General features: G+C 40.0%; 7 protein-coding genes across 10 annotated transcripts in view; 3 read left to right on the forward strand and 4 right to left on the reverse strand.

Annotated features, from left to right (window-relative positions):
* Positions 1–243: 243 nt before the first annotated feature.
* LOC127758171 (protein LIKE COV 1-like) lies at positions 244–2622 on the forward strand. The gene is made up of 6 exons (XM_052283790.1): positions 244–493; positions 1116–1168; positions 1413–1522; positions 1736–1903; positions 2018–2272; positions 2424–2622. The coding sequence occupies exons 1-6, from the start codon at positions 275–277 to the stop codon at positions 2522–2524; spliced, it is 906 nt and encodes a 301-aa protein (XP_052139750.1). The 5' UTR covers positions 244–274; the 3' UTR covers positions 2525–2622.
* Positions 2623–2686: 64 nt separating this feature from the next.
* On the reverse strand, positions 2687–5449 carry LOC127758170 (L-galactose dehydrogenase). The gene is made up of 5 exons (XM_052283789.1): positions 5196–5449; positions 4876–5104; positions 4465–4764; positions 3669–3797; positions 2687–3129 (listed from the first exon to the last, which is right to left on the reverse strand). The coding sequence occupies exons 1-5, from the start codon at positions 5354–5356 to the stop codon at positions 2998–3000; spliced, it is 951 nt and encodes a 316-aa protein (XP_052139749.1). The 5' UTR covers positions 5357–5449; the 3' UTR covers positions 2687–2997.
* A 23054-nt stretch (positions 5450–28503) lies between these two features.
* On the forward strand, positions 28504–30634 carry LOC127757594 (uncharacterized membrane protein YMR155W-like). Its single transcript, XM_052283139.1, has one exon. The coding sequence runs from the start codon at positions 28574–28576 to the stop codon at positions 30371–30373; it is 1800 nt and encodes a 599-aa protein (XP_052139099.1). The 5' UTR covers positions 28504–28573; the 3' UTR covers positions 30374–30634.
* Positions 30635–38305: 7671 nt separating this feature from the next.
* LOC127756781 (protein yippee-like At4g27745) lies at positions 38306–40009 on the reverse strand. Its single transcript, XM_052282153.1, has 3 exons — positions 39869–40009; positions 39509–39650; positions 38306–38754 (listed from the first exon to the last, which is right to left on the reverse strand). The coding sequence occupies exons 2-3, from the start codon at positions 39608–39610 to the stop codon at positions 38527–38529; spliced, it is 330 nt and encodes a 109-aa protein (XP_052138113.1). The 5' UTR covers positions 39611–39650; positions 39869–40009; the 3' UTR covers positions 38306–38526.
* Positions 40010–44286: 4277 nt separating this feature from the next.
* LOC127756494 (growth-regulating factor 7) lies at positions 44287–48091 on the forward strand. Of its 3 annotated transcripts, none has more exons than XM_052281835.1 (4): positions 44287–44706; positions 45431–45661; positions 46043–46346; positions 47111–48091. In XM_052281835.1, the coding sequence occupies exons 1-4, from the start codon at positions 44658–44660 to the stop codon at positions 47760–47762; spliced, it is 1236 nt and encodes a 411-aa protein (XP_052137795.1). In that variant the 5' UTR covers positions 44287–44657; the 3' UTR covers positions 47763–48091. The 3 variants fall into 3 exon arrangements, with proteins under 3 accessions (XP_052137795.1, XP_052137794.1, XP_052137796.1); XM_052281834.1 differs by having other exon boundaries at positions 44288–44763; positions 47111–48088; XM_052281836.1 differs by lacking the exon at positions 44287–44706 and adding an exon at positions 44832–45326 and having other exon boundaries at positions 47111–48090.
* Positions 48092–54474: 6383 nt separating this feature from the next.
* LOC127757437 (probable tRNA N6-adenosine threonylcarbamoyltransferase, mitochondrial) lies at positions 54475–61517 on the reverse strand. Of its 2 annotated transcripts, XM_052282936.1 has the most exons (13): positions 61180–61517; positions 61016–61060; positions 60815–60889; positions 60637–60733; positions 60125–60215; positions 59428–59477; positions 57429–57619; positions 57225–57310; positions 56598–56676; positions 56440–56523; positions 56235–56349; positions 55825–55913; positions 54475–54821 (listed from the first exon to the last, which is right to left on the reverse strand). In XM_052282936.1, exons 1-13 carry the CDS (start codon positions 61435–61437, stop codon positions 54696–54698), a joined length of 1386 nt encoding a protein of 461 aa, XP_052138896.1. In that variant the 5' UTR covers positions 61438–61517; the 3' UTR covers positions 54475–54695. The 2 variants fall into 2 exon arrangements, 1 of the variants encoding a protein (XP_052138896.1); XR_008013450.1 differs by lacking the exon at positions 54475–54821 and having other exon boundaries at positions 56235–56339.
* Positions 61518–62211: 694 nt separating this feature from the next.
* The window catches only part of LOC127757438 (uncharacterized), a 4357-nt gene continuing 3223 nt past the window's right edge, over positions 62212–63345 (reverse strand). Inside the window, exon 2 of the mRNA XM_052282938.1 lies at positions 62212–63345. This exon is cut by the window's right edge and continues 2570 nt beyond it. The gene's annotated coding sequence lies outside the window, so the exon portion shown is untranslated.

Below are 63345 nucleotides of genomic sequence, written 5' to 3' on the forward strand. Positions count from 1 at the left end.
TTGCAACAAATCGTCTTATAGGAGAAAATCTCAAACTCAAGGACTAACAATTTGGCGTGGTTTATGTAATTTCCCCATGTTCAAATAAATTCCAGCCCATTTCGAATTCGATCGATCCACAGGAGTTTCAATTCACTACCAGTCTCTGACCGACGTGTTTTGTGCATGCATGCATGCAGTGAGCAAGTGATGAATGAAGCATGCGAGCAGCTGATCCGCCATTGCCGCTCGCCTTAAGCGATCGAGAGATGGTGATGTGAGAGAAGAGATCGAGATGGCCGGGAGGGAGAGGGAGAGGGACCGGGACAAGGATCAGCTGCTGCTCATCCCAGTGGCAGCCGACCGCGCCGCCGCCGCCGCTGCTGCCGCCGACGGCTACGAGGAGGAGACGTCGTCGCTGCTGCCGGTAGGGATCGTGGCGGCCGGCTCGCCGCCGCCGCTGCCGTCGTCGGCGCGCGGCCACCATATCCACCGCCACCGTACCGGCATCGAGGTGAAGTGATTCTTTCCTTCAAATTCAATGTTCATGCTACCTCTTTTTTAAATATTTATGTTGCTTTTGATCATTCGTTTTAAAATTTTAACTAATATAAATATGTAAAAATGTAAGTTAAAATTATATTTTATTTGATGATAAAACAAGTCACAATAAAATAAATTATATAAACATAATATTTTAATAAGATAAATGGAAAAAAGTCAACGCTGTTGTATTCATATATTTTGAAATAGGGAGATATGGAGTAGCTTGTTCTTCTAACTGCATATACAATCCCCTCTTTACACGGATAAAAGGTTCAACATTTGAACTGTTTTGTTCTAGCAAAATGGAAAATTAGTTTGTTGAACCATTATATGGTGACATAATATAGAGATCATACTGGTATTTTAACTTGGGGAAAAGAAAAAGTAAAACCATACTCCCTCTATCTCATAAAAAACAAAACTACCAACTTTGTTTTTTATGCGATTATATGTTTAAATTCGTAGTGCTAGTATGTATCATATCCGATACTACATTCGTTTTTTATGGGACAAAGGAGGAAGCATGTGGTAACTTAACGTAGTTGTATGTATATAACATTAACAACTATGGCCTCGTGGAGTCGTGGCAGGCATTTTCAAGGGTGATACGCAGCTGGGCCTGGAAGAAGTTCATGACTGGATGGTACTACTGCACAATTAATACCAGCTCCTTTACTTTCCTTACTTCCTATTGCAATTGCAAGTATTACCGTTAGGAATTAGGATTGCATATTTTGTACTTTTCGTCCGTTCTTTTTCATCAGTTTCATAGGCCTCACAGCAACTATACATACTTACATATTAAGCAAATTCAGAGACTTCTTACACTGAACTTGTGTGCTGAACAACTTGTTCTGTTCATGTATATGACCCTGGCACTTGTACAGTGTCATCCTGCTGCCCATTGCCATCACATTCTACACCACCTGGTGGTTCATCCGCGTCGTCGACGGCTTCTTCTCCCCGATCTACATCCATCTCGGCATCAATGTCTTCGGTACGTAATTCATTATCATTATTACCACTGTCCAATAACCAACACACAAATTTCGCTCAAAATCATTGATCCACTGCACGCACGTACAGCGAGCACTGCAACTCTAAAGGTCAGTTAATTTAATAGACTAAAAGATCGATCGAGCATTTAGTCTGATGATATTTCGTGTTGATTTTGGAATTTGATGATGATCGTTTGCAATCTCGAGCAAAGGTTTGGGGTTTGCGACGTCGATCACCTTCATCTTCCTCGCCGGCGTGTTCATGTCGTCGTGGCTGGGAGCATCTCTTCTCGGCCTCGGCGAGCTCTTCATCAAGAAGACGCCGCTGGTTCGACACATCTACTCTGCTTCGAAGCAAATCAGCGCTGCAATCTCACCAGGTTCGTCCATTCCAAACAAAACTATCTGCCAAAAAAAAAAGAATTCAATTCTAAAATAGTAAAATGTGTTCAAATCTTCATGAGATTTCTTGATTAATTTCGTGTTCAATTCAGACCAGAGCTCACGGGCGTTCAAGGAGGTGGTGATCATACGTCACCCGAGGATAGGCGAGTACGCGCTGGGATTCATCACGTCGACGCTGACGCTGCGCGGCGTCGCCGACGGCCCCCGCGGCGGCGGCGGGGCCGGCGGTGGCCGGGAGCTCGCCTGCGTGTACGTGCCGACGAACAACCTCTACCTCGGCGACATCTTCCTCATGAGCCGCGCCGACGTCATCGTCCCCGACCTCTCCGTCCGCGAGGCCATCGGTAAACTGAAAATTGAGCCCTTCAAATTCCTGCATTTGTAGCACAGCATTCGCTGGAGTTCAAATTCCTGCATTTGAAGCAGAAGTATTCGCCGGAGAAGAACAGTTTGGTTCTTGATTTGGTTTTGGTTTTTGGGGGAATTTTGCTGCAGAGATCGTCCTCTCCGGCGGGATGTCGGTGCCGCAGATCATCTCGGCGGTGGAGGGGGTCGTCGGGCTCGGCGGCCATGGCCGGCCGGTGAAGTCTCCTTAGGCTATGGAGGATGGAGAATGGTGTCAAGTTGTCAACTTCACACTCGGTATAATTTTGAGCTTCTGTATGATTAGATGATTAGTTCTAGAGAGGAGGTTTCCAGCATTGGTAGGATGGTTTATGCAAGCATAAATTTTAATCCACTGTGAGACAGCATTAAGCTTGTATACAGAATTCGTTGTATTTCTTTTTTGCATCGGCAAATTATTGGTTTGCAATTTGTTTTTTGGTACAGTTTGTAATTGAAGCAATATACAAGCCTCATTACAGCAAGGTGCATGGGCACAACTTATTCCATTATCAGCATCCATGTTTGGCTGTGTCTATTCACAAACTTCTAAATTGATACAGACAACATACCAACGAACTTCCGATGATGACTTTCCTTTGCTCACCATTCAATATTGCAACGCAAACAATTGACTCAATGAACTCATAGAATGAATTTTAACGAGCCAGGCTGCTGCCAGATATCAGGCTTGCTCAATGCCACTGGACCAGGTCATGTTCTTGACAGGCTCAAGAATCGCTTCAACTTCGTGCAGAAGTTCTTTATCAATACCTGAAGTAGACAATTCAATTGCAGCAGCCACGTTCTCCTCTACCTATAATCAGGGAGCAGAGGTCATTATATGTTATTTTACTTGGACTAAAAAAATCAGTAAAGAGTGGACTCAAGTTGTAGTTAGGTGAACAGATGGAAGAAAGCAGCTTTATCTGAGCTAAACATTCTGGTTCACATCATTTAGTCCCAAAACCATGTGTTAACAAGTTAGATAAACATTCCATTTCTTTTCATATATAGACAGCCAGACAAAAATAGTCACCAGTACCACCATCCAAAAAATACCTCCGTGATTAGATTATCCTAAGAACAACATTATTTTCAATTACAAGCAGAGATTAGATCTTTTCGTGTTATGATGTGGCTAGATTTAACCAAATATCCTTCATTAAGAGTTGACATGTGATTCTATCTAATCAGATTAAGGCAGGTTACAACATGTACAGGTAAAGATAATCATAAACCTGCTCATTTCTGGCATGTTACTACCAGTTCTGGAGAGTGAGGACTTTTGTGGAAATGGTATTCAATATGTTGTGTAGGAGGTACAAGGTAGAAAACCAATAGAGAACTGAATACCTGTTCTGGAGAGTTCATTCCGACAAGAACCGTGGAAATCTCATTGTTCATCAAGCTGTACTGCATAGCTAGCTTTGTAATGTTTTTCCCCTTATTCTTACAGTGATCTGCTGCTTCCCTGCATGCCAGCTGATAACAGGATGTATTACAGTAGATTTTTTTATATTGACTAGAAAAAAATGGCCATGTGTTGCAACGGGTGAAGGCTATTTTAATCTTATTATTATATGGTTTAGTTAAGATGAAATTCACCGTAGGAATTCGCTTGGATATATATTTTTTCTTTAGAAAATCATGAGCTGCAATTAGGAGTCCTTTCTATATTTCCAAAAATGAACGAACTTAAAAACCAACTCAAATACGGATATGTATTTCCAAAAGCGAACGAAATTAAAAACCGACTCATACATGGATGACTTACCAAAGTTCCAGCAAAAACATCTTCAATTTTTATAATAGTAGAGATTGGGAAATCTAACCTAAGCCTTTAAAACCATGAGCAAGTCAATTTGACAATTTCTAGATTAATTTAAGGATCAAGCACATTATAGTTATGAGTATGTGTTTGTACTTTGTACACAATCTACCATACTTATTTGCCTCGTGTTCCCCTCAAAACTCCTAACCACTTCCCAACACTCTTCCTGCATAATAATTGCATAAATTTACAAATAAATTTGAATCCCCTTGTGACATTCTATATGTGGTTATTCTTCCAATACAGATAATTTGCTAAGAATTAGCTTTCCACACAGTAACCAGGCGCAAACAAATACAATTCACATCACAGCAATACCTTTAGTTCTTTTGGTGCAGGGTGCCATTCGGGTGGCCCGTTATCTGTGAGAAGCCCCATTGCGAGTGGTGAAGCACTGATCACGCCAACACCTTTGCTCTTCAGGTAGGGAAGCAAATCCACAAGCGCGGTATCATTGATCCCATAGTGACAGTAAGACAGAATCACATCCACAGAACCTGGCAGCGCCCGGTCGAGCACATAAGTGTAGATGCTCAACGGCAGCCCGGTTATCCCGACGAACCGCGCCTTCCCGCTCTCCTTGATCTTCTGGAGCGCCGGAATAGTCTCATTCACAATCTGAGGGCACATCCAGCAATAAAAGAGTTACAGAAGCTTGGGCTAAAGCTGTAGGGCGCAATTGGGAGTTGGGAGCAATTCGTCGAACAGGTGGTGGGCGCGCGGGGGGACCTGGTCGAGGTCGGTGAACTCGATGTCGTGGCAGTGGAGGATGTCGACGTAGTCGAGGCCGAGGCGGGCGAGGCTCTCGTCGACGCTGCGGGTGACGCGGGCGGCGCTGAAGTCGAACCCTTCCTTGTAGCGCCCGCACTTGGTGGCGACCACGAACCGGTCCCGCGGCACGCCCGCGGCGCGGAGGCAGTCCCCGAGCACCGACTCCGACACCGTGCCGCCGTAGTACCTGCGATTTGCGACAAGGGGGGGCGCGGCGGCGCACTCTCAGATCCGCCGAGAGCCGGGGAGGAGGGGGAGGAGGAGGAGGTGGTACGTACGGGGAGGTGTCGAAGAAGTTGATGCCGAGGTCGAGGGCGCGGCGGACGACGGCGCGGGCGACGTCGCGGGGGACGTCGCCGAAGACGTGGCCGAGAGGGGAGGCGCCGAAGCCGACGGGGCTGACGCGGAGGCCCGTGGCGCCGAGCTCGCGGAGCTCCATGTCGCTCGCCGACGCCGACGCCGCTGCGCACCGGGAGATTGGGTGGGTGAGATGTGACGGGAGAGGTAGCAGTCGCTAGTGCGGCGGGTGACGAGAGTGTGTGCGCGCCTGCGCGTGCGGTTGTCCTTGTGAAAATTGGTTCAGGGCATGTTTTCCGAAGCTTCTAACTATTACAGTTTCTCTCATAATCAAAACCTCTCCAAATATAGTTTAGCTTTTTATCCAGATTCTAAGAACATGTAATTCTCTCATAATCAAAAGCTCTCAAAATAGTCTAGCTTTTTATCTAGATTCTGAGAAGCTGTAGTTGTAAATTATGAGAAGCTGTAGTTGTAGTTGTAGAATCTTTTCCACATTCTTAGAAACTAATTACCAATTAGCTGCTTCTCATAATCTTGGGTGTGTTTCGATGGAGGATTTTGGATGGATAGGACATGGCAGCCCATTTTTTGTGGGTGTTTAGTTGGTGGGTGAGAGTGGGATAGGGTGGCCCGGAGGGGAATATTCCCCCCGATGTCGCATGGATGAATCCGGCCGATTTGCCCGGATTTGGCCACCCGAGCGAGCGGTCGCGTCACCCCCGTGGAGAGATAGAGAGAGAGAGAGAGCTGGCTGGTAACGGCGATGCCGATGCGTGCCCGGCGACGACGTGATGCGGCCGGTGCGAGCGGCGAGCACTGGCGCGGGAGACGAGCGCGGCGGCGACGACGATGACGATGCGAGCCCGGCCGGTGACGACGACAACGCGTTGCTGGAGGAGGTGGCGGTGGCGGCGGCCGGGGGAGGTGGCGGTGGCGGTGGCGGTGGCCGGGGAGGTGGCGGTGGCGGTGGTGGCCGGGGGGAGGAGGCGAGAGGTCCCGGCCGGCGGGAGGAGGCGGCGGCGGCGGTGAGCCCCCAGAGGCCCAGATCCAACCGACGTTTTTCCTTTTTTTTTTTCTTTTTTCTTTTTCTTTTTTCTATGTGTATTTATAATGGAGATAGTGGTGTAAATTGTTGGAAATTTTATGATTTGTATTATGTATTAATTTGATGGGGGTTATACTCACCATCTCAAGTGAGAGGTGACCACACCTATAAATTCATTCTACTCCCTCCAACCAAACAAAAATTGGATCACCAAATCCATCTTCATCCCAACAATCAAACAAAAGACTGGATCACCATATTCGCTCAACCAAACAAAAATTTGGATCACCATATCCAACAAAACATGGACCGTCATATCCCATCCAGCCTTGACCGTGAACCAAACACACCGAAACACGGAATTGCTGATTCTTTTTTTCTTTTTTTGCGATTCTTTTTTGTTTTTTCCGCTTTTTTTGATTATTTTTTTTAATCTCTAGCACACGTATTTTTTTCAAATGTTTTGAGTTGAAAGTTTTTAAATCTTAACTTCAAAATTTTCAAATCTTAACTTCAAAATTTTGAAATCTGATTTGAAAGTTTTCAAATCTCCAGTTGAAAGTTTTTAAATCTGAGTCGAAAGTTTTCAAATCTCATGTTGAAAGTTTTCAAATCTGTGTTGAAAGTTTTCAAATCTTGAGTTGAAAGTTTTCAAATCTGGGTCGAAAGTTCTCAAAGTTGAGTTAAAAGTTTTCAAATTTGAGATGAAAAGTTGAAAGTTTTCAAATACGGGTTTAAAATTTTCAATATTTGACTTCAGATATAGATTTTCTTTTCATTTTTTTAGTTTTAAAAATCTCGTGGAAAAAATAAAATTTTATCTACTACCATCATTATCTCAAACTGTCGTTATCTAAGACTACCTAGTAATCCCCAACGAAAACTAGTCTAACTACCTTAACCCAATGAAAACGCTCGCTGGCAGCGCGTACGCGCCACCTAGTGATCCCCCCTAAAAAAACAGCTCACCCAAACAAAAAAGAATGAAGATTGATCCAGTGCCCTTACGGAATTAAGTAGAGAGATGGAGATGTTTAAACAGCTTGACAACTCCATTGAAATAGATTCAACTTCTATAGTTAAATTTACAAGTTTAAGTCCTACCAAACGGGCTATTAACTATAAAGCCGATTATTATCACAAACCATATTTGATTAACGATTTTTGTTATATATTTATCGATCAAATTTTTTTTCTAAAAATTATTAAATATAAATACAATATGATATAATATAGTTATAGTATACTTATATTGTAACTTACTCTAACTGTATAGAGAAATTTCATGATCCTTGACAAAGTATCTCGACAAAACAAAGTATATGGCCATATGTTGTATTTCTTCTCTGTCATGTATGTTAATTTAGCTTAACTAGCATGGTCTTTGATGTAGAAAGTATATTGTGACTTAACAAAGAAAACACAACATATATTTCTTAAAGGTACTTTAAGTACATACTCTAAAGAACTCAATCCTAGGTTTGAATCTGAACATAGTGTATGTTCATATTCAAATCCAGGATTAGGTTTTTTAGACTGATGGAGTACGACTTTACGGATACATTATCATGACACTAGAGACATGTCAAGTTGTTAAACTAGCTAAGCTGTGTTTGGGAGAGTTTCCGTATAGAAAATGAGATATCTCATTAGTATGCATGATTAATTAAGTATTTCCTAAAAAAATCTTATAAACTGGATTAATATAACTTTTTTAAAGTAACTTTCCTTGAATTTTTCTTTTTGCAAAAAACACATTATTTCGCAGCTTAGAAAGTGTGCGCGCGAAAAAGGGGCAGTAAAAGATTGAAGTTGATAGTTCCGAATGCAGCCAAATATTCATTGAGAAGCAACAGCATTCCTATTGATAATACAAAGTTGTGTGTGCATAATATTAATAGGAATAGAGCATCTTCAGCAGGGTCCCTAGACATAGCCCTCAAATGATTTTTGAGAGTTAAGTGTTAGTGATATGCCCTAGAGGCAATCATAGAGATGATTGTATCACATACTATATTTACATATTTATCCGACATTGTTCCTTCAAATAGATAACTCATTATTGGTTAATGAATAGGTGATTCTTTCATGAGACTCTTTATGTTGTTTGTTATTATTTCTAAAGGATCCCTGATCAAATATCATATGTGGAACAAATATGTTTATATGATCAGCACATGTATTAATTGATGATCATGTCTCATGGATCATGGTATAGAGATACCAAATTAATAATGTCGACACATGTTGGTGAACATGTTATTAGACAGACGCAACATGAGACACTGCAAGAGCCATATGTGTTGTGTCATTAGTGATCTCATTTAGTGTTGGTGTTGAATCCTTAGACCTGAGATTATCATGGTTCCTAACATGTGTAGTAGCTTACTTAGGGACTGCTAAACGCTACTCCATAATTGGGTAGTTATAAAAGTAGTTTTCGGGTATGCTATGAAACATGTAGTGGGATATGAATAATCAAGATGGGATTTGCTCCTCCTATGGAGAGATATCTCTGAGCCTCTCGATGTTGTAGATTATGGAAGTGTATGGCCATGCCAAAGGTGATTGAGGAGTCAATCACAAGTTATATAATCTATCAACAGGTTCGAGTGAATGATTGAGCTATTAGCGGATGGCACATATCTAGCCTTGAGCTTAATCGATATCGTGAGGCAAAGGGGTTCATACAAGTATACACTAGAGGTTCAGCCAATATGATCTTTATGTATGTCCGATGGGTCAATACGCTCTGCTAGGGGCCGCTGTTGACGCGTGGACCGAAAAGGAGTTTTCGGGTTACAGCCGAGTATACATGAACCTACAGGGTCGCACGCTTAATGGGCCGGAATAAGGGGATTGGATGGAGATCCAATATGAGCTTAATTCAGATAGGGATCCGAATAGGAGTCCTACGGGCCTTGGAGGCTCGAGTAAAGGATCCTATATATTCGTGAGGGGTGTGACCGGTGGTGGCATTGCATCACGTGAGAAACCCTAGCCATCACTTTCCTCCCGAGCAAAACCCTAGCCGCGCGGGGGTGCTAGCACATCTGCGCGTGGCGTTCCGTCCCTGTACGTGTGGATACCGGTAGAGGCGCCACTGGTTTGCGGTGCTGATCGGCATGGGAGTACGGCGAGGAGAACGCACGAGGAGGAGAAGGTCGAGCCGGTGCGATCAACTACTTCCTCTATATCGACGTGCGCTACTTCGCGAGAGTTCCTTCGACTTCTCAGCGTCTTCTTCCGCTGCGCAGCGCGTCAAGTCGTAACGATCTATGATCTAATACTTGCATGATTCCTGGTTTACGCGATAGAAAATTTTTATTTATGCTATCGTAGCCTACGTGTATCCCAACATTAAGGTCAAAAACTGATGTCCAGCAGGACTCCTACTAAATCCCAAAAATAAGAAGGCATCCAGATCATCTTCCCACGCCCCCAGTCCTGAGAACTCTAGTCCCGCCCCCTATCCCCGATAGGAGAAGCGCGAGAGAGAAATTCAGGTGCACTTCCCTTTTTTTTTGGTGCCCTTTTCTTTTCCACGTCTGTCGTTCTCTGGCAGCGTCTTCGTCCGCTCAGCGCCATTCTCCTCCACAACGATCCTCCATGGCACCCCTCCTCTCCTCCCCGACGCTCCTCCCTCTCATCTTGGCTCCCCTCTTCCCGGTGCCCTAGTCCACCCTAGTGCCCCTCCTCCTCGGCGCTCCTCTCTCTCCATTCCAGCGTCCATCTCCTTATCAAAATTATCACTGGTAATTATCAAATGAAGTAAAGTTCATTTATTGATTTAATTAACAAAGTATAGCCTGCTTAGTTTGCATTATCTGAACTTGGAAATCTGAATTACTTTTACAATTGTAAGGGCAGTATCACTATTTCTTTGCAAGCCATCTAAATTATGAAACAAAATTATGTTAAAAATTTAAACATGGTTAAATTCTATATATCAGATATATTTATTTTTGAATTATGGTGGTGCTAAACTAGATGTAAACATAGAGCATGTGCTGAAATATAAGAGAAAGGAATAGGAGCTAGAAAATGAGGGCTATTGCTACAATTGGATGCAATTTTTGAGTCCTGAAAAAATAGGGGTAGCCCCCATTTGACTTACAGGGGCTTTAAAATAGGGGCTATTACTGAAGATGTTCTAAGAGGTATCTGTTGGCAACTTTTTGTGACAAGTCGACAAACACGATCGCAACACCTAAACACCTTGCGGTGATATGGAGTCGCCAACCACCTCGATCTAGCCAAAAGGCCAAATCAAGATGGGTTTCGTAGAAAAACAGCTAAACCGGCTAGCGGAGCCGATTTGGATAGGCTGATTTAGATCGATATGAGGATAACTAACCCGTCTCGTGGGCAAAACGGAAGGTTTTCATAACAAACTTACAAAGAGGTGTCGCACTGTCATAGCGGCGGTGGACGGTTTACGGCGCAAACCGACAAAGATGGACTAAAGTAGGGTAAAATAGAAAAACATGGTAAAAAAACGATTCAAGTAGATTGTATTGGAGGGTTTTACAATGAACCGGCCTTGTCCCTTAAATAGAGGTTGGTCTTGCCCTCTACAGGCCCTTCTCCACATCCAACTCGGGTAGAAACTAATGGAAACACGAAACATGCCTACCCGAGCAAGGAAACCCGACCCGATGAAAACAGCCTCGGACTCGGACCCTGACGGTCTGACCGCCCACATACCTGCAGTCAGACCGGCCCTACTAGCCAGTCAGACCGCCCATATACCTGCGGTCTGACCGGCCCTGTGAAGGAAACCCGGTAGTTTCCAAACTTTGGCAATTTTCCCCTATTTCGTCCATAGGTACCAAATTTGGGTGTAAACACATGCCCCCTGCCTTTTTGGTGAACATACGTGAACCTAAAAGCATAGAACATGTTATCTCAGGGCGATAATCCAATTACCGGCCATAGGACTTCCTAAGCATCTTGCCAAATGCTCGGGAAGTGTTTCTTCAAGTATTTCCCATTAATTGCTCTCTGAAAACACCATCTTGAAGTGTCTTCATCTCCTTCAAAGTCTTCAAACACTTGTCGATGACGTCTTCAAAATTGCTTCCCATCAAGGTCTTGTAATCTTCAACCGACAAGTCGTCTTGCTTGAAATACCGAACAGAGCCAAGATTTACCTCAACTGGCAAAACGGCAATTTCAACAATGTTTTATTACTCGACTCTGCTTATCCATTAGCCTGAGCGTAGCAAAGAGAAGAACTCAACAAGTTAATATCATAAGATTTGGCAAAACTTCTCACTTTCTTGGACATAAAATAAGCTCCTTTAATGTTTGAGGAATACCGAATCTATGAACAATATGCTTCAAAATAAAGTCAATTACCTTCGTACAAGTAATATTCTCGAGCGGCACGGCTTCGGCCCACTTAGTGAAGTATTCCATTGCAACTAGCACGAACCAATGTCCTTTTGATGGCGAAGGATAAATTTGACCAATGAAATTCAAAGCCCAACCTCGGAACGGCCATAGTTTAATGATAGGATTCAACACAGCGGTAGGCGATAATTGAACATTGCCGATCCGTTAACAAGCTTCACTCCCTCTATAGCATTTGAAACAATCATCAATTATTTTCGGCCAATGAAACCCCACTCTCCTAAGCAACCAATTTATCTTACAGGCCGATTGATGAATTCCACAAATCCCTTCATGTACTTCTCTCCTAGCAACTTTAGATTGATCATTATCTAAGTATTTCAACAATACTCCATCTAGTTTTCGGCGATATAATATTTGAACGCTTGCCACCAAATCTTCCGATCAATCTTAAGTGTAGGATCTTTCAAATATCTAATCAAAGGAATTCTCCAAGCTATTTCTAACTCATGGGCACAAATGTCCGAATTCAAAATTAATTTGGCCTTTTAATCAACTGTAACGTGCCCCCCAGCCTCCTGTCTGGGATCGGTCAGACCGGCCACGCAATACCGGTCAGACCGTTCTGTCTGCCTGGTCAGACCGGCCATGCAGAGCCGGTCAGACCGCCGATACCACTGGTCAGACTGGCCGTGCAATGCCGGTCAGACCACCCCTAATCTGTGATTTTGCCAATTTCATCCAAAGACTTAAAAATCAAGCACCGGATTTTCTAGTATCAAAAATACTCCTTTCTTCATATTATAACCAGATGCTTGGTGTATCAAACTATTGGACCAAAATCCCTCCTCTCTAGACATATGAAAAATTATAATATCCAACTAATATGTCTAGATGAATACTAATTCAAATGGCTTTTGAAACAATAATCATCATGGCATCAAAACACTTAGCCAATTGAAGTATGATCAATAATGAATCACCAAAGTCGTATGTGTCACATGCATAGATTCCAATAAACTACAAATGTAAGTAATCAGCTTGAGCATGTATGTAAAATATTAACAATGCCAATGTTCCTAAAGAAAACCATTCTAGAGCAAATCATCACATTGACCATTGACATTAGCCGAATTACTAGTAAGCAAAACTTTCATGGTGCAATAAATATGAAATCTATATCTTATATGGTGATCCATAAAAATATAATTTGGCTTTAAATAAATATCAAAGAGTCATGAGCCAAATCATACTTCAAACAAATTATATGCAAACCTACCAATTCTACTACCTAGAACTAGCATTTGCAACATGTGTGTATAATATCAAATTGATAAGCAAAAACACACATGTGCTAGATAGCAAGCAATGTTCTAACATGGCATAGGCATATAATATAATGTTGAACACAATAAACCCATACCTTGCCTTAGCATCTGACAAACGGCGGCTCAAAGATGTGATGCCGTATCCATCGCCGTTCATCTTCTCTTGGTTCCCTCATGAGCATATTAATGTCTTGCCCTCCGAGCAAAATCGGCTTTCTAGATTGCGTGATTTCGAAGGCAAGATGGATACCGCACAAACACCCATAGCATCATGTGGAGGAGACTTATCTCTAATGACCGATGATTCTTCTCTCATCAAATTGCATCCATCACTACTCCGTGAAATCATCGATCTTTTAGCTTTTACTTCCTTTGGACTCCACACTCGCTTAAATGTTGTTCGAGGCTCTAAGTTATCACATGTTTTGTTCTCTACATCTTCGGCCTCTTTTTCTTTTTGACCTATGGCTCGAAGACGCTCTAGCCTCCTCTTTTGAGAGCGAGATAAGCCAGAAGGTATCCACTTCGGCTGTGGTTGTTTTCCAAGAGCTAAGCAATGATTCTTGATATTTTTGATCGAAGTGGAAGCTCCTGTGTTGCTCTCAATTTTCCCACTCTTCTCCAATGCCCCCCGATCAGATCGGCCTCTGGGCCCGGTCAGACCGGCCGCAAGCTGTCGGTCAGACCGGTCAGGAGGATCGGTCAAACCAGCCACAGGATGGCGGTTAGACCGGCCAGGAGGTTTGGTCAGACCGGCAGTAAGCCGCCGGTCAGACCGGTTAGATGTCCCGGTCAGACCACCGTTATTGGCAGTCACGATGTCACCTTTGGTCTTCTTTGCTTGTATAGTTTTCGCAGCAACTCCAGTAGGTACTCGAACATCTTGAGACTTCTTCTTCATAGTAGCAACCTCCGGAGCTTTGGCTTCTTTTCTCACCCACACCTTCTTCACCTTTTTCACCTTTTATCCACCGGACCGATTCTTTTGTGGGAAACGGCCTTGTCTTGAGTTAGAATGACTTGGTACTGTCCTAGGTGATTGCTTCCATTTTTGATGACATGGCATAGGTGGTTGAGGCATCCACGACATGTAGTACATAAAAGGATAACCATATAGTGACATTGGATATGGATACCATGACATCACAACCGGAGGTTTATATGGAGTTGGTATAATTGATGGCTCCGATTGCTTTGGTGTTTGACCAAATCTCTCCCTACGAGATGATCTTGGTCTTTTTGAATCACTAGTTTGATTATCAAATCATTGACCAGCTAATCCTTTCTTGTACTTAGCCATAAGCATCTCAAAAGTGAGTTTCGGCTTTTTGGTCTTTTGGGAACTAGATGACTCATCCTTTGTAACTTTATGATCTTCGACCTTCGTATTTTTGATCCTATTCTTGGGCCGAGGATCCCCAATAATAACACTTTTCTTTTTCTTTTTGCCAACATCAATAGAACTAACAGGGAGAGGATCACTAACAATTCCAGTCTTAGGCATAGATGTAACCGAAATAGTTTCACAAGTGACCGATGAAGTATCAATCGGTCTTTGCTCCATCAAGCTTGCATCTTTGAAATAACCATGAAACTCATGCTCTATTTGTGACCATGTAGAAATTGAATTAGGAGCAAGTAAACTATACCATGTAGATGCAAAGTTTGACAAAGAAAGAGGAAACAACTTTAACTTAAGCAAATCATTACTACCGGCCTTACCACATTGATCAATAAATTGGCCGATATGCTCCATTGTTGTTCTAGCATCCTCACCTGTGAATATCGTGAAGTTGGGCACCTCAAATCCTTGCGGGTATGGGACCGAATCTACGTGTTCAGGATACGGCCTTTGATATGTATGCATAACTATTTTAGATTCTATCTCACTACTATCCCGCAAGACATTATCATTATCTTTTCCAACATCCACATGACCGATTTGTGATTCGGTCTTAGGTGACAATGCTATTTCACTTTCGCTTGTGATATAATCCGAACCGTCACTTAGTTCGGCTATATTTTCAATGATGTCATTGTCTAAACTAGCAACACAATCCGAACCACTACTTGATTCGGTTATTCCATCATCGTTTAAACTAATAACACAATCCGAACCGTCGCTTGGTTCGGCCATAATGGTTGTTGCATCATTATCCAAGCTAACAAGACAATCCGAACCAACTTTTGGTTCAGCTATACTTATTATGGCATCATTGCACAAATTATTAGCACAATCCGAACCATCGCTTGGTTAGGCTATACATGATATTGCATTTTCATCTAATCTAGCTAGTAAGCTATTGTCATCCACTCGGCTTTCCTGAGCCAGAGCTTCATGCAACACATGATCAACATCAAGAAATATCTAGCCATTCAATTTCTCTTTAATAGAATCAAGCAATCCATCATATGCAATGTCGGCCAAATCTTTGTCAGTTATTTTCAAATTGAAACATCGGTTTTTAACATCTCTAAACCTTTCAATATAATCAGCAACAAATTCATTGTATTTATGCCTAACCGATGTTAAATCAGACAACTTAAGCTCGGTTTCATTAGCGTGAAAATAATCATGAAATTTTTGTTCTAATTGAGCCCAAGTACTAATAGAATTTACCGGTAAAGAAGTAAACCATATCAAAGCAGTACCAGACAAAGATAAAGAAAACAAGCGCAATTTACATGTATCCATACTACTAGCTCTACCACATTGCGCTAAGAATTGATCTACATGCTCGCATGTAGTCCTACTGTCCTCACCACTAAACTTGGTAAATTCAGGAACAACGTCATAAAAATTAGGATATGGCTTTTGGTTCTCCCTAGCACGATTCCTTACCTCCACGATTTCAGGCCTTGGTGAATTTGGTGGTGGATTTGATGGCCTAAAAGGTGGTTGTTGCGGCGCAATATAATTATATTGGCCATACCTAGTATCGGGAGGATATCCCCTATTAATATCATTGTAGGCATTAGGGATATGTGGAATAGCATGACTAACAATATTAACAGGTGATGAATAATAATTAAAATCAATACTGCTAGTCATGGTATGAAAACCTGGAGAAACTCCCAGGGAACCGGTCTGACCGGCCCATGGCCCGGTCTGACCGGTGGTCAGTGGTGCGGTCAGACCGGCCACAGGAGGTCCGATATGGCCAGAATAGAGCACGGTCTGACCGGCTATGGTAGGCACGGTCTGACCGGCATAGGATGCGGTTAGACCGGTGTCACGACCGGTCAGACCGTTAGCTAGGTTTTGCATATAGCCGATGCCTATGTAATCGGCTGTATAATCCCCCATTGACCCCCCCTAGCATTATAAGCATATTGTATAGGAGCAAAACTAGAAGTAGTATATACATCTACACAATGATTATTAGCATAGGACGGGTTGGGCGAATCGGAGGTTACCTTTGGTGAAACTACAACTTGAGATAGCGGGACGTTTCCTTTCACGACGCCTTGATCGGTACTAATGTATTGTGTAGTAATATTGTTGAACCCGTTCCCGCTCGTCATAATTGATGAAGAAATTCTTTGATTAAATCCGGCCATATAACTCATAGCCGAAATTGCTGATCGAATATTCGGTCTTTGATTTCCGTCGGTATATTTGATATGGGCACGTAGCAAATTTGACCAAATTGATTAATAACCGATGTACTGTACTCGCGTTGATTTTTTTTTGTACAGTAGATCGATTTTCTAATCTCGTCGGTAGATGTGCTAATGCATGCACTAACAGATCAATATTGCTTCTGCTGCTTGTGACCGTGTGCAGTACTGCTGCCTCCTGTTGAATTGACTTCGATTGATTGGCTTCAAACGAAAGTGCTACTCCGATTAGTTTCCATAATCGGCGAAAATCAGACGCGTACTGCAGATCAGCTTGGCGAATTGAAACGAATACGTCGGCGACGGCGTGATGCTTTGATTAATTTCGGCCGCATGGCCGAAACTGTTAATTCGACGAAACGACTAGGTTAAAGCAAATTCGGCCGTAATATGTCCGAATAGATTGATTCGAGTCGTCAAAAATCGTGTTGGTAATTTTTTGTGACAAGTCGACAAAAACGATCGTAACACCTAAATGCCTTGCGGTGATATGGAGTCGTCAACTATCTCGATCTAGCCAAAGGGCCAAATCAAGATGGGTTTCGTAGAAAAACAGCTAAACCGGCTAGCGGAGCCGATTTGGAGATCAAAATCTGCCTCTAGGCCGATTTAGATCGATATGAAGATAACTAACCCGTCTCGTGGGCAAAACGGAAGGTTTTCAGGACAAACCTACAAAGAGGTGTCGCACTCTCACAGCGGCGGCGGACGGTTTACGGCGCAAACCGACAAAGATGGACTAAACTAGGGTAAAATAGAAAAACATGGTAAAAAAACGATTCAGGTAGATTGTAATCGGGGGTTTTACAATAAACCGGCCTTGTCCCTTAAATAGGGGTTGGTCTTGCCCTCTACAGACCCTTCTCCACATCCAACTCGGGATAGAAACCAATGAAAACATGAAACATGTCTTCCCGACCAAGGAAACCCAAGACCCGATGAAAACAGCCTCGAACTCGGACCCTGATGGTCTGACAGTCCACATACCTGCGGTCAGACCGGCCCTACTAGCCGGTCAGACCACCCATATACCTGCGGTCTGACCGGTCCTGTGAAGAAAACCCGGCAGTTTCCAAACTTTGATAATTTTTCTCTATTTCGTCTATAGATGTAAAATTTGGATGTAAACGGTATCTTTTTATAAAGTATATGTTAGAAGGTGTATTTGCACAGGTGTAAATGAGATGTTCATGCATGGTGGTGAGTGTATCGGCAAGATGTGTCTGTACATGTATGTATTTTTTAAAAAAAATAAAAAAATACAGTACAGTCGTCCATAACGCGCACACTCGGTAATAAAAAAGAAAAACAAAAGAACCAACAAACATTGAGCGGTTTATTCCCTTGGAGGTGGTGCGAATGGGCCAGCAAGTTGTCTCAACAAAACCATCAACAGCCCATTAACGGCCCACTTGTTATACCAACGGTTAAGAAAGCTGTATTTTCAGTAAAAAAAAGAAAAGAAAACAAATCTGCACTTTTGCTCCAACTAGTAATATGGGACGCGACCACGCGTTGGTCGTCCGACGGGGAGCGGGAGAAATCGGCGTGCTGATGTCAGCGTCCGATTTACGTGCAAAATTATTTTAAACTGATTTTTTTGAAGTATTTATCCAAATCATAATTCGATTGCACCATTAAATTCGTTGTAATTAAATCTTCAAAACAAGACCACACATGGATATATTCCGACGAAAAAAATAGCTTATTATTGAATTATTTTTAAATGTTACACGATGTTCCACCAGGTATATCAGAATTGTTTTACTAAGTAGATCGAAAATGTTTCACTCGTTTAAATCGGATGTTGTTTCACTTTATATAAAAACAATGTTTAAGCAAATAGCGAAAGAATGTTTCAGTTCACTGCAACATTAGATCTATACATAGTGAAACATTATTTTGCGTACATTAGGTGAAACATTTTTCGGTGGAACAAAAAAAACCAAATTCCCTTACTATGGAGTTTCCAAAATATGTGGGTTTTTTGTTGCAAAAGAGTATTTTAATTCACTGCAACATTAAATCTATAAATAGTGAAACATTATAAGTACACTAGGTGAAACATCTTTTATGAAAAAGGGGAGAGAGAAGTGGGTGGGTCCAACAGGTACGCACGTGAGGGGAGGGGCGCGCGGGGAAGCGTCCGATCCGGCTTGCCCCGCGCCGGCCGCCTGGCAAAGAGCATTTTCGAGTAATATGCGTGTATGTTGTAACAGATAAGACCCATATAATTAAAAAAAAAAAGCTAACAAAGCGATTGAGAAATATAGATCTGGTGATTACACAAATGTAACGGGGAAGAGGTGATGGAAATACGACTCCACTTTATCAGTAGTAAAAACAAAATGGTCCTATAATCTTACTTACCTAGTACTAACTATTGGTGGCGACACCTTTCTTTTCCTTTATTTAATTTGAAAGGTAAAAATGTTGTCAGGTTTGCTTAACCGGCCTGACGATCGAGAGGAGCTCAACAGCTCAAGGACAAATTACGATACTAATAACTCACGAATAAGTGGTACCTCCTGTATTTTTATATTCATGATCATCGACAATACCATTACCATACACTCAAAACTTATATGAAAACTTATATGAAAGAGTTAATTCTATAGATAAGATAGAAATCTCCTTTTTGTTAAAAAAAAAGATGTCAGGGTCCCATCTGTATGCTATAGGGTCTTTTCTCATTACTACATAATAGCTAATGGTTGCCACTTAGGAAACCTCACATAGGTATCGGGTTTTCTAACCGGCACCCCTCAGGCGACACCGATGTGGAGAATCAAATGTGCCGGTTTAGTAACCAATACCTTTGAGTTCCAAGAATGAAAAAAAGGTGGCTCGATGTATCAACTCAAATTGAATTGATGCTTTAAGCTACGAATTGAATCTCAATCCAATCAAAATCATCACAAATCTAGAATCATCACAATTCTGAGGGGGGAGATTGAGAGGAATAGGGACACAAACAAAAGGAGTCTCGTCAGCGACTATGATGACATTCCAGTAGACGGTGCCGCACTTCTCAAACTATCTGATAATGCCGGTGTCGGCTTCTCAACCTTGACAGTGGCCGCAGTGGACGCCATAGGGGACGGCAATGACTGCTTAATTAGCTTCCATCTTGCTTGGTGGTGCCTCGACCACCTAGACGGGGGCCTTACAAGCTGAGGCTGGGGAGGGAGGAGAGGGTAAGGTGAGGAGACTAGGTAAAGGCCAGCGTAGAGGTGCATGAGGAGGTACTGCCCTACAGGGCCCTGGTGTTGGCAGCGGTGAGGGAGAGCTGTTACGAGGCCGGGGGGAGGAGGGAGGGGGCGGGCGTGGAGGTCACCATGGCCATTGGCTTCAGGGAACGAGAGATATGGGAAAGAAGTAGTGTGAAGATGAAGATGATAAGGATAAGGACGCGCTCGGGTCGAGTCGGCTCCTTTAAAGTGTTGGCACTTTTATCACACGTATGGGTGTTGGTTTATTTTAAAAAAACTGACATTTAAATTATCGGTGTTGGTTTTTTTAATAAAATAGCACATAAAAAGAGTTATAGGTATAGGTTTTAAATTTCAGATCACTGTTAGGGGTTGATAGGATGGAAAAAGCCTCATATATGCCAGTTTTAGATGAACTGGCATATATAAGGACGTCCTCTATTAGGGTTTTGGTAGTTGTGTCCACCAGCCTACTTGGAGTACCCTAGTTCTATTTGAACGAGGGGTTGCCTACCCATATAAATTATAAAGCTTCTACGAGGAGAGAGCATCGAATCATAAACCATATCCATAAGCCACATCGAAGGCCAACCATGAGGAAAACCTAAAGCTAGTCATCCAATTAGTTCTCACTGAAGACTAGTTGGTAGGGCAGACTAGCTAGCTTGCTCCCGGTTGTAATCAGTGTGAAATATCCCAGATCTATACGTATAGACTAGATTAGGGTAATATTAATGGCGAAATTTGGTAATTGCCGTTAGTCAAGACCGAATCAAAGGAGGAATTAACGTTGTGATTATAGCTGAATTGGTTGGAAAGTTTATTCAAGTTTAAAATTGTTTTGTATTAAGCTTATGTAATAAGGAAAGTTTGTGCTAGTCTGTGTTTCTATAGATAAGAGTTCTGAGCCGATGAGGTCGTGTTGGAATCGGACTCGGTTAGCTTCCTTTTTCTAACAACAGTTAGCCGATCAAGTCGTGTCTAAGTTGGACTTGTTCCAACCTAAGGGTAAAAAATATGTACACCCACGATCTTTATAATCTAACAACAGTTCAATAAACAACTTTCGATGCATCGCCAACCATAGTTCTAGTTTTGACAAGTTCTTGTTTTCGAGTTTGGATTGCATCGGTTTCAATCTTTGGTTAGAAAGTAAGTTTCGTTAACTTCGCTTGTATCGGTGGAATTTGTACTTCCTCCATTATGTTCGATATACTAGTTAAGCTTTTACTCGCTTTGCTTATCCAATATATTGGCTCTTTATTAGATTGCTTCGCTATGTAGTTAGACTTGGTATATCAATCACTTTGCACGGTACCTATCGGATTGGTTAATTTCATCAAGCTTATTATATATCTAGTACTGTCTTGGTTATGTCCAATCTACTAGTTTGTAATTAGTTAAATAAAGATGATCAATCTATTAGGCCAAGTACATCGTTTCATCGTAGTTTTAGCCAATGAGTTTTTTACTTATCATCAATTAATCTTCTATATTGGTTAATTTACAAGATTTGATATAATCAGTTAGTTACTATGTTTATTGTCTTCAATCTCATACTGCATCGGTTAGGTCCGATCTATCAAGATTGTGGTCAATAATTGAAGGTTGCTATTGATTATACCCTTTTTCTTATTGTAGCCGGTAATAGTTATATTTTCTTACAGAAGTTAGTGATAAGTTTCAATTAATCTGGCACATCGACCCATATTCAAAGATCACATAATTGTTTAAATACTATCTTATTATCTTCAATATTATATTATCTCAGTTTAGTCCCATCTATTAAGATTGGTTTTAATAAAGCTAGGAGATTCATAATTCTATCACATCTAAGTCTTGCCCGATGTTCCCATTGCTTTATTTTTCATAACTTACATTCCATCGGTATCGGCTAGGTACACAATGCTATATCAGCCCTGTGGCGAATCACCCCCTCCCCCCCCTCCCCCGATCTAATTTCTTTGTTTTTGTCTTGTTAGTTGCAGGATCAAACTAACTGGCACGCCCTAAACCCGATTGATAGGACTTGCACTAGAGTTAAGTGGATCTCTCATGCCTTCGTGTGTACGATGAATTTTGTGTCAACATGCTATTATCATCTCAAGGGGGTTGGACCAGTATAAAAAATCTATGTATGTCATCGTCTTAATTTTAATCTCGCGTATACCCTGGTATCAACATACCCTACGTCCCTAGAATTTAGTTGTTCGATACAACCCTTCAACACATATATAGTTGGATTGTGCTCTCATATGACATCATCAATTAATCCTTTGGGGAGCGTAAGATTCTGAGAAATAGTTGGTTGATAGCCAGCTTCTAGAAAATGTGAGAAACCTAGCTTCTGGCTTCTAGTTTATTTTTTGAATTCTGTAACTACAGTTTCTCAGAATATGGATGAAAAGCTTGACTGCTTGAGAAGTTTTTGATTTTAGGTTATGCTTCCGCATTGTATTTAGTAGATTGTTGAAACAAATTATTTGCACTGCTACAGAAAGGGTAAAAGGTGTTGGTTCGAAAACCCTAATAGGTGCCGGTTTTCCCAACCGGCACAAAGAAGGCAGCATTGATGATACTTGTCATCGGCACCTTTGTCTTGTCATAAAAAACCGGCACCTATATGTAGGGCCCACCATTGGGTATCAAAAGCACTATTGGAACAAAGGTGCCGATTCAAAACCAAAAACCGGCACCTTTGTCTTGTCATAAAAAAACCGACACCTATGTGTAGGGCCCACCATCGGCATGAAAAGCACTATTGGAAAAATGTGCCAATTTTGGGTCTAGAACCGGCACCTTTATCTTAAAACCGGCACCTATATATGAGGCCCACCAATGGCTAGTACGAAAGAGAGAAGATTAAAGGTGCCGGTTTCGGTCATAGAACCGGCACCTTTCTCTAACATAGGTTTTAGGTGTCGGTTTTATTTAAAAACCAGCACCTATTTGAATATAAAGGTGCCGGTTTTAAATATTTGGCTCGCGAGGATGGGTGCATGAGCGGGAAAGGAATTATAGGTGTCGGTTTTAGATGTTCCGGCAGCTATAATGACGACACATATTTGCCTTTTTTAAGCAGTGTTGCTTCATGCTAAAAAAATATTTTCTTAAAAAGTTGTACTATTGCTTAGACTTCTTGTTTAAGCTACAAATTAATTCTTAAAATGTTTAATTTATATTTATAATTTAATAGATAATTCACGATAATAATCTTCTTAATAATTAAATCAATCAGAGACTGAGCTAGGATTTTTTTTTCCGGGGAAAATTAGGACTCCTTTCAAAACTCTTGGTAGACTGTCGTCGGTAATACTAATAATTAATCAATTGCTGGGAGATGAGTACAGAACTTCTATATAATTTGTACTCGAGGTCTGAACGGCGGATATGGCTGCGCGTGCGGAGTGAAGAGTCACAAGGTCAGAATGATCAGCGACGTATACGTGCATGCCCTGACAAAAAAAATTAAGCGGCACTGCGCCAAGTCAAAGCAGCTGCGAACGCACGCATGCTAGCTTAGCTTACATACTCCCAAAATAAATTAACTTAAAAAAATAAAATAATTTTTAGGACAATGAATCTAAATAAAAACCTACTTAAATTTATTATACTCCTATGATTTTTCTATCCTATTAGGAAATATATTATCCTATACTATTATTTTGGGACAGAAGATGAGTACTAGTTTGATAGCTGCCTGCATTGCTTTGCATATAAACGTGGAATTGGAGTAACTAGTATTACAGAGTACAGTAGATTTTTCGAGCTAACGAGGGAGACCTGACCGCCTGGGAGTGTGACAAACTTGGAAAATTTGGTTTCCATTCTCACCTTGCTTCGGCAACGATTACTCGCCAGAGAGCTCACAAACGACTCTGACCTTGTAATTTCGAGCGATTACGTATGGTTATCTGTGGTAACCTCGTAAGATAACTATTTCGGATTTTAAAAATATTTTAGTTTTTCTCAAACAACCTTATAGTTTTTTGGGTAACCTAGCTCATAGTTTTTGTTTTCATGATAACCTCGTAGTTTTCCTGCTAACCGTGATACCACCAAGTAGCGGAAACCATACCAAAACAATGGAGAAAACGAGAAAACCCTGACTCTGACGACTCACTACTATACCTATAAGGATAAGGACATATGGTGTCCTTTTTTCAAGGCCATCTATTTATGCTGTATTCTTAACTATAAGTCCATTCGTTAACTAAGGTCATGTACTGAGTATTGTTTATAATTCATCACGAGTATCTGGGTTTTTCATGCATTAAAAGAAATTAAAGCTCGTTGTACGTACAAGACGTGCGTACACCTGAATCCAAGAAACGGCCCTTGTTTCGCACAGTGAACTAGTGATGTAGCTCGCTCCACGTGAGAGAAGAGGTAAGTACTACCTCCATTGTAAAAGGATTTTATTTTTAGCTATATATACCAATAGTCTTTTCGACGAAGGTCAGTGGCGTGCCCACGTTATATCCCTCGGGGTCTTGTGACCCTGAGTAAATTATTATGTCTAACTAAATTGTACCATATTAATTATTATGTCAAGTAAAAACTTAGATGATGATTAGTATGTATTAGACCTCGGTACTTATATTCATCTAGATTCGCCACTAACATAGGTAGTAGTAGCCATTTCTGACTTAGACCGACGGGCGAGCACGGGAGTACACACTACCAAGTGTACACACTACCAGGGGTGAAAACAGTTACGGAAATTCCCGATCGACCGAGCGCCATTTCCGTATAAGGGGTATCGTTTCCGACCGTACTCTCTTTTTAGCTATTTTTAAATTTTGTTTTTTCTAATTTCTTTCTGCATCGTATTAATGCCGACACTGAGTACTTTAAATAATAAATATGATCAATTACCGGCCGATCGAGCATTGTTTCTGAAGAGATGCTACTAATTCCGATCGTTTCCGACCGTTTTCACCCCTACACACTACACATCGCTCTCGCCCCCCGGGAGTATGGGCGCACGCAATGGCATGGCGCGCGCGCGTGCATCACATTGCCGCCATGCTGACATGCACCGCCGACGCCAGTCCAGCTAAGCCGCTACCTACAATTCCTCCACCACAAGTATGGTAATACGTAGACGTCGTCGTCGTTTAAAGGCCGGCCAGCCAGGAGGTCACTGTTGCTAGTCACGAACACCGCATGATATTTCTGTGTGCACGGACCGGTTGACCGTCCGCCCTGTTAATTACTCTTTTATCTGAATCTTTGATACTTACCACATATATAGTATATGTTGATCATATACCAACCGTAAAAGTTACTGTCATGGATAAGCAGATAATATCAACTGCTGAACTGCATGTATATTTGCTAACTTTTTATTACCACTTAAAAATTAATCTCTACGGATATTTCAGGTACACTGATTTTTGTTCTCTCTCTGTCTCTTTTTCAGGAGGCACCTAGAGTTTTACTGCATTCTAGTGTAGATATATGGTTTTAGTTTATTTTTTGGGGTGCTTTGTATTTAAATTTTCTAAAATTTTATCAGTTGTAAGTTTATTTTTATTTTTTACTTGGAATAATTCACTGTACTTAGCACTTTTACCTGATAAGGAAAAGGTTGTTATAACAGGAGATGAGGGGGAGTGATAGTGGTAGATCGAGCTAGAATTTTCTTAAGAGCAAGGCTTTTATGATTTGTATAAGTTTTCCTTTTATCTCTTCTACCTTAAAAAATTTGAAATATAATTTCAATGGGTATTTAATTAGACTAACGAGTATAGGGCTCTAGCCCTAACTAACCTACTCCTATATCAACCGATGAGATGGAAGTGGTTACAATTATGTCCGTACAAATTAGAAAAGGGACTGAAATTTTCGAGCATATTTAAATAAATTCTATGTGCACCACACGGTGGTATATAGATCTCAGGTTTGATAAAAAACGATGATCAAACTGATCTACTGATTTTTTTTTTATAATGGAATAGAATATCCCGGCCTTTGCTCAACGAGTTACAACCAATTATTACAGAATAACACACAAAATAAAAAGTTTCCCACAAAAAAAAAAGACACCTACCAACCCAAGATAAAGAGTACACAATTATTGAATTCTGTTTGTTAATCTCCATCCAAATTAAATGGATAAGCATTTCTTTTTTCTCTCAGCGAGTCAAAGGTGATGTGTTGCTTGCTTCAGTATTTACCTAGCTAGGACGACAAATCAATCCATGGCTAAGTATATATTATGCATATGCATGAGCCCTACAATATCATATCAGCTTAAATAATTTCGATTGTACGTTAATTTACTTGTCTCTGTCGTGAAAACCGCACTTCCCTATCGATCTAGAGCGTAATAATAATTATATAGATGATATGGACATATTCTTCGTTTGGTTAATTTGTTCAATGCATGATTCAATCCGGCCACTCCCTGAAAGTGAGGGAGATGATAAACTAATGAAGATCCTTGACAATTCTTAGTCCAAGTTTGAAGGAGTGAGCTGAGCAAGCAAGCATGAAGACTGTCCAACCTAATTAACGTCAAACGAAGCCAAGATATATATAATAATTAAGGTGTATTACATTAAGCATTAACAACACGCATCTCGATCGGTGCTAATTAAAATGTGGATGGTTTTCGTGGCAGAATAATTAGCTCCTGGAAGATACGTACCAATCGGCAATCGCTGTCAAAGTTGACTATAACATTGCAATCGCTTCTTATATATTGCGACAATCGTTGCGTAAGGTTAATTTCATGGTAGAATCAGCAACTGTTGTAACAAATATTATCGCAATGTCAAGTGTTTTACTGATTGAAAATTAACATATTGTTTTACTGAAGTAGGAGGAAGTTACCACTGTTGGGGAATCAATCTTTGCCGCCGGTTGAGAACCCTTTGTTGTCCGGTTATGCAACCAAAACAGCAAATCCGGGACTAAAGATGTCTATTACTAAATATGGTGCACCGGGACTAAAGAGGATCTGTAGTCCTCAGGGGCCTGACACACCCTGACAACTGGCGAACCGGGACTAAAAATGGTTTTTAGTCCCGGTTTTTTTTTAACCGGGACAATTGTGATTTTTTCCCGACACGGCAAAGATCACTTCTCCAGTAGTGTACTTGATCATATTTGGAGCCCTTTTACGGTCACTCATCTTGCATGTGCTTATAATACGGCCCTGGATCAACCCTGATGGGGTTTAATGTTATTTCTGATGGTAAAAAACCGTGAGGAAATTAATTTTCTAGTAGTGCCCTCTTGCGATATGCCAGATCGATCCAACCAAGATATATAAATGGCATCATATATAAAACCCTATTTCTTATCATCCATCAGTCAATCTCTTAGCTCTAGCTCAGGTGTCCTACCAGAACATATATGTTCTTTACTTAATTAGCTGGATCATATCTTCAAACATATAAAAAAAAATATTGCATGCATGACATTCATGATAATTTTGCTGGCAGCACACCATTAATATCTCCTTCTGTCCGTATGATCGATCTGTGTCGTTCATCGATATCATGCATGTAGTACCAATCACGTAATATCCCCAAAGTCAACGAGAATCAAGCTACGATCTGTTAGGATGATGAGATCCACATATATTAGACAAAAACCCATGGAATCATTCGGGCTTAAACTAGATCAATTAATTAGCCCTAAAGAATCTCCGTGATACGTTATTATCTATAAATTCCCCAATTGTTGGAGCGTGCAACTGCCGCTGCCTAACTAATTAAACTGCCATTATACATGCTTAAGACGTACCAATTAATTGACACTATTAAAGCTACTAATGCATGCTTAGCTGCACATTTGCTAAACAATTCCACTCACATGTCCCTCGAGAAGGCAATATATTTGGAGTTCTTTATCAGTTAGTCAATGCAGAAGTCCAGGAGTGGCACTAGCATGGCCCAAAAAGTCTACTATACCGTCTACAGATCCACTTGCACACTTGCAAAGATTTTCCAAGCTTGTAGCTGTCCCAGATCTGCAATCTATTATTAATTATATATGTGTGTGTGTATATATATATTCATGATAATTATTCAGTTGCATTTTATCGCATGTACACAGGCACACACAGCTAGCTAGTCAACTAGTCGTATGCAAGAGCGGTACACACGTTATTACTAGCTAAAGCTTTTCAAATAATGCATAACAATGTTTTACACATCTCTGACCTTTTGTACCATTTATACTATACAGTTTTTTTAAAAAAAAAAACTACGCATATTATATTGCATGTACACACAAAATTACAGCGCCATTGTTTTGTTACCCGATAGCTTATTAGCAAATAAAAGATCATTTATGAGTAAAACTTTTATATACATGTCCTTAACGACTTAAAACCAAATATTGTAAAATAAACTACAATGAAAAAATCAATTCAAAACTAAGCTCTAAAATTTAAAATTTTAGTTTATAAGAATAAGTATAAGAAAAAAATGAGGCTGTTAGTCAACTAGTCGTACAAATAGCACATATGTACGTCATTGTATGTTTTTTTTTAATAACGGAAAAGTGTTTTACACCTTCAACCTCTATACATTTTACACGGAGTCTTTTGGAGGTACTCGAAAGGGTAGGATATAAGTGTGAACCCGTCAATAGGGATAAGTGCGCGCGCGTTTGCGTTTGTACAGTATTTTTAAAAAAATTACACGGTACAGTAGAAAACGTTCTATAAGTAGCTAACTAGCTCAGCTCACACACTTCGTCTCCACTATACTATATAACTAGTCTACCTCCATTGGTGCCTAGCTAGCTAGCTAGGCTAAGGAGGGAGAGGGTTCGAGATGGCCATGGCCGGCGGCGAGCCGACGCCGATGCCGGTGTCGGCGATGTGCACGCCGGCGTTCGTGGCGCGGGTGGTGCGGAGCCGGTGGTTCGTGGTGTTCGCGTCGATGGTGGTGATGGCGGCGTCGGGGTCCACCTACATCTTCGCGCTCTACTCCAAGGAGCTCCGCTCCACGCTGGGCTACAACCAGCAGACGCTCAACACCCTCAGCTTCTTCAAGGACCTCGGCACCAACGTCGGCGTCGTCTCCGGCCTCGTCCAGCAGGTGGCCCCCACCTGGGCGGTGCTCCTCATCGGCGCCGCCATGAACCTCGCCGGCTACCTCATGGTCTACCTCGCCCTGGAACGCCGCACGGCGGCGCCGCCCGTGTGGCTCATGTGCGTGTACATCTGCGTTGGTGCCAATGCGCTTACCTTCTCCAACACCGGCGCGCTCGTCTCCTGCGTCAAGAACTTCCCGGAGAGCCGCGGCATCGTCATCGGCTTGCTCAAGGGGTTCGTCGGGCTCAGCGGCGCCATCTACACGCAGCTCTACCTCGCCATCTATGGCGACGACGCCAAGTCGCTGGTGCTGCTCATCGCGTGGCTCCCCGCCGCCGTGTACATCTTCTTCGTCCACACCATCCGCGTGCTCCCCTACCGGCGGCGGGGCGACGGCGAGGAGGTCGACAGCAAGCCCTTCTTCTGCTTCCTCTACATCTCCATCGCGCTCGCCGCCTACCTGCTCGTCATGATCGTCGTGCAGAAGCAGGTCCGCGGCTTCTCCCACGCGGCGTACGTCGTCGGCGCCGCCGCGCTCCTCCTCATCCTCTTCCTCCCGCTCGCCGTCGTCGTCAAGGAGGAGCGCAAGAACGCGTCCCACCTCGAGCGCGCCCTCCAGCAGCCGCCGTCCATCGCCGTCGAGCACCCCACGCCCACGAAAGAAGCCGACGGCGACGCCGCGGCGTCGTGCGTGGGGAGGATGTTCAGGCCGCCGGAGTTGGGGGAGGACTACAGCATCATGCAGGCGCTGGTGAGCGTGGAGATGGCCGTGCTGTTCGTTGTGTCGGTGTTCGGCATCGGCGGGACGCTGACGGCGATCGACAACATGGCGCAGATCGGGCAGTCGCTGGGCTACCCGGCGAAGAGCATCAACACGTTCGTGTCGCTCATCAGCATCTGGAACTACGCCGGCCGCGTCGGCGCCGGCTACCTGTCGGAGATGCTCCTCGCCCGGTACAGGTTCCCGCGGCCGCTGGCGCTCACCGCCGTGCTCCTCGCCTCCTGCGTCGGCCACCTCCTCATCGCGTTCGGCGTCCCGAGCTCGCTCTACGCCGCCTCCGTCATCATCGGCTTCTGCTTCGGCGCGCAGTGGCCGCTGCTGTTCGCCATCATCTCCGAGGTGTTCGGCCTCAAGTACTACTCCACGCTCTTCAACTTCGGCTCCGCCGCGAGCCCCATCGGCGCCTACGTGCTCAACGTGCGGGTGGCGGGGCGGATGTACGACGCCGAGGCGGCCAGGCAGCACGGCGGCGTCGCCGTCGCCGGCGACAAGATCTGCAAGGGGGTGATGTGCTTCAAGCGCTCCTTCCTCATCATCACCGGCGTCACCTTCGCCGGCGCGCTCGTCTCGCTGCTGCTCGTGTGGAGGACGAGGAGCTTCTACAAGGGGGATATCTACGCCAGGTTCAAGGTGGCGCCGGCGACGGCCGCGACGTCGGCGGCGGCCGCGGCGGAGGCGAGCTCGCCGGAGGTGGAGGAGAAGAAGGGCACTGAGAAGAACAAGAAAGACGGAGTTCATGAACACGAGTCTAACTGATGATGGATGACTAATTTAACCAATATACTTTTCAGTTGTTTTGAACGATAATTAGTGGGAAGATGAAACAGTTTGTGTATTATTACTGGTGAATCTGTGTACTTCCGTGTTAAAATGTGATGAGGTAAATTCTCATGTCTCGGATAGTTTTCAAATTTTCCTTTGAATTTATAGGTTGGAGTTCATCACTGTGGTACAGTCAAACGAACTACCACTGAGATCATCAGATTCTGAAACAAACTTGCTAGTCAAGGCCGCCTCTCCCAGCGCAGATCATTGATGCTGCTGGTTCAAAATTCATATTCAAATTAATCACAAAAAGTAATTCATATTCAAATTTGAAGTAGGTTCTCTGGAGTAGCATTTGAGATCAGTGTGTGATGAGGTAGTCGATGGCAAAGTTGATCAGTATATACTCTGGAAATGTGATATTCTGTTCACATTTCATACTGCAATCTTTCAGGCTTTTCGCCCCACCTATTCTTCACTTGATATTCAGAAACATTTCATACTGCAAACTTTCAGGCTTTTCACCTATTCTTCACTTGATATTCAGAAATTGCAGAACATTTGGTATTCAGGAAACGCGAAATATTTTAGCATTCAAACAAGAGGACCTTTGCGCTCCCTTCGATCTGAACTCGAGTTTCTGTCATCTGAAGCTGTCACTTCGGTCTAATCTTTCAGTGTTGATCATGCTTCATGATAACGGTAGGAACTTAAGATTTCATCGCAAAATAGAGTTTCGACAAGAAAAGTGGTAACTGAGAACAGTACCCTAAAAGGACATGAGCATCAAATCTGTCGAATTAAAGTATGAGTAAGACACAAATTGAAGTTCAGGAAGAAAATGACAAGTAAACACAATTTTCTTCGAATGTGCAACCTGATCAGGAGGTTATGTGTGCCTAGACAAAAGTAGCAGAGCTTTATGAATGCCTCACAAGAGAAGGCCATCATTCTCAACTTCCCAATAGCTCAGAAAATCTGGACCAAAGATGAGTAATGATGATGAAGAAATTACCCTACTTAATTGGCAAATGCAGAACCAATCATTAACTAAGCGTACCAAATTGATTTACTAACCCAAGTTGAGTACTCTTATTAAATAGAAGAGCATGTTGTCATGACAACAACCCGTTCTTTTCTCCAACAAGAGTTGGATGAAGATAAAGATTTTCGTGTTACGTTTTTTAAACTGCTAAATAGTGCGTTTCGTGCGAAAACTTTCTATATTAAAGTTGCTCTAAAATATTGTATTAATCTATTTTTCAAGTTTATAATAATTAAAACTCAATCAATCATACGTTAATACCATCTCGTTTTATATAAAAAAAACTTCATCTTCAGGAGAAAAGAATACCGCCATAATCTGGATAACCAGAAGCTTTAAGATAAACAAATCAAGATACAAAACATCACATTGTGTGCATATATAATCTGAGCTCAGATATTAAGATAGAACAGTTGATTTACTGACCCAAGAATAAAGGGACCTTGCCATGCATGCTGTGATGAGGCAGTGGATGGCAAAGTTAATCAGTATATACTCTAGAAATGTGATGTTCTCTTCTCATTTCATACTGCAAACTTTCAGGCTTTTCTCCCCACCTATTCTTCACATGATATTCAGGAATTGCAGAACATTTGGTATTCAGGAAACACGAAAGATTTGAGCATTCAAACAAGGGGACCTTTCCGCTACCTCCGATCTGAACTCGAGTTTCTTTCATCTGAAGCTGTCACTTTGGTCTAATCTTTCATTGTTCATCATGTTTCATGATAAGAGTAGGACAGAAGATTTCATCCAAAAATAGAGTTTCGATAAGAGAAGTGGTACTCTAAAAGACATGAGCAATTGAGCATCAATACTGGCTGCAATTAAGAATAACAAAGTGACAACAAAATGTGATTTTCTTTGAATGTCAGCCTGATCAAAAGGGTTAATATATGCCTAAACAGAAAGGGCAGAGCTTTATGAATGCCTCACCAGAAAAGGCAATCATTCTCAACTTCCCAATAGCTCGGAAAATCAGGACCAAAGATGAGTAATGATGATGAAGAAATTACCCTATTCAATTGGCAACTGCAGAAGAAATCTATTATCTATCTATTATATACTAAAAGTCCATTAAACTCCCTATAAACACTCTCAAGCTGCCACGTGGCTCCCTCAACACACTCTCATATTGCCACGTGGCACTCTAATATAATAGAGAAATCTAACCATCGATTTTCATTTAAATCGGTGGACCCATTATTTTATATCGTTAGATCTATTTTAAAAACTAAAACCTCCCACTGGCCCCACCACCTCCGTGCAGTACGCACGTACTGCTCCATCTGTTTCGTTTTTTTTTCCATATCTTCCTTTCTTTTCTCTTTCCAATCGTAATTAAAATTGAATCTATCTTTATAGAAAAAAGAATACCCCCACAAATAGACATCAAACGCGACAAAATCCATTAAATATCATATAAATGTTTCTAACCATTGTGTGGCACTCTTAAATTAGAGAAACATCCAACCATTGGTTTCCACTAAAATCGATGGACACATTATTTTACGTCGTTATTAGATTTGTATTAACTAAAAGTCCATAAAACTTTCTACGAACACTCCTAAGTCACCACGTGGCATCCTAGAAACGCTCTTAAGTCGCAACATGCCACTCCAACAAATAACCGTTGATTTTCATTATATTTGATCGACTCATTATTTACAACCATTAGATTTATCTTATAGAAAAAGTTAACCACCCAAACCTAAACCCACCAGCGTACGTACTTATATCTCATATACAACTACCTATAATAATAATAATAATAATAATAATAATAATAATAAATAATAATATTATTATTATTATTATTATTATTATTATTATTATTATTATTACACCACCCTCTTCCTTCTCATATTTTTTATGCTTTATTAGTTAGAAAGAAAAATCTTCTATTATATACTAAAAGTTCATTAAACTTCCTACGAACGCTCCTAAATTACCATGTGGCATCTTACAAAATGCTCTTAAACCACTACGTGGCATTCTAATAAATCAGTGGATCCACTATTTATTTAATAAATCGCTAGCCTCACTATTTTCAATTATTATATTTATCTTTATAAAAAAAATATCCCACAACCCACCCCTTCTCTTCTCAGTATGTATGTACGTACGTAATACAATGCCATGCTTTCTCCCCACTTCCAATCCTTCTCTTCTCAGTACGTATGTACGTACGTAATACAATGCCATGCTTTCTCCCCTCTTCCAATCCTTCTCTTTCTATTTCTAGATGAAAATTTTAACATGGAAAAATATTATAATAAAACATCTAATCTTCGCTTTTCACTTAAATCGATAGGTAAACCAATTATTTTAACCATTGTCCCAAAAAAATATTTTAACGATTATTTAAACCGGTGAACCCATTAATCTATATATAAAAGAAACACTTCCCTAAATTTTACCATAGACCATTGTGCTTTGCATGAAAACAAAATATAAACAAACATTAAAACCATTAGATTTAGGTATATAGATGGTTTAAACCGGTGAAACTATCAAATCTATATATAAGAAAACCACTTTCCTAACTTTGAATATATACTATTTTTCTTTGCATGACAACCAAATAAAAACAAAATATTAAAAATGGAAATATATATTATGGAGTAAATTTCACAAACCCACGTAGATATATCTATCTATTATATAAAAGTCCATTAAACATCCTAAAAAGCTCCTAAACTACCACGTGAGATTCCTAGAAACAGTGCAAAGATGACACCTGACGCTCTAATTTATTCCTAGAAAATCTATGGAAAAAGGAGAACATCTAACCATTGGTTTTATTTAATCCGATGGACCTAATATTTTTTTTTACCATCAGATACCATTAGATTTATCTTTAGTAAAAAACTTAAGATCAATCTGGCGGTACGAGTCCGCCCAACACATGATAAGAGTCTGTGTGATTTTTTCCTTTCTCGCCTCCCTTTTTTTCGATGGTAATTAAGTTAAGGCTTAAGGGTATATAATATCTTCTATATTAGTAAGTTAATTTCATCATACTTTCAAAGACTGCATACACTTGCAAATATAGGCATAGATAATATATCTCATACATATTGATCTTGGTATGTTTTATAAATAAATAAATAAAGAATCTTCGATAGCTGTAAATTTTAAATTATATATTCAATTTATGATCTGTTTGAACCATTGTATTTTTTAATTAAATCAATAGTTTAATATCTATACCAACCATATTTAATTGCTAATAAAATTATTATATTTTGGACCCACATCCATACGCAAAAAATCCTAAAAGTTCTCATTAAAAATCAAAATATCCACCTTATTTTTTTAATAAAATCAAAATAACCTATAAACCGCTAACCTTAACCTTAATTATAGCATCAATGGACCTATTGACTCACAACCAACTTAATTATATCTCTCGACATGTATGCGGATGTTATTTACTTAATTCCAATGCATTGATAAAATATATGATCTTCTTTTAAGGATAAATGTACGATTGTTCGGCGCTGAAGGTTAGGAAACCTTAATCCTTTGGAAGTTGGACTTATAGCCCAAAATACCTATATCACGTTGCTCAAATCCAACTAATACACCAAGAAAAGAAGAGGGACAGAGGGTGTCTACAGAGCGGTCCTTATGGATATTTTACTAATAAAAATTGATTTCAGATACTTATTTGTACTTATTAAATTATCTAATCACCAGAACAAAGGAACATACTGTCCATGGAGTGAACAAATTGGAGGGCTAACCGGTGCATCCCGGTGTGCATGCATGGGTATAGAATTTTTTTTTTCTTTAATGAAAAGAGGGGCATGAGGTAGTTACATGTATATACATACAGGGCACTTTTTTTTCTTCTAAGTATGATGATGTGAGCATGCTGCGGGAGGCAAAAATTAACATGTCTACCATCCATGGTGAGGGAAGACGAATAATTTGCTTAGTTGGACTCTGCACAATATGTTAGATCTTCTGCATATCCAATGGTTAGAAATAATGGTCTAAACTCGAGGGTCATATATTTTGTTTAATAAATTGATTATCAATTTTTCTATATAAATCATTAGAGCCATTAATTAATTATATATGGTTTGTGTATGTAATGTCTTTTATAACTTAAGTTTTTTCTCTTTCACTATGGAACTCACAATTTCCTATGAGGAATTATCCATAGCTACGACCAATCGATGTTTGCCGTCAAATAATAAATTAATTATCTTTTTTTCTAAAAAATGGGTAGAGCTATTAATTATATATGGTTGTATATATAATGTCTTTTATAACTTAAGTTATCTCTCTTTTCCTGTGGAACCTCAAGAGTCATATGTCTTAGGTACCATTTTTTATACCGTAAGATACCAACCCTAATCTTCAATAGATAATTTTATAAATAACAATTAAATTTGTCATGCAATTCTAACGAAGAAAATTCATGGAAAAAAACATAATTTTAAAACGTTGCAGATATTATTTCGCTGGTATACCGCCTTTATAAGTTTCTCAAATTTCTCCTACGTACGGTGCATGCCCGCGCGGATGTGCGGGCTACCTTCCTAGTTCATCAAATAAGCGTATCAAATTGATTTGCTACCCCAAGTTGAGTTCTCTTATTAAATAGCAGAGCATGTTGCCATGACAACAGCATAATCTGAGTATGCAGCAGTTTTAAGATAAACAAATTAAAACACCAAACACCACATTGTCTGAATACATAATCTGAGCTCAGATATTCAGATAGCACAGTTGATTTACTAACCCAAGTATAAAGAGACCTACTGTCTTAGGTGGTGTTCTTTTCTCCAAAGATGAAGATGAAGATTAAGTTTTTTATACAAAACGAGGTGGTATTAACATATGATTGATTGAGTTTTAATTATTATAAACTTAGAAAATAGATTAATATGATATTTTAGAGAAACTTTCATATAGAAAGTTTTCGCACGAAACGCACCGTTTAGCAGTTTAAAAAGCATGCCACAAAAATCTTAATCTTCATCCAACTCTTGTTAGAGAAAAGAACATGACCTTACTCTAAACCTTAGGCATGTATAAAGGGACCTACTTTCTTACTCTGCAACTTCCCAACAAATTTAGATTAAATCATGTCTGGTTATATTTGACTGTTAATCTCCTTGCAGTATTCTCGTGCAGGAGGAAGGTAACAACATTCTTTTAGTACCTATTAAATTATGCTAACAAAAATAATAAATTTGGCTGCGGAATATAGTTTAATTTATTACTTTTGTTATAACTTATAGAAGTCGAATTTAAACATACAGGTAGTAATATAATATATATTAATCTATCTTATCATTTTTTTAAAAAAATTGTAATTATTTAATTAACATGCAATAAACGAGTATACATCCACCTATGTGATTAAAAAAGTTTCCCCTGATGGATGACTAATTGACCCATACTTTGGATGACTAATTGACCCATACTTTTTCAGTTGATTTGAGCAAAATTTAGAGGTAATTAGAGGGAAGATGAAAAAGTCTGTGTATTATTTACTGGTGAATCTGTGTAATTCTGTGTGAAATGTGATGAGGTAAATTCGCATGGCTAAGACAGTTTTCAGTCTGGGAATTCTCGTTCGAGTTCATCAAACGAACTATGACTGAGATCATCAGATTCTGAAACAAATTTGGCAGTCAAAGGTTGTCGCCTCTCCCAACGCAGATCACTGATGCGGCTGGTTAAAATTCATATTCAAATTGATCACAAAATAATAATTCAGATGCAAATTTGAAGTAGGTTCTCTGGAGTAGCATTTGAGATCTGGTGCTTGCCTCTGCTTGGTGTGATGAGGCATGTGATGGCAAAGTTAATCAGTATATACGGAAATGATGTTCTGTTCTCATTTCATACTGCAACGTTTTCAGGCTTTTAGCCTCAGCTAGTCTTCACTTCATACTCATGAATTGCAGAAGGTTTGAGTAATCAGAAATTGCAAAAGATTTGAGGATTCAAACAAACCTTTGCAGTTTACGCTCCTTTGGTCTGAACTCGAGTTCCTGTCGTCTGAAGCTGTCACTTTTCTTTCAGTGTTGAGCATGATTCATGATAAGGGTAGGAAGACAAGATTTCGTCGAAAATAAAGTTTCGCCAAGAAAAAATGGTAACTAAAAACAGTACCCTGATTAGACATGAGCACCAAAGCTGTCCAATTAAGTGTAGGACAAATTGAAGTTAGAACAAAGTGACAACTAAATGTGATTTTCTTCGAATGTGCAACATGTTCAAAAGAGTTATATATGCCTAAACAAAAATAGCAGAGCTTTACGAATGCCTCAAAAGAAAAGGCCATCATTCTCAATTTCCCAGTAGCTCAGGAAATCAGGACCAAAGATGAGTAATGATGATGAAGAGATTACCCTTCTTAGTTGGCAAATGCAGAATTAATTCATTAACTAAGCGTATCAAATTGATTTACTAACCCAAGTTGAGTTCTCTTATTAAATAGCAGAACTAATTCATTAACTAAGCGTATCAAATTGATTTACTAACCCAAGTTGAGTTCTCTTATTAAATAGCAGTCCATGTTGCCATGACAATAACATAATCTGAATATGCAGCAGTTTTAAGATAAACAAATCAAAATACAACACATCACATTGAATACATAATCTGAGCTCAGGTATTCAGATATCACAATTGATTTACCAACCCAAGTAGAGTCGAGAATTTCGAGTTCCAACTGAACCATAGGCAAGTATAAAGGTATCTATTGTCTTACTTCACAACTTCCCAACAAATTTTGATTAAATCATGTCAGATTATATTTGACTGTAAATCTCCACGCGGTATTCTTGTGCAGGAGAAAGATACAAACATTCTTTTAGTACCTATAAAATTACGCACATTAGCACACATGGTTCAAGAACAAATACCCACAGGCCATATGTTATTCACAGAAAGAAACGGGAGCAAGAACAATTTACACTTCACGGCAAGGCAAGAACAGGCAGACTTAAGATTAAAACTTGTAGATGACTGATATTTACAAAGACATAAAGAACCAGAACACACTGATAACCTTGGAACAGTGAATGTTTCATCCTCTAAAGAAAGTTTGGAGTGCCTAATCTTTTGGATTCTACCAGTTCTCTTTGACGATTTTTGACTTCTCAAATATGAACTTCCCTTCCTTGTACTTCTGTGTTTCCTCATAGGCTCTCTCGTACTTCCAGCCCAACACCTCCCGGCAATCATTGCAATAGATATCAGCAACAGTGTGCAGCCCCGTCATAAGTTGCCTGTCCTCCTTCGCGCCCACAACTACATTCATGGCATGAGAGAACAGAAAGGCACGGCCATTCCTCCCCTAAAATAACCAAAATAACGGTAAGTAGAAGGCATCAGCCTTCAAGCATTTGTCTAAAGGCCCAATGATGCAGTATTTCTTCAGAAAGCTACTGTGCTTGTGTTCAGTTATTTTGAGTCGTTCTTTTAGGAAAGCAAAGGTATAAATTTTAACAAATATAAGACTGCATTTTTTTGTTAACTTTTAGGCTTTAGTGTCAAGTTGTTTCATTGTAAGCATGAATTAAACTGAGGAATAAAATGCAGCACACCGAATTGAGGTGCTGGTTCTTTAGCATAACATACACACAACACCGGTAGTAAGGTAAGAAAAAGGTGTGCTAAATACTACCTCAAATCTTTACTGAAATCATGCCAATTTACACCAAGGGTATATCATCTACAGTTATTCTTATACAGTATGCATGACTAGAAAAAAAAAAAAAGAGTTTGCAACCATCGACAGCTAATCACATAATGACTCCTAAACCACACAGGCAATCAGAAACCAATGCCGCATCCAGGTTTTTTGTTAGTCCAATTACCGTTACCGCAATGATATGGACTACTTGATCACTGCATATCCAACCATATCCCACTAAAACATACGTAGTGCGGAGTAGTAACAAGCATGTATCTCATCTGAACAACTACTGATCATTTCTTCGATCAAGCAGGAGCCCTAAATTAGGCAGGCAGGTAATTAGCTCCTAGGAACCAAAAAAAAAAAAAGAATTCAAGGAGAAGGAAAAGCTCCCCGGCTGCCGAGGGCCGACCTGAAAAGCCTTGGAGATGATGTCATCGTGGAGGCAGACGTGGTTCCGGCAGTTGCAGCAGCTGTACACCCGCGGACCCACCGGCTCCGCCATGAACACCATCCCTCGAGAGCAAAAATCCCTCGAGGCAACTCAACCAATCCTGCAAAGAATCGAGACGCGAATTACATACACCATCTCGTGGCTAGTAATAATAAAAAAAGAGGAATCGAACTAGGGACCCCAAATTTCACCAAGAACTTTGGGTTCCAAGAACCCTTGGAACCCCCGAATTGCGGGAAGAGGGGAGAAGCAGAAATCGGGAGGTTTGGACTGAATTGAACACGGAGGTGAAAGGGAGGGTTCCGAGTAAGTACTAACCGATCGGGAGTGGCCGGAGGTGGGGGGCGCGGGGAGCGGAGAGGAGGCGGCGCCGGAGGGGATTAGCGGAGGAGTCGCCGGAGTTTGGGAGAAGAAATAGGTGAGATGGTGACGGTAAAGGCGCGGTTTTGTTGAGGGTTAGTTGAGATATCCTAGGAGGCAAAGCAAGATACTGTGAGAAATCTATGGAGTAAATTGCATCCACGGTGCATCACCTTAGCAGGTGGATGCAATTTAGTGTAAAACCTTGAGAAATGAGCGTTTAGTACAACAACTTAGTATACAAGTGTAATTCAATATAAAATATTTATAAGTAATCATATAAATGCAACAACTTGCAGATAGGTACGATTTTCATAGAATAAACTAAGAAGTTATAGCGACAACTTAATTATTTGGTGCATTTTTTATATAGATTTAATTTTTAAGTAATTATTTTTGACAATATACTAGCGTGGATTTGTATAAACATATTTATATTTTTATCATAATAACTAATAACTAAAAGTCAATTAAACTGGATGAAAAAATTATTATATTTCGGTTGATATTTGAGAAGGTGAAGAAAAAAATCTTAAGGTAATTGGATGTAAACTTTATGTGCAGTATAATTTTTAAAGATTAAATTCAATGTCTAAGGTAATATCTGTAGGATTACTATGTAATGGCATATTGACATCGTGAAAAAAAACTCGCCTAGCATATGGTTAGCTAAGTTGATACACCAAAATACTAAATTGTCAAGTTATTGTATTAGAACGCACCCACTTATCAAGTTGTTGCACTCGGACGTTCAATTCTCAAGTTCTTGTAATATATTGCACCCACCTGCTAAGTTATTGTACCGTGGATGCAATTTACTCAAATCTAGGAGATATTTAACTGTTTGTGTGATGATTAAAAATTTACCACTAAAATCACATGTCATAGACACATAAGCGTCCACATATCATATATCATATCATAGATTGTGAGTGACAAATCCTTAATTACCGCATCTCGAGAGCATCACCAAACTGTGTATAGTCTCCAAAAAAATTATTATTGGGTTTCCTAAACTAAAGATAGGAAGGAAAATAACTGATCTCTTCAAGAGAAAACCTAAATTTTATCCCCAAAAGCTAAAAGTGGGCTATTCTATTAAACTACCAACAGAATTTCCATTAGCACGCTACCTCTTGCGCTCCCCCCGAAGCCACGCCAATCTCCCAAGCACGGCGCGGGAGCAAGGTGGTAGAGGCGAGATTGGGAGTGGACAAGGGCGCCGCTTTCTCCCACATCAACAGAGCGAATATTTCAGGAGAACTCCAAAAATCATGCAATAGAGTAGGAGATCTGTTGGAGCGTTTTTTTTTTCTACTAAATCCCTCAAAATTGGTTTTGGGATGAAATATGAGGACTGTTGGTGATTCTTTAAAAGTGGCAAATTGTTAAATGCCCCCAAATCTAGGCGCAGTTGTCAGGTTTACTTCATGGTGTCTCGCTTTTTGTTGCGGGATATATGTAAAATATTATAGAAATGATGAAATTATTTGAATTTGTAAAATATTGTGAAAATGATTTGGGAATGATGATTTAGCATATGTATGTTGAGTTTTAGAATAAAATAAAATTATAAACATAATTAATATATTTGTATATGAGCTTTGAGTACTTACTGAGTTGGTGTTGCATGCTTGCATGTTGAGCTTTAGGAGTATTAATAAATACTATACTTGCGTGTTGAGCTTTAGGTGTAGTGGGTTGAAACTTTATAAAAGATATAGATAAACTAATCAATGAGATGATAAGTCTAAGTCTAAACAAATATACTATCTCCGTCCCAAAATATAACAAATTTTAGCTATTAATCAGATTAATAGCTAAAAGTTGTTATATTTTGAGACGGAGGGAGTACATATTTTTTCAGCTCTTTTTTAAAAAGAAAAACTCATAAGTTTCTGCACTATTAAGAGCTAAGTTGGAATAATCTTTTTTTCTAAGCACAATGAATACAGGACTTCACAATTAAACATAATGCTTGAAAGCCATCAAATTATAAATTCATATAAGCCGAAAATTTGGCTTAAACAGCTAAATGGTGGATGGAGCGTTGGACAGGGCGACATTAATGATTTAAGCATGTGTGGTCTTGTTGAGTATATATATGGAACGGATAGGTAGTTGAAATCAATTTTTTAACCCATGGTAAATATTTATGCTAGAATTAAATGTTGGAGGTCAAGCGGGGTATATCGTGTTAATGGACGGTAGAGGTATTGTGATTTGTGAACAAAGAACTGAGATGATTTGAAATGACAAAAAGTATTAGAGGAATCCCCATATAATTCAGCATACCGTATTGCTATTTCTCACATGTACGATTGGGATTAATTTATATTGAGGTATCCATATTGATGTAAACCTAAGTTTTACGATGGACCAAACTTACACGCACATTTCACTAACAAAGGCCCGTTAGTTTTCAATGATGAAAATGTAGTTAGGGCACGGAGTACAACAAAACCATTAGTACTGATTAATTAAGTTTTAACTATTACAAACTTAAAAAAGAATCAATTTAATATTTTAAGGTAACTTTTATATAAGAAAGGTTTAACACGAAACATACTTATTGGCAGTTTAAAAGGTGTGCTAACAAAAAATCAAGGTGGAATATCTTAATCTGTATTTCAAATCATCTCATTTCTTTGTTCACAATACCTCTACCGTCCATTAACACGATATACCTCGCTTGACCTCCAACATTTAATTCTAGCATAAACATTTAACATATGTATCTTTATGCTCAGTTATAAACTAGATTAGTGCTTCACCATAAGAGCTTGGGATGGGAGATGAGGTTTGATGGTGATTGGTAAAGAATGTAGCACATGGGAGTTTCTGCACGTACGATGAGACCAAACTGCGTGGCAAACCAATGTCATATGGATAGGGTGCAGTGCAAGTGATCGGCTGAGTCTGAAGCCAATGTGGTGGACCAGACGGGGAGCCCTAGATAATCGGGTTTTGAATTTTGAGATATCAATATTGAGAAAACACCATTTTAACTTAATTTTGGCCAAATACGCCACACCAAATGTTTAGACAGTGCATTAAATGGAAAAAAACCAATTGCACAGTTTGCATGTAAATTGCGAGGTGAATCTTTTGAGCCTAATTGCACCATAATTTGACAAGCGATGCTACAGTAAACATTTGCAGTTTATAAGTAGAATCTGTAATTTATTTTGTTATTAGTCTACATTTAATACTTGAAGTGTGTATCCGTATACTTCAAAAAAATTACACCCAAGAAACTAAACACACCCTTAACATAAAAACTAAACACCAACTGAAATACTTTTGGGAAAATAAATAGCTAGGTAACTTGGCTTTCAACGATAAATATCCATCTTTATATACTATAGTCCGAAGAAAATCATCCTATATTGCCACTGTGTTCCGCTTAATGTTTCTTCTAGAAGAGATTTAGTTGGTCAGAATATTGTATACTGGTATGAATTGTGTGTTTCCATTGTACATATTCATTTGAATCTTTTTCTGACTGTTTTAGATGGAATTATCATCAGAATGGTATGTTCTCAATAAGATCAATGTATCTAGCTTTAATTAACAATGCTTATGGTGAGAGGAACAAGTATATTTAGAAACTTAAGATGCCACTTAAGATTAAGATTTTTATGTGGTACTTGCTTAAGGGGGTTATGTTAACCAAGGATAATTTGGTGAGACGGAATTGGAATGGTAGCTTAAGGTGTTGCTTTTGTATGAAAAATGAGTCTATTCAACATCTCTTCATGGATTGTCTTTATGCAAAGTTTATATGGAGAGCAGTTCAGTTTTCTTTTAGTTTTAACCTTCCAACTAGTATATCTCATATTTTTTATGGGTGGCTTTTGAGGGTTGACAAAAAAAAAAGAGTAAACTGATACTTGTTAGAGCTTCTGCTATTTGTTGAGCTCTATGGTTGAGTAGAAATGATTTGGTTTTGACAAATCACCATCTATTTTATATATGCAGGTAATTTTCAGGGCAACGCACTGGTTCCTGTTTTGGGCACAGCTACAAAAATGTGAGGATGATGGGGAGTTCCTAAAGGTTGCATGCCGTAAGTTGGAGTCAATGGTTATGCAACTATTTACCAATTATGGATAAAGATTTACAAATAGATTTCAATAAATATGTTCTTCTTATTTTGGCTTGGTTTCCTCTGTTTTTGTTTGGTGTGTTCTTTTTATTTGAACTACACTCTTTTCTAGAGTGCTACTTTATAATAATTGGCTGTAGCTCATTTTAGCATAGGGTGGGATGTTAACTTCCATTATCTAACAAAAAAAAACTGAAAAACTTTTGAGGCCAAAAAAAATATCCGTTGCCCTTCTATCGATGTTTTTGCACCATTTGCACTTCTCTAAAAAGAGTGAGCATAGCTGCATTGCTATGGCCATCTTCTCACCTAAAACTTTGGCTCCCATGTCCAAGATCGGGGAGTGCATTGACTTGGCTGCTGCCTCCTTCCTCCCCCTCCCCCGCAAACACCAACCTACCATGTCCCTTCTCCCCTCTCCTCTCTGAGCTCAGCTGCATCCATCCATCCAAACTACTCACAGATGCCACTCTTCCTCAACCACCCTCCCATTTAATGCCCTCCACCTCCTCCTCAAGCCCAGGATTCGGGAACCTGCTAGCCATTTTTGCTCCAGGACAGTACAGCCAGATGCTGCTGCTGCAGCTGCTGGGTTGCTGCGGTGGTCAGGTCACCCCGGTTCTTGATTCTTGACGAAGGATGGCAATGGCGACCCCTACGACCAACGGCAGCTTCCTTCTTGGATCAGGTGGCTATCCCGGTGCCCAGATTCTAAGCTTCTCCTCCTCAGGTCACAGCGGCAATGGTAGAGAAATCAATCCATGTTCTTCAGCATTGCTCATATATTTTTTTTCTTCTTATATCGTTCAAAATGATGTTCTTTTTTTTTTGGTTATGGATTTTTCTTTTTTTCATGCTGTTGTGGTGAGGGGACTGTTGCATCTGTTGGGGGGTGGGTGGTGTTGCATTGGTGGTGTGGTGGTCACCCTGATGGCAGATTCAGTTAGTTGATTGGTTGCTTGACCCTCCCAATGGCATCTTGGCAAGAAAAAAAAAAGATAACTGGTTTTAAGGTCTTGTCAAGTGCAAAAGGAGGAGCTGTTTGCTTCCCCAACTTTTGCTTTTCTGCATTGGCACTGCAGAGATGTGCCCCTTGTCACCAAAGATGCAGAGTCTTTTAAATCCTTTGGAGATGGCTCTCACTCTCTTTTCACACTTCCATCTTCGAGTGAGAGAGGTCAGGAAAGAGGAGAGAGCTAGTTCAGTAGCAACCATGAGTGAAGCTAGGAGCACTAGAGTAGTGTCCCTGAACTCAGGAACCTAGATGCTGTTTCTTCCTCAAATCTTGCATGCTACACAGCCTTACAGGCAATGCTGTTTTGCACTTTTCATCACTCCTCTCATCTCATTTTCATTTGCTTTGTGGTCTTGACATTGCATTTTGGTTGTTGTCATTGATCCATTTTTTGCAGGGTTGGATTGTGGAAGCTCAGATGTGACAAGAATGCAGGGGGTTTTAGCAAGGGTTAGGGGGCCATTCACACCAACACAATGGATGGAGCTGGAGCACCAGGCTCTGATCTACAAGCACATTGTGGCGAATGCGCCGGTGCCGGCCGGCTTGCTCCTCCCCATCAGGAGAAGCCTCCATCCACCAGTGTTCCCACACTTCTCCTCTGGTGGCATTCTTGGCTCCAGCTCCTGTAAGCTATTGTGCCATTAGTTTTGGTTTGTCCCAATGTGATACCTATTTTCAAAATCCTGGATAAAGCAATGATACATTGGGATTCTGTTATGGTTAGTATTTTGGTTTTGTCTTTTGAGGGAAAGGTGTGGGTTTTTAACTATGATTAGCTTATTGGGGTTTGCTATTAGTTTATTCAGGGATCCTTTTTGTATCCTGCAAAGGCTTTGGAGTTTGGATCTTAAAAACGACACTCACATTATTAGAGATTTAAATATTTAGTAGAGAACATGTGACACTTGAGCATACTTTGCTAAACACTGATGGATTAGTGTTAGAGATATATATCTTTATAGGTCTGCACATCCAAATATTAAATCATGGTTCTTTCATTTTACAGTGGGATGGGGGTCATTTCAGCTGGGCTATTCTGGGAGTGCTGACTCTGAGCCCGGGAGATGCCGTCGAACCGATGGCAAGAAATGGCGGTGCTCGAGAGACGCAGTTCTCGACCAAAAGTACTGCGAGCGGCACATAAACCGGGGTCGCCACCGTTCAAGAAAGCATGTGGAAGGCCAATCTAGCCATGCCGCAAAAGCAACGGTTCCCGCCATAGCACAACCACCCATTGGTGCATCTAATGGCAAATTGTCAGGCAGCCATGGTGTGTCAAATGAGCTCACGAAAACCTTGGCTACTAACAGGTGAGGTTATCTGATCTTACATGGTTTAATCATTATGTCCTATTTGGTAATGAGATAATTTCTTATGTCTTGATACCCAATACTAGCTGGTGCTGCTGCAGTATTGTGACTGCTGCCCAATAGACTCTTACCTAATTTGATTTCATTGCACTACAGTACTACACAACAGTTATTTGACTCAAAACTCTTAGCCTGAAGGACAGTTTTTCATCATGTCTCTAGTCTTTTGTATCCAGTGAGTGAGTGAATGCATTAGGGTGGGAGGGAGGGACTTTTACTTCACAAATTTGCTCAAACGATTTTCATTTGCAAGAAATACATATCTGAGAGAACATTTTTAGTTAAATTACCGTAATTTGATTGCAGACATTCCAGGGTGACATGTTATATTCACAGGAGGGAATACAATGTATCTTAGGAAGTGCGACATTATAGTGATACCAGTAATCTTTTTAGTGGATGTCTCATAAGTATGTTTTTACTTGACACTGTTTTTACCTTGTTTACTGGAAATTATCTAATTATTTGAGTGGAACAATGTAGGCTTTGTTTTTGCTACATCGTATTATATCATAGTAGTGTCAAAATGCATCTGACAAGAAAAAACATTCTGCAAGTTTTGACATAATTTGACTGGTTACCTTTTTTTTTTTTTACAAAATATGAGTTAGTTATTTTGTATGCTGGTAGTTGCCTTAACTTTTGTTAATAATCTAGATTTATTAATGTAATCTGTCTTCTAACACAGATTTTTTTTTTTGTAGGATGATGTTGGATAAAGCAAATCTTATTGAACGCTCCCAGGACTACACTAATCAGCAACACAACATCCTACAGAACAACACAAAAGGTGATAATTGGTCTGAAGAGATGTCCTCACAAGCAGACTATGCAGTAATCCCTGCTGGCTCTCTCATGAACACACCGCAATCGGCGAATTTAAATCCAATTCCCCAGCAACAACGCTGTAAGCAGTCACTCTTTGGCAAAGGGATACAGCATGATGACATTCAGCTGTCGATATCCATTCCCGTGGATAACTCCGACTTACCCACTAACTACAACAAGGCTCAAATGGACCATGTAGTAGGCGGTTCATCGAATGGCGGAAACAACACGCGAGCAAGTTGGATACCGGGCTCCTGGGAAGCGTCCATAGGTGGACCTCTGGGTGAGTTCTTCACCAACACCAGCGGCGCATCAGACGACAAAGGCAAAAGCCGCCACCCGCCATCTTTGAACCTCTTAGCTGATGGACACACTACAAGTCCACAGCTGCAATCGCCCACCGGAGTCCTGCAGATGACTAGCTTCAGTTCAGTGCCCAGCAGCACTGTTAGCAGTCCTGCAGGCAGCCTCTGCAATGGCTTGCTCACTTCAGGCCTGGTGAATGCCCAGACTGTCCAAACACTGTGAAATCGCCGGTCTGATCATCAGGGAACAGCCATGAGGCTATCTACTGATGTTTTTGTCCCCAGAGCACACCCTGTATGATTTCCTAGCTCATGTATTATTTTTCTTTAATCTTTGTCACTTCATGCTTTGAGTTCCCTCCGTTTTTAAGCGAGCGGTAATGCGGTATTGTACTATCTCAGTTTCTTGTGGAATTTGTTCTATGTTGCTGACTGAATTGTCATAATTTTTGTCATGGCTGCTTAACCTGGTCTCATTCTGTTGTCTGAAACAAGATCTGAAATTCCGAATCTACCAGTGACTTTTCTGAAATCCCGGATCTAGGTAAAAGATGATTATACATATTTGCCCTTAACTGCACAAATAAATCATCAAAGTAAATTACAATTTTAACCTTCCACCTTCCGTACCAGGCCTACCCTTTAAGTACCTTTTCCTTGGTACCTTTTATCTCAGTGCATTGGATTATAGGCGATCAACGGCCATAATCAATTTCAACCAGAGAACAAGCAATCTTGAAATAAATTAAGGCCGTGTTTAGATTCAAACTTTTTTTCTTCAAACTTCCAACTTTTCCGTCACATCAAATGTTTGGACACATGCATAGAGCATTAAATGTAGATGAAAAAAAACAATTACACAGTTTGCATGTAAATCGCGAAACGAATCTTTTGAGCCTAATTATACCATGATTTGATAATGTAGTGATACAGTAAACATTTGCTAATGATGGATTAATTAGGCTTAATAGATTCGTCTCGCAGTTTACAGGCGGAATCTGTAATTTGTTTTACAGGCGGAATTTATAATTTGTTTTATTAGTCTACGTTTAATACTTCAAATGTGTGTCCGTATACTTAAAAAAAAAATTTGGCACACGAACTAAACACAGCCTAACCTATTGGATTTACAGCAACATGGTAACTTTGCTCATAGTTCTTGATTTGTTTTCTCCCTTTAGACTTCACTACTACTGCTCAGCTTTAGTTCACTGCAGATCAACAGTTGCCCTGACGAGAGCGTATGAGCGAAAGCTTACGCCTTGCTCATCGTCGCTCCTCAGAACTGGCACTGAAATCATGCTACTCTGGTGACAACTCCTGCAATTTCTGTTGAATGAATGAATTGAATGAAACAAACCTTTCCTGAAGTTCTGAGCAAGGGAATAGGAACTAAAAGCATCTTTCCAGTTATCTGCAGGCACCAGTGTGTGAGTACTAGTGTTCTTTCCAAGCATTTTCCAGCTGTGTGCTCATTGAGATACTCCATGCAAGACTTGACCCTCTCCAGAATTCAGAGAAAGCTACAACTATACAAGTGAGTACTCTGTCTACTATCATCCTTTCTCTCTTTAGCTAGCACTGTTCTCAAAGCAGTGGTTTTTTCCTTCCTCTTGCTAATCATATGCTTCCTCCGTCCCAATATATAACAACCTAAGATTGGATTTGGCATATCCTAATACTACGAATCTAGACATGTATCTGTCCAGATTCGTAGTCCTAGGATATGTAAAATTCGGTCATCCGTTACTATATAATGGGATGGAGGGAGTACTTCCTGATAGTGTGATATTGCCATGGCATGCAACACAAGCTTGGGAGAAATGGATGATGATTGGTTTTTACCAATGTGCCATAGCCCAGAGGACAGGAGCTAGTGGACTTCACTGTGGCAGTTGCTGCAAGCTGCTACTGCTGCTGCTGCTAGCTTGCAGGCAGTGAGGAGGAGCCTTTGAACAGCTGTGGTCATGATGTTCTGCAGTCCACAGGGTAATAGAGAAGCAAAAGATATATACTGCATGATGCAGCAGTATGAAATAGTATAAATGAAGTATTCCGTCCGGTTTTTAATATATAATAATATCGTTGGCTTTTGAAACAACAATGAAATCCTTCATTTTTTTTAATGATTTTGAACATGAGATTAAACCTCATTGTTTCAATTTCCTTTGAAACTCCAATGCACCATCTCTTTCGGCTCCACCGTTTAGGCTTCAGCTTATAAGCATAAGAAAAAAATAATTTAAAACTTAATTTTAGAGTTGCTTCTTGGGGAATTTTTTTATCATGGTTTATTTTTCATTATTTGCTTTTAAATAACTATGAACATATATATATATAAAGTTTCACTCATAAATTATTTTTTAATTGTTAATAAGATATTTCGCATATAATAAGTATAAGCGAAACGATGGCATTTTTCTCTCTCTCAACTATAGTCTAATAGAGTACCTTTACGGCGGTGGTTATGCTATTGGTATTATCACTGCTACAACTAATCTTAATCATTGTTAATTTGATGAGTTCTACTACCAGTAGAAATAAATCGTCTCTCCTCTCAACTATATCCTAATAGAGCGTCTTTACAATGGTTTCTGATGGTAATATTCTGCAATCGGTATTATCACTAGTAGAACTAACCTTAATCATCGATTGATCAGTTCTACTACCAGTATAAATAATTATTTTACTACGAATAGTTAACATAGTACTCCCTCCATCTACTTTTGATAGTCATATTTCAAAATCTGAAAATTTTATTTTTGAACCTATTAATGATTTTCTCGAATTTAATGCATGACTCTCCATTCTTCCATACATAATTGGCTGCATGGGCATTGAGAAATGTAAATATTAATTAATCGCTTGTTTACGAGGAATGACTAGTGGCATGTTTAAATGGATGATAAGTAGAATTATTTATCCTTCGTCTGTATGTCAAGATGAAATATTACTATCAAAAGTAGATGGAGAGAGTAGTATAAATAGATATGGTGCATTATTAGATTAGAAAAGATGAATAGTCTAGACTGATTTCTACTACCAGCAGATACTATTGTAAAACATCTCATTCTAATAATATTTTTTCCTCTAAAATTCATGTGCGTTTTCTATGGAAATGGTTGATTGGACTAATTCCTGTTTTTTAGTTATGCATATGTCATGACATCCCATTCCTGCATTTTTCCCTCGTTCAAAAGTAGCCCAAAAATGTTATTCTTTTATTACATAAAAAACTCAAGGGTGTATGCGCTAGTCCACTGTTTTATAACTGTAACATAGTTTATTTGTACTCCTAATTATGAAAACAATTTAGGGTTACTTCAAAACACATGATTGAAAAGATAAAGGAATATGAATTAAAATCACATGATTTTAAGAAATGTAAATACAAAACAAAGAATTTCAGAACACAAAAAAACGTAGGAATGGCAATTTCAATTAAATAGACTGTGGGAAAACATACGAATTGTACGAGAGAAATAGGCTGAAAGGAAATTTTCCAAGAGTTTAGAGCTATTACTAACTTGTATCTAAAATCCGTCCATTAAAAATTCAATGGAATTTTAAAGAAAAGGATATGATTAAATCATTTTGTTTAAAAGGCTTTCCTCGGAAGGCCTCATTCATCCATCTCACCGGGAAGTTGGGGTAAAAAAAATTATTCCTAAATATAACACTGTAATAACTAATAGAGTAAATTTTACTTTAGGACACCTTTTATTGTCAAATTTTTGCTTTGGAACACTTTTTAACTAATATTTCACTTTGAATCGGATAGTCTTGCTTTTATTTCACTTTAGACCACTCGACTCTTCTCAAGTATATGAAGTTGTAACTTATAAGTAGACCATTCATTCATTTAACATTGTTAAATGATAAATTCGGTGGAGATGAGTAAAAAAGTTGAGGGTGGTCCAAAATGCTACAAAGGTAAAATTATCCTGTCCAAAGTGAAAGTAAAGGGTGATCCAAATCAAAACACCGACAATAAAAAAGGCCCAAAGTAAAATTCACACTAACTAATAATACCCATCAGTAAGGGAGGAAACACTTGCGAAATTCCGTTCAATGCATTTGGCTGGTTGCAGCCTTACAGCTGGGTTGCCACAATTTCTTTTTTTTTTTAACTTCTTGCAACAATTCTGGTGGATTCAAATTAGGGATTTCAACCGTACGGATACCATTTCTAAAAAAATATATTGTTTCCAATTGTTATTACTGTAAAATTTAGTTTTTCTAATTTCTAATTTCTGTCTGTGTTATGTTGAAGTTGTCACTAATTCATAAATATAGAAAATTTCTGACCGCACCAATACCCTTTCTGAAAAATAATAAAAAAGATATCATATCTAACCGTTTTCACCCCTAATTCAAATGTAAGGGTTGGAAACTTCTCCAACACGCATGAAAATCGAAAGTACTTAGTACATGATTAATTAAATATTAGCTTAAAAACTTGAAAAAACCAAATTAATATTATTTTTAAAAGCAACATTTCTATAGGATATTTTTAAGAAAATAAACCATTTAGTAGTTCTGTGCGAAAAATGAGAGAATAAAAGTTGAGAACTTTGCCCTCACAAACGCACTCTTAGAGAGTGTTTGTGAGGAGGAGAAATTGAGAAGATACAAAACAGATATTAGCCATTAACACATGTAATTGAATATCCATTACTTCAAACCTAAATAACATATTAATATGAATTTTTAAAGCAACTTTTCTATGGATTTGTTTTTTTTAAAAAAAGACACCATTGAGCAGTTTTGAAAATGTGTGCGTGAAAGATGCCTAAGTCACTCTGCGAGCCTAACAAGGACTGCAGATGCCTATAGCATATCGGTCTTGCCACTTGTCAGAACCAAAGAAATTTCAGTATTTGCCATTCAAATGGTAGGCCTTTAAAGTTAGCAAGACTCTTCATATTTATCATTGGGAGTGTAAAATTCTTTCATTCCGTACACACACATCACTTCGTCCGTTTTTTCCTGAACACTAAATCCGATCCGTCCATCTTCCCCAACGCCGATTCCGTCGTCTTCCCTTCCTCCTCGCACTCATCGATGACTCTGGCGATGGTCGTCTAGTCGACGGCTGCCAATTCACCGCCGCTCTAAGTGTTGTGTCGTCCATCCGCCACGACCACTATGAAGCAACGAGCTTGTGCACCTCGCCGCCACGACAAGGGAGGATGGCAGACCGAGGACGCAGAGACCGACGTAGTGGGTGGTAGGCGGTGCGGTTGGTAGCTCAACGAGGCGAACTGCCAGAGGTGTGTTAGCCGTGATGGCGGCGGTGCCTAGCAACGGCGCAGATTGAATGTGACGGCGGCGGAATCCCAAAGCGGCAACGGGCGGTCCACGAAGCTTGGGGATGGCCCGCAATGGCACGGACGGAAGGTGACGGTGGTGGTATCCCGAAGCGGCAGCAGCAGTGGCCACGAAACTCGAAGATGGCGTGGCGGAGGCGGGACACGAGCTTGGGGACGACAGCGGGGACATGCTGAGGTACGACAAGGGTGCTACCGAGATCGAAGTCGGCTTCGCGCGGACGGACGGTGTGGACGGGCGGACGGAGTGGCACGGAACGAAGAAATTCGCAATAAATATGAAAGGCTTGCTAATGAAGTGGCAATCTACCATTGATGGCAAATACTGAAATTTCTCGCCCAAGTTCCAAAGGGAGCAGGACGTCTGAAGCTAGCTAGGAGGCTCGAGCGGGCCATCCAAGCACGGTCTGAGGCTAGCAAGCAGACTTTGGGCCTAATTGTGGTAGGCTTTCGGCCGAAAAAGCCCAGGCGATCGATCTCTCTCCGTGTCCAAAAAAAAAGGACGGTTATTTTAGAAAATCAAACACACATCAAGCAACAGACTAAAACACTACCACACCCTTTATTAATATAGAGAGATCAGAAAACAAGGAGAGAAGAGAAAATCTTTACCTATGGACGTGACAACGATGACCATAGCTGGATTGTCATAACTAGTTACCTCACCCTTAGAGCACCCGCAATGGTAAAGTAAGTGCTCTCTATAAAATATGTATATCTCAGCAATAGACTAAATTAATAGTAAATCACCTCAATAGTATGTCTACATGGGTATCTATAGCTCTCTCATGCATTGCCTCGTTTTTCTATATAAACCATCTCTAAGTTAGTAGATAGCTTTGCTCTCTCTCTTCATTTAATATCTTTCATGTAGAAAAATATGTTGACATGAATCTCTTGTAGAGAGTCTATAGATAACCATTGTGGGTGCCCTTAGTACCGATTGCTATCGGAACCACTCCCATGATTGACGTCGCGCAATAAAGCAATATCGAGATGCCTCGCCGATTAGTTTTCGCGCTACCGGTATAGGTATGCGTGTGCTCGCGCTCTTTGATGCAAGGACAGGCAACTCTGCCCAAAGGAGATGCAACACCGCACACATTATCACTTTGGTCTAATTTCGTCCTTGTATTCTATTGGGCACCGATCCTAGAAACAAAAGAAAGATATCTTCAATAGTGCCTCAAGCTTCTGAAAACTGAAATGGCTAGGGGAAGCAAGCACGGTCGTACTTTCCTAATCACTGGTTTCCATGCCTATCCAATGATCAAGGACTGGATAAGGATGACTCGAAAGAAAACAAAATTAGGGATTCTGGCCCTATTTAGATTTCAATTTTTTTTCTTCAAACTTCCAACTTTTCCGTCACATCGAACTTTCCTACACACACAAACTTTCAATTTTTCGGCCACATCGTTTCAATTTCTTCAAACTTTTAATTTTGGTGTAGAACTAAACACAGCCTCTGTTTGAAGTATACAAAGCATTTTGAATTTCAGGCATTAAGCACTAACATCAGTTGCACAAGCCCAAAGCCCCAAAACCAACATCGAAGTTTCATTCAAAGCATTTTGAATTTCAGGCATTAAGCACTAACATCAGTTGCACAAGCCCAAAGCCCCAAAACCAACATCGAAGTTTCAGACAAATTGTACTGCTCACAGGCCCCATGGTTTTCAACTAAACTGCGACTGAAAATTGCGAGTTATTCACTCGAAACAAGCCGCGCCTCAGTAATCACTAAAACTGAAACTGATAAACCACATGGCACATGAAAGCACTAGCTTCAATGGGCAAATGCTCCTGCAATTTCCACTAAACTACTAATGAACAGAACCCTGTATCATCGATGTGAGTGATGGATGGACTCGAGCAGTTTTCATTGACCGAGAAGCACTTCTTCCTTCTGAATATTCCTCACCAAGAGGCCACCTTGGACGCAGGTCATACTGTGTTAAGACAATTATCAGGCATGATAATAGCCAGTCAGTCTTATAAAACATAGAACTTACACTGTTTTAACGTCAGGAGTAGAGTAAAATTACCAAGTACAAGATTCCTTCCATAACATAAATACACAACAGGTCGATCTGAAGTGTGTTCTATTTTAATGTAAGAAAATTAGACGGCCTGATTCTGAGTTCTGACAATGTGCGAATTCCATCTTCCATGATATTAATTATAGGAAAACATTTGGATAAAAAATAACTCATAAACTGATCTTCGTGGTGGATCTGCCACCATCACATGGCTACTGATATCATAAATATTGACTAGCTTTGCTCACAGGCCAAGCTTATTTGATCAATCCCCCCAGAGTGTCAAACTGAAGGAGACATGAGGAGGAATATAAAGGCAGCTATAGGAATGGGGAAGATGGTGAAAATGTGGATTGTTTGACTGGCTTGGATGCAATTTTGACATAACACAAGCTCACCTGTTCGATGACCATATGGCTCTAAGCTTATAATATGGTAGGTCGCAAGATGAAAATACCACCAAAACCAAACTTGGCAGGTAATTTGCTAGTTTTGAGATTTGAGTATTGAGGTTTGGGAGTCGTGGGTGAAAAAAAAGACTCTGGATGACTTGATGTAAACGAAATTATCGAACTTCAACTATAGTGCCAAATGCAGTTACTTGGGATTAAAAGGACATATATGCCAAATTTACCCAAATTAAGGTCAAGAACACGATATAATCTATCCAAGTCTCACATTTCAATGTTTGTTGAAATGCCATCGGTTTAGCTTTACACTCTTCCTCCTTATCAGTAGCAACACCAACTGCCTTTTAACACGACCTTTTTTTATTGTAGCAGCAAAGAGTTGATCATGTATCAATGCATTTTTAAACTACCAAGTTATAAGAAGCAAAAAAAGCTTTCTGTGCTTGATGGTGCACTTTGTTTTGTTCAACTCATCAACTGAGCATATTAGTTTGTCATGTTACCTGCATATCATCAGGCTCATCAACAGCAGGAGGATCATCAAATCTGCCTGCAATGAAATGCTCAATACCAGTCCAAGCAATCATGACACCTGCAAAAGAAGATGCCAGAATTATGTGCAAACTGCTTAAGAATAACTAAGGGAATTAGGAGGAATCTGTACCCTGTATGGAAGAAACAGTCAAAAATAAGTTCTCAACAAGTCAAAAGGACAGAAAATAAACAGTATAACAACAACATAGAACCAAGACACAAAAATAAATAAATAATGTAGAGTCTAGATTGAGATAAAAAATGAAGATATGAAATGAGTGGCATGAAAAATGGCATTAAATCATAAATACTTCTGTTAATAATATGATTGAATATTACCGATTTACTATTCAATTGATCATGCAAATAAACTTTTTACCATTGTCAGTGCAAAGCTTTGGGGGAGGGCATACGAGCTGTAGGCCATTCTTCTCAGCGATCTGATTCAAATGAGTTCTGACATACTGGTTTGATGCAACGCCTCCTGAAACAACCTTTAATAACTGAGTCAATAACACACTGGATGAACTAATGTAAAAATGTAAATATTCTAAAATGAATCAACATCAAGATATCTGAATTACAAAGTATTTAATAGAAGGCTCCATCTTCAATGCCCATTCAACTGCTCGCTGGCATCTTTCTTCCAAATGTAAAACAGCAACTCGCTGCAGAGGTCAACATCAGAAAACTACCAAAATCTTCATGAATAATGAAAATACATTGCCTATGATGTAAAAACCTGAAAAGAGGCAGCAATGTTCGCCCTTATTTGTCTGTCATCTTTTGTCGCGGATGAAATACGAATATCATCTGTTGATCTACCATAGCACAAAAACAACAGAAGAGTTACGAGACCAAATGTCACAACCGATGAGACTGCCATGTCTGTTTCATGTAATAATTAAAAATGTTCCTTCGCCAATAAAGAAACAGAAACATTCTATACCTTTTCTAACAACCAGTTTTCTAGCAACTTGCAACCTCTTGCTATTTGTTAAACATTATCGTTCCCACTTTGTCGTTCTTGTTATTTGATCTAGCGCATTTCAAGCACAGGTTATTGTATATACGCTATAGCATAATGCCTGTGTGGGTGTTCTTTAATTAATAAAAAGAACAACGACCTTGCATGGTTGCAATAGTTTCATGTTAATTCCTAGTGCTTGACATAAAAAAAATTTCAGTAAAATTAAAAAACAAGTATTGTAGATTATTGAGAGTTAAAGTCAAGTCTCTGCTTGTTAATCTAGAATATTATAGTCAAGGAGAGCAAACAGCATGCCAAAATACACTATTTATTTGACACACCAGCAGGCATATTAATCTTACAATGAAGACAATGGCACAAGGACTAAAACAGCCATACATGTTTCTGGATTCAATAGCCAATCGAACTTGAGTCTTCAGACCAGCATAAGAGAAATTGCAATCTTTGTGTTGTCGCATTGGAACCTGGAAGTTCACAAAAAGAGAAGGCAAGCAAACATCATGTTGACCTAACAGTCATGATAGGTGGATAACACAACATATCTACCCAGTGGATGCAAAATATCTACGTCGGCAAACTTACACTAAACTTAACAGCATTTGGATCACCTTCTAGGGCAAGCTGTTCAAGAGCAGGACCGCCACCTTTCCGCATATCAAGACCTAACCATCTCGCTGACTTGTCATAAGCCTCACCAATTGCATCATCTATTGTAGTTCCCAGTTGAACATATTGACCAAGTCCATGAGCAAGAACAAGAAGATTGTGTCCTCCTGAACATATTAACTGGTTAGGTAGCTGCCCGAACGTCATAAAAGAAAATTCACCAAACACGTAATGTTTCAACATAAGTATATCTGTCAAAAAGAATCAAAATCTAGGGTTTGCGATGGAATCGATTTACTGCGAGTGGCCTTGTGGTTGGTTTGCACCGGACCCAGTCGAGTTAAAATAAGTTCGACCAAGGGCAAACTTGTCTTTAATGAGTATTTCTCTCTCCAATTCCTCCAAAAATAATAAAATAAGACCACGAGTGTCCAACAGCTAATTACAAGTTTTTTATGGTGCCCGATAGAATATTCGTGTTCTTGCGGTGTCTACCAGCTAATTGCACGTTTTTTGGATGCCCTGTAGCAAATTTTTCTGTTATGTTTGGGTATTACTCCCTCCATCCCAAAATATAAAAAGTTTTAGGGTTGGACATGGTTATTAAGAAAGTAGGTAGAAGTGAATGTTGAAGGGTTGTGATTGGATGAGTAGTGGAGGTAGGTGAGAAAAGTGAATGGCGGAGGGTTGTGATTGGTTGGGAAGAGAATGTTGGTGGAGAAGTTGTTATATTTTGGGACAAATTCTGAGGGCTAAAAGTTGTTATATTTTGGGAGTTGGGACGGAGGGAGTATTTGTTATCCCATTTTCTATTTGATTGAGCTTATTCCATACTCGCATATTGTATCAATGATTGCAATGGGCCATCATAAGATTGATTTTGCATTCTGAAAGGAGGAAATAAATGAAATAAAAGTAGTTTTTCAAAACTGGATATAATAAAGTATCGAGATGTAGCAAATGGAGTTGCCTGCCAACTAGCACTGCTTAAAAATGTTTATTTCCCTATATTGTAGTTTGACTATAGAGACATAAATTAACCATGAAGATTGTTCATTACACACCTCGTATATTTGTACATAGAACATAAAAAACTACATAGTCCTTCTAAAAGAAGGGTATGGTGGTGGAGCTTGTGAATATCTACTCCACCTCCTTTATGTTATAGGTTTTATGAATTTCCCCTAGAAGTTCTTCAATATCATATGAAAGTTATTCTACATATTGTTATCTTATTATTTGGCCTTCTAAAATACAAATTTAACATGGAAGGGTCCAAGATTCACATGTACATGTACACAAGCTAATGTTACAATTATAACTGTGTGAACATGCGAAGGGTGCCTTTATGAAGAAAATCACATTCATTTGTTTCACAATACTAGGGAATGTATGATTAGTGTTTATCCATATAAAGCACGGGTGTTTAGATAGTACTTCCAAACTGTGGCAGGGACGGAACAAATACCCCATCAGGTCAAAAGCTGACTGACTAGGTGTAAGGACAAGCCTAATAGGGTTCAATCCTAGACTAGGCACTGTTGTCCATCAATTTTATGAGTACAGCTACGTCTAGTGGTAAAGCGAATGGTCATGCTTAGCGGACTTTGGGCAACTCCATAATTTTGAAGCGTGTAGAGGACACGCACACAATCGTGGGGTCAATTGCTTGACATTTGAAGTTTTTATGTATTTTAGTGAAAATATTAGCAAAATTAGCACTACATTGCAAAAGAACTGCACAACATGGTGGCACTACTTCCAAAACCATGTGATTGATGATGTATTCAAACTGGAAATATAAATAAATTTATGCAAGTTCCAATGGAATCTATGTTATACATTCAAAGTTTACCAAACATCAAATATTTTTCAAAAGAGCCTTATTGTTACTGTAGAGATGTAACTCAACAAAAAATTGATAGTACCACAGAATATAGGGATAAAGTCATAAAACATTTTGATTAGTATATACCTGAAATTAGGAGGGCCAAAAATGGGAAATCAAGATCCTTGTTCACTAACCTGACATCAATAGAACTACATTAATACAAATGCATCGATTATAGCAATAACAATAGGTTAGGTGGCTATGATAGCATTTTTAGGATTATATAATTACTTTAAGTATAGGCATGATTACAATAGTCTTAGGGCTTAGGGTCTTAGCATTTCTGGTAAAGAAAGCTCTTCTGTAATAATAATTTAAATTTCATACCTTGCATTTCATCACAATACATTCATTTTGCAAAACACGTAGCACTGAAAAATAATTTATAGTTGCAAATTTGTTCCTGCTCAAATATCGTTATGTGGTTTTTACATAGCAAGATGTTGGTCAAATGTTCGGAAGTAATACCAGTAGAAAAAGAAATCATTCACTTTTCGGTTCAAAAATTGCTAATTTACCAACCTAATGGACATTACAAATATACAATAGAAAAAAAGTGGAAGTGCAAAAGTACATAACAGAAACCAGTCGTGCTCTAGAACTAAATCCACAAAAATAAAGAGAAAAACATAAAATCCCTTACAGATGGACAGTAAAAAACATCATCGTTTCAGCCAAAAAAATCTACTATTGCTTGGCAGTGAACTGATAAAGGAACTTATGTTTCATCAGTTGAGAATGTCATCTTCATAACTCAGAAATAAAAACCAAGGTTGGATACCTGGAAACTAATGCATGTGCCTCCATATGATGAACTCCAACAATAGGCAGGCGAAATGATTTCGCTATTTTTCGAGCTTTGTGAACACCAACTGCAATTTATATGGTTCGTTAAATAGCCTTCAAAGAAATGTAAGAGAGACTCAGCAAGGTTAAAAAGTAAAATCAATAAAGTTCACTCTGACTGTGTAAATAGTAGTATATGCAATGTATCATTTCAACAATCGATTACTTTACAGGTTGACATTGCGAGTGACTGCACAAGATAAAGAACTACAACAAGTAACACCATCTAAAGGGCAAACAAGTTAATGATGAGAAATGCCCTGCATCTAAAATACTCAGCGAACTAATAGTGAGAACACGGGGTTTGGGGTGGGGAGAATGATTGAAAGATGCAAACAAGATTCTGTAACAAACTGAAAATTCAGAACTATGCCAGCATATAAGATATAATAACAGTAAATACCAGCTAATCCTATTGATCAGGAGTAAACATACAAAAGCTGATACCTCTGAGGCATAAACTAAGTCCTGGTCCTACGGTGACAGCCACTGCTGAAAGATCATTTTCTGACACATTTGCATCATCAAGTGCTTTCTGAACAACCTGCAAGGAAAATACAAAATCTATAACATAAATGTCAAAAACAGCAAGATTGAACAGAAACTCTGAAACTGAAAGCCAAACCTGATCAATCGCAAGAGAATGAGCTTCCTCGGCCATCTTCGGAGCGACGCCTCCCCACCTCACGAGTAAATCTTCCTTCCAAATGTTGTAAGCACAAAACAATACAATCAGCAGCGCACAGAGCATAGCATGACCAATAATACAGAAACAAAGTGTAAGTGGGCTGAACAGGGAAGCAGGGGGCATAGTATAGTATCTCACTTGGGAAGATACCACCTGGCTTAGGATCTCGCCATCGCCTCTAACCTGCAACCAACCAACCAACAAAAACAACAAAGAGCCAGGCACTAAGCACAAACAAATCCTACACACCGACTCCACCACTGCTACAAGCGGTCTGAAATAGGGGAGTGAGCCGCGCGTACCACGGCGGCGGCGGTGTCGTCGCAGCTGGTCTCGATGCCGAGCATGAGGAGGTCTGCGGCGGCGGCGGCGGAGGGCATTGTGGCGAGGGAGCGGAAGGTAGGAGAGGACCGTAGCGGAGGGGAGGGGGCGGGGGCGAGGAGGCGTCGGAGGAGGGGAGCGGGAAGGGGTGAGGGGAGCGGTGGGGCTCGCCGGAGGAGGAGGGCGGCGGCGGCGCGGGAGGCCGGCGGCGATAAGGTGGGGAGAAGAGTGGCCGCCATTCCACTCTGGCTCGGGTTACACTGGGGTCTCTCAACAAACACCGATCTTTTTGCATCCGACGCACGTGTGTGCCTCCTTTTTCCAAAAGTCTAAAGAAAAAAATTACTGACGAAAATGCATGATGGCATTTGGTTGTATTTATTACTATAGTAGGGTACACAAATTCTTTGTGATGTTAAGCTCATAATAAAAGTATAAAAGTGCATACTCCTTTTTGTCCTTTAAAGGGTTAATTGGATCCATACCATTGCAAATTTGTCTATTCAGAAAAATAACACTACAATTTGTCTATTCGTAGCCTTGCCACTGAAATTTCACAAAATTAGAATCGTGTCACTACCGTCACGTTTTCCATCTATTCTCTTCATTTTCCGTTTCTACCTTCCTTCCTTCTCCTGTCTTCCAATTTGTGCGGTGCGGCAGCGACACTGGTTCGTAGGGGTAGGGGTGAAACGGAAACGGACAGAAACCATCTTTATCGTTTTCGTTTTCATATTTTTTTTCGGAATCAGAATCGGAATCGGAAACCCTGGATACGAAAACGGAATCGAATATTATCGAAACCGAAAACGGAGCGAAAACGAACCGGCGCGAATACGGTAACGAAAATTTATCGGAATAAAAAACCTCTCAAACTGATAAATCCAATTGAATAAATTATCTATGTTTAAAAGAGTAATGTTGTTGATAAATCCCAATGCAGGACAAAAAAAATATTATTATGTAATTTTAGATTTGCATAACAAATATTTTTTTAAAAAATTAACAGCCAAACATTCACTATTTAGTGCTTAAAAAAAGAATCCAGAGTATTTCAGTCACGAAATTTCTGGTAATTCCAAGAAAATTTCCGGAAATTCCGAGAAAATTTTTGGAAAGTTTCCGACTGATTTCGAGTTCCGACGGAAACTGCCCTTATCATTTCCGATTCCGTTCCCGAGAAAATATTTCCGAATTCGTTTCCGTTTCCAAAAATTCCGACCGACAGATTCCGTTTTCGAAAATAGGTCTATAATCCGGAAAGATTTCGTACCGTTTTCAGGCCTAGTAGGGGGCGATGGGGTGCACGGCGTCCAAGGTGGAGTAGGAGGACATGGTGTGGTGGTGCGAGGAGCGGCGGTGACACATGAAGGACACGGTGGCGTCGCCGGCAGCAGCTCGCCTCGGCCCACGCCGACTAACTCCGTGTCCCACCACACTGCGCCAGTGCTCCTCACCACAACCACCTAGCCGCCTCTGTTTTCCTCGCTCCCGTCACCGACGCCGCTGCTCCCCAAGCACCACCCGGCGCTACCGCCGCCACCGCCACCGCCCCACAGTCACAATAGCAGCAACAGCAGCAGCAGCAGCCTCGTCACATAGCAATGAGGGCTCCCCGCGGCGGGCCGTGTTACCTCAAGGTGCCGCACATCCTGTCCGACTCCAGCATTGCTCGCCCAACACGATTGTCGTTCCGGAAGCTAGTGGTCTAGACACCGTCGGCGGCGGCATTGTGGAACTGGGAGAAAAGGGGAAATAAGGAGGAAGAAGAAAATGACAAGTGGGGTTAGGGCATTTTTGACTTTTCACGCTATTTATCTCTCATATTCACCTGAAAATTAATAATTTAATGGGCGTAATGTCTACTAGCAAATAACCACATTTAGATAGTGTTTTTCCCCAAAAGTGAATTCGTGCGGTGTCCGACTGGTAAAATCACAAAGTCTTGATGTCCTGTAGCAAAGTTTGCCTAATTTTTATGTTTTTAGTTTCATCATGAGAAATACTTTCATAACATATATAATCTACACGTTGTTAAACTATACGAACTTTTATATCGATGATTAAAGATAAAAATGTTTTAACTTATAATAAAACTAAAATGACAATTAATTTAAAACTGAGGGAGTATTAGTAGTAGGTTATAA

The sequence above is a fragment of the Oryza glaberrima genome, chromosome 12 (genome assembly GCF_000147395.1).
Source record: "Oryza glaberrima chromosome 12, OglaRS2, whole genome shotgun sequence".
Lineage (NCBI taxonomy): Eukaryota > Viridiplantae > Streptophyta > Magnoliopsida > Poales > Poaceae > Oryza > Oryza glaberrima.

What these genes read in the sequence shown, in the direction of transcription:
- LOC127758171 (XM_052283790.1), top strand. Translation starts at nt 275, where the DNA reads ATGGCCGGGAGGGAGAGGGAGAGGGACCGGGACAAGGATCAGCTGCTG. An exon ending in GCCACCGTACCGGCATCGAG is followed by an intron (nt 494 to 1,115) that starts GTGAAGTGATTC and finishes GAGTCGTGGCAG; the next exon opens with GCATTTTCAAGGGTGATACG. An exon ending in CTCCGTCCGCGAGGCCATCG is followed by an intron (nt 2,273 to 2,423) that starts GTAAACTGAAAA and finishes ATTTTGCTGCAG; the next exon opens with AGATCGTCCTCTCCGGCGGG.
- LOC127758170 (XM_052283789.1), bottom strand. Translation starts at nt 5,356, where the DNA reads ATGGAGCTCCGCGAGCTCGGCGCCACGGGCCTCCGCGTCAGCCCCGTC. An exon ending in AACTTCTTCGACACCTCCCC is followed by an intron (nt 5,105 to 5,195) that starts GTACGTACCACC and finishes CGCAAATCGCAG; the next exon opens with GTACTACGGCGGCACGGTGT. An exon ending in AGTTCACCGACCTCGACCAG is followed by an intron (nt 4,765 to 4,875) that starts GTCCCCCCGCGC and finishes ATGTGCCCTCAG; the next exon opens with ATTGTGAATGAGACTATTCC.
- LOC127757594 (XM_052283139.1), top strand. Translation starts at nt 28,574, where the DNA reads ATGGCCATGGCCGGCGGCGAGCCGACGCCGATGCCGGTGTCGGCGATG.
- LOC127756781 (XM_052282153.1), bottom strand. Translation starts at nt 39,610, where the DNA reads ATGGTGTTCATGGCGGAGCCGGTGGGTCCGCGGGTGTACAGCTGCTGC. An exon ending in TCATCTCCAAGGCTTTTCAG is followed by an intron (nt 38,755 to 39,508) that starts GTCGGCCCTCGG and finishes TGGTTATTTTAG; the next exon opens with GGGAGGAATGGCCGTGCCTT.
- LOC127756494 (XM_052281834.1), top strand. Translation starts at nt 44,658, where the DNA reads ATGGCAATGGCGACCCCTACGACCAACGGCAGCTTCCTTCTTGGATCA. An exon ending in CTCAGGTCACAGCGGCAATG is followed by an intron (nt 44,764 to 45,430) that starts GTAGAGAAATCA and finishes CATTTTTTGCAG; the next exon opens with GGTTGGATTGTGGAAGCTCA. An exon ending in CATTCTTGGCTCCAGCTCCT is followed by an intron (nt 45,662 to 46,042) that starts GTAAGCTATTGT and finishes TTCATTTTACAG; the next exon opens with TGGGATGGGGGTCATTTCAG.
- LOC127757437 (XM_052282936.1), bottom strand. Translation starts at nt 61,437, where the DNA reads ATGGCGGCCACTCTTCTCCCCACCTTATCGCCGCCGGCCTCCCGCGCC. An exon ending in ACGACACCGCCGCCGCCGTG is followed by an intron (nt 61,061 to 61,179) that starts GTACGCGCGGCT and finishes GGTTGGTTGCAG; the next exon opens with GTTAGAGGCGATGGCGAGAT. An exon ending in ACATTGCTGCCTCTTTTCAG is followed by an intron (nt 56,524 to 56,597) that starts GTTTTTACATCA and finishes TGACCTCTGCAG; the next exon opens with CGAGTTGCTGTTTTACATTT.